Here is a 72089-nt window from a genome sequence, read left to right on the forward strand (position 1 = left end):
TATCCATCACTATTCATGCTCATCTTCTTGATTTTTGTTCACCATCAAAGAGAGCTTTGTTTGATATGAAACTTTTAGCATACCTTATTTATGATATGAAGAAGCTATGGAATTTATTTGAGGATTTATGGATGTGTTTAAGGGGGTGAAAAATTTTCTAAGCCCTTGGCTTAAATGGTAAGGACGAATGGAGAAGAAAAGGGGGAAGGGAGAGCTTTTGGCTTTTGGTTTTTGATCTTGGATATTATTTTGGTAAAGTGTGATTTGGTTTTCCAAAAATGATGCATCTTATTCTAGACCACATCCTTGTTGTACTTGAAGCATGGTTTGAATAGTAACAAGGTACTATACACTATTCCACTTTAGTTAGTAAGTTAAGGTTTTGGTTTGATTTCAACTAGTTAGTTGCATGGTTACTTGCATGGCTAGCTTTGCATGATTTATTGTTTATGTATAAAAAGGGTGCAATTGTTTTAGTTATCACTTAACGGTTCCCGAATTATGTTCTTTCCGTTAATTCGACGATTCCTCGAAACGTTACGCGACGAAACTCTCGTACCGGAAATCCTTCTTAATTCCCATACTTATGTTTATTTTTCCCCATAATTCTTTTATTCCATATCTTTTTATTTAAAAGTTCGTCTCGTATTACTCGTTAACCCGTTAAAATGGTCGTTTTAAATAATGGTCGTTTGTGAAAACTATCGTCATTTACATACACTTATTTTCCTTAACAAGAAGCACCGTGAACTCGGAATTGCAAAATTCTTATTCGTATATAGCGGCGTCGCAAAAGTTATGCTAATCAGCAAAAGTACTATTCACTGTCAGGTTCTACAATTGTCAGAAATTGGGATTATTACAGTCTTCCCTCCTTAAAAGGATTCCGTCCCGGAATCATAGTGAAAACAGTTGCGGGTGCTTTTCCATTATTGCGCTTTCCAGTTCCCAAGTTGATTCCTCCAGATTTTGATTTCTCTATAAAACTCTAACTAGCTTGACTGCCTTATTTCTTAGCACTTGTTCCTTACGATCCATGATCTTGACTGGTTGTTCAATGTAGGTTAGGTCTGGTTGAAGATCCACGTGTTCGTACTCAATCACATGGCGTGCATCCGGGTTGTACTTCCGTAACATTGAGACATGAAAAACATTGTGTACTTGTTGCAGGTTGGGAGGTAGCGGCAACTCGTATGCCAGTGGTCCAATCCTTTTCAAAATTTCAAACAGTCCAATGAATCTGGGACTTAGTTTCCCTTTCTTGCCGAATCTCATGACTCCCTTCCGTGGGGACACTTTCAGTAACACTGCCTCTCCTACACAGAATTCCTGGTCTTTCCTTGTTTGGTCTGTGTACTTTTTCTGTTGCTCTTGCGCTGCCACGAGTCTCTTACGGATGAGCTCTATCGTCTCGCGTGTCTGTTGAACCAGTTCAGGACCTAGTATCTTTGTTTCGCCGACCTCATCCCAGCACAGGGGTGAGCGGCACCTTCTTCCATAAAGGGCTTCGTATTGGGGCATCCCTATGCTCGCGTGATAGCTGTTGTTGTAGGAAAATTCAATCAGTGGCAAATGATCATTCCAATTTCCTTTAAAATCTATGGTACACACTCATAGCATGTCTTCAATGGTTTGGATGGTTCTTTCATTTTGTCCGTCCGTCTGAGGGTGATATGCTGTGCTCATGTTTAGCTTAGTTCCCACACATTCCTGGAAGCTTCTCCAAAATCTAGAATTGAATCTTGGGTCTCTATCTGAAACTATGGCTACCGGAAATCCATGTCGGACCACTATTTCCTTTAAGTAGATATCAACTAACTTGTCCACAGTGTATCTCTCATTGATCGGAAGAAAATGCGCGGACTTGGTCAATCTATCTATGATAACCCATATTGCGTCGTGGTTCAATCGAGTCTTAGGTAAACCAATTACAAAATCCATTGCTATATGTTCCCATTTTCATTCAGGGATTTCTAAGGGTTTCAGAAGTCCACTCGATCGTTGATGTTCGGCCTTTACTCGCTGGCAGGTCAAGCACTTACTGACCCATTCCGCCACATTCCTCTTCATGTTAGGCCACCAATAATATTCCTTTAGGTCTCGATACATTTTGGTACTACCAGGGTGGATTGAGTATCTAGAGTTATGTCCCTCGTGTAAGAGTTCGTCCTTTAGCTCACGTACATCTAGAATCCATATCCTTGATGCATACCTTATCACGCCTTTCTCGTCCTTTTCACACTTGACTTCTTCTCCAGTTAGCGTCTCGCATTCTTCGCTTAGCTTTTTCTCCTAACACGGTTTTATCCTTTCCAACAAGTCTGGTACTAAACTGATCTCAAACAATTTATCTTTCCTTCCATCGGTGAACTTAACTTCTATCGCCAGTTTCTCCATTTCTTTCACTAACTCTTCGGATGTTGTCAACATTTGAGTTTCTCTTTCCTACTGAGGGCATCAGCCACCACATTATCCTTACCCGGGTGATATAAAATCTCGCAGTCATAATCCTTGATCAACTGTAACCATCTCCTTTGTCTCATATTAAGTTCCTTCTGAGAGAAAATATATTTAAGGCTCTTATGGTCGGTATAGATCTCACACTTTTCTCCGTAGAGATAATGTCTCCTTATCTTTAAGGCAAAAATTATTGCTGCTAACTCCAAGTCATGGGTGGGGTATCGAATTTCGTACTCCTTCAGTTGTCGAGATGCATAAGCAATTACTCTTCCATGTTGCATAAGTACACATCCTAATCCCTTAGGAGAAGCATCACTATAAATTACAAAATCACCCTTTCCATCGGGCAATGCCAGCACAGGGGCTGTGACCAATCTCCTTTTGAGTTCTTGAAAGCTTTCCTCACATTTCTCTGTCCAAACAAATTTCTCCGTCTTACGGGTAAGCCTAGTTAAAGGTCCTAATATCTTGGCGAAATCCTTAACAAATCTGCGATAATAACCAGCTAATCCCAAGAAACTTCTAATCTCGGTTGGTGTGGTTGGTCTTTCCCAATTGGTTACTGCCTCTATCTTGGCGGGATCGACTAACACTCCTTCGCTACTTACTACATGTCCCAGAAACTGCACTTCTCTCAGCCAGAATTCACACTTTGAGAATTTAGCGTACAACCTTTCCTTCCTGAGTATCCCTAGAACTATCCTCAAATGTTCTGCGTGTTCTACCTCTGTCCTTGAGTAGATTAAAATATCATCAATAAAAACTATGACGCATATGTCTAGGTATTCTTTGAACACTCTGTTCATTAAGTCCATGAAGGCTGCAGGTGCATTGGTCAGTCCAAACGACATTACTAAAAACTCATAGTGTCCATATCTAGTATGAAAAGCGGTCTTGGTTATGTCTTTCGCCTTAATCTTCAGCTGATGGTAGCATGTCCTTAAATCTATCTTTGAAAAGTGTACTGAGCCCTTAAGTTGGTCAAAAAGATCATCAATCCTTGGAAGTGGATACCTGTTATTAATGGTCAGTTTGTTCAACTCTCGGTAGTCTATGCACAGTCTCATGCTGCCATCTTTCTTCTTCACAAACAACACTGGTGCACCCCATGGCGACACACTTAGTCTTATCATTCCTTTGTTCAACAATTCCTGTAACTGAGAAGCCAACTCTTTCATCTCGACTGGGGCTAATCAATATGGTGCCTTGGAAACAGGCGCTGTTCCGGGTGCTAACTCTATGGCAAATTCTATGGCCCTATCTGGTGGAAATCCTGGAAGGTCTTCTGGAAAAACATCCTCGAATTCGTTAACCATGGGTATGTCATGAAGGTTGGGAACTTGTTTCTTGGTATCCATTACATAAGCTAGGTAGGCTTCATTTCCCTTTTTAAGTAGACGTTTGGTCTGGGCAATATTTAAGAATTTTTGGGTTTGGCGTTGACCTTTAAACACAATGTCTTTACCTTTTGGTATTTTGATTTTGATTTTCTTTTTCTCACAATCTATCTGAGCACCATTGCTCGACAACCAATCCATTCCCAATATCACATCAAACTCGCCTAACGAAAAAGGAATTAAATCCACCTTAAAAAAAATTCCCTCCCAGTTCTAAGTTACAATTTGGGTATACTTGATTAATAGGAATGACTTCACGATTTGCTATTTCTACTCGAAGCGTCTCACTCATAAGTACTGCCCTAAGGTTTAGTTTATCAGCAAAATCTCGCGATATAAATGACTTTGTCGCTCCAAAATCAAATAAAACTTTTGCATTTACTGAATTGAGTGGAAGGTTACCTACTATCACATCTGAGTTACGAACGGCATCCTGAACAGTCATGTTGAAGGTCCTAGCAGTGGGTGGCTTGTTTGAGGCAGCTTGGCTCACTCCGGAGGCAGTTGGTTTGCTCAAGTAGTAATCTTTCTTCAGGTGTCCAGGCTTTCCGCATCCGAAACATACTCTGGCGGTCATGGGGCAGTTGGGTGATAAGTGCCCTACCTTGTCACACTTAAAGCTTCTAAGGGGCTCTCTTACTAGGTTGCATAACCCTAGGTGTCTCTTGCCACAAGTCTTGCATGCTGCTATGGTACCGCGGGGTTGGCTATAGAACGTGCCCTTGGATGAAGCACCTCCCTGGGTAATACTCTCGCTTGTCGCCCTCTTAAACTCTGGGTTCCTGGCAGGTTGGGACACCACTCCCCTGTTGAACCTACTAGGAAAGCTCTTGCTCGCAGTCCCTCCTCCTTGGCTCCCAAATTTCCTTTTCTTACCCTCCTTCTCCTTCTGGCTCAACTCACTACCAGCTTCAACAATTGTAGCTTTATGCACCAAGGTGGCATAGTCAGTCAGCTCTAGTACCGCTACCCTATTCTGAATCCACGAATTCAATCCTTGCTGAAACCTCCTAGCCCTCTTGGCCTCAGTATTAACAAACTCAGGTACGAACCTTGAAAGCTCCGTGAACTTGGCTTCATACTCCACCACAGTCATCTTATCCTGCTTTAGTTCCAGAAACTTAATCTCCATCTGCGTCTCCATGAACCTAGGGAAATATTTGTCTAAGAACAACTTGGTGAACCTTTCCCAAGTAATGATAGCATCAGTCTCCAAATTTCGCTTAGATTCCCACCAGTAGTTAGCCTCGCCCTTTAGCATGTAGGCTGCAAACACAGTCTTCTGCACCTCGTTGACGTTCAGTATCTCAAAGGTCTTTTCCATCTCCTTTAGCCAGGCCCTGACCTCCACAGGGTCGGCCGATCTATGAAACTTCGGGGTTTTTAGGGACTCGAACGCCTTGATGGCACTAGCTGCTGGGGCATGGGCATTCCGGGGATCGGGGTGACGGTTTAGGTTTGCTCGAAGGAGATCCATAAACTGATCCATGGGGTTTCCAGCTGGGTCTCCCCCTGATTGGGTATCCTGAGCTTCTTCCTCCTCATAGTTCTCATTATCCATCTCATTCGTCTCAGTCGGCTCAACCTTTGGATTTTTGTCCGCTTGATTGACGGATTCAGCTTGAACTACTCTTCCTCTGTGTGGCGGCATCTTTCTGATAATGTTACAACTTGTTAACAATCGATATATAGTTATGACTGGTTATTGAAATATATCGGTACTTGCTGAAAGGAATATGTCCTAAGTCCAATCATGTATTAGGATTTAGGAATAACTCTTTATGTAATCTATTTTGATTTCATTGATATTAATAAAAGACTTGTTTTGTTTTTATTACGGGCTCTATCTATTTAAGTGTTTAAATAAGATATACCATAGTTTAGAGTAAAGCTTTTTATGGATTATGATGAGATCATAATAGTGAGACCTAAAAGATGATAACTCTAAACTTAAATAGTTCCTGATCATAGGATTACTAACTGGTAGTTAATAATCCACAAAGATCGGTACATACTATGCTTGCTTCATTATGAAGGATGTCTGTTCTCATAGACATTTGTGTGGTGACACTATAGCTAGTATGTAGGTGCTTATTATAGAATAAGTTCACTGAACATGACTCGCACAGCTGAACAACTGATGGAGTTCACTCACGTGTCAGCAGTTGTTCACATAGTGATAGTTGTACAAGTATCCTTAGATTTGAGGTCATCATAGTCATCTTGTGTACACTGAACTATGCTTTGGTTTAGTTCTTAGTCTCCAGGGACAATTATTACGGCTCTACTGGGTATAGGAATTTGTACACGAAAATAGTGTATGATCAATAAAGGATCTACCCCTTCCAGTGAAGGAAGCGAATGTTCAAGGCTGATCCACTTATGCTGGTTCAGGAATCTCTGGCCAGAGTGAATGAAATTAGAAAGGAGTTTCTAATTTGCATAGAACTAAGCATAGCAAATGGTAAGCAAGTGATTGAATTAGATAGGCTTGACACGAGATCCATGCCTTGTATTTAATCAGGACATTTTAGGGTAGAAGGAGTTTATTGTACGGTAACTATTCACTGAATAGGTTCTTGGTATTCTAAGCAGTGAATTCATATTATCCGGATAGTCGCGATATGTTGAGAAGTATCCCTCACGATGTAGAATAAATGTGATTAATTAATTAATCATATTTAATAAATTAGAGAATTTGTATAAATAATGATAAAATAGTTTTATTATTATTTATTTCTACTACCGGCTTAATATTGAACCTACAGGGTCACACCATAAAAAGAGAATGATTTAATGGTGGAGGAATTAATTAATAATGGCTAATAATTATTTATTTATGAAATAAATAATTAATTGGAAAATTTAATAATTAATTAAATGAGATTTAATTGATTATAAATTAATTAAGAAAAGTTCTTAATATTATTAATTAAAGGATTTAATTTTTGGAAATCAAATCAAAAGAGAGAATTATTTCTAAAGTGTTTAGAAAAAGGATTAATAATTAAAAGGTGTTTTAATTAATAATGAGAATAATAAATGGGATAATAATAATAATATTTATGGGAAAATTTCAGCTGAAAATTTTGCCTATAAATATACTATTATAAACCCACTACTAGAAATAGTAGATACGACATCGGTCCTTAGACATCGGCATGTAATGCACCTGATGTTAAAATGCAGTTTAACATCGGTTTTGTAAAAAGCGATGTTGAATACGCATATTGACATCGGTTTCACTTAGTAGCCGTTGTCTATCTTCAGAAATTAAAAAGGCCACAAATTTGTTTTTAACTTTGACATCGGTTCATTTTGTTAACCGTTGTCTATGGCCTTTTAAAGAAAATAAAAATTACTTAACTCCCCCCCCCCCGCTTTTCAGTACACTTTCCCCTCTTTAATTTTAACAAAAAATTCACTTTAACATATTTTCCCCCCTTTCCAAAAAACCTCCCGCGAGCCTCTCATCTCTCCCCGACCCTCGCCTCTCTCGTCTCTCTCATCTCTCCCCTTCTTCTCTCTTAGTCTTCTTACCTTTCTTCTCTCTTCTTACCTTAGTCTCTGTTAACCGTCTCTTCTCTCTTTTCTCTGAAACCCTAATTTTAGCCCCAATTCTAATTCAAGATTTGGAGCTTCAAATTAGAGCAAATTAAACTTGAAATTGAGCTAGTATCTGGAGGTTGGAGCTAGTATCTGGAGGTAGACAGCATTTGGAGGTTGGAGAACTGAGGGTTTAGAACATTGGGGTTTCGGAACATTGAAAGCATCCGGAGGTATATTCTTCTTTATTTCTTTACTGTTTATCTCCCTCATTTTTATGTTTAATATCTTCTTTGTGCATGTAAATGTTTTATGTTTATCTTCTTTTCTTCTTTACTGTTTTTCTTCTTTGTGCATGTAAATGTTTTATGTTTTTGGGGGTTTTATGTTTGTTTCTTTTTGGGGGTTTTATGTCCTGTTTTTGGGAATTTTATGTCATGTTAAATATTTTAGGTACACTGATGTAAATCAATGTTTTAGGTACATTGATGTAAATGTAAATGTTTCTATTCTGTTTTTAATTATGTGTTTTCTGGGGGTTGTTCATACATATTAGTGTGTTTTGGGGGGGGGGGTTGGGGCTGCATTTGAACAGGTCTCAGATATGAACAAGTCTCTGCATTTCTTGTTTTGTATGATAGTCATTTCTCTGATATGAACAAGTCTCTGCATTCCTGATATGAACTATCTGTTACTTGTGTTGTATTATAGTAATTGTTTTGTATAATTATCCTTCTCACAGATACAAGTAACAGATAATTTTAATTTATTTATTTATGGGCTGAATTTGTTTCAATACTCAAGTTCTCACTGAGTTTTATTTATGTGAAGGAAATTTAACAATTGTCTGGGCTGTGAATGTTGGAATTATTGGTTTTTAATTATGTGATATTTTCAAATATCTTGGTTTAATTTGTTTTAATTATCTTGGTTTAATTTAGTCTAGTTTATAAATTTAGTCTAGTTTTGTAATTAATTGGGTATATGTATAGGATCTTAGAGTAATGAATTAGTACTATAAATTATTAGGATATCAAGGTATTTACTCCTTTCTAAGTTTATATAATTAATCCCTACAGTAACCAACACAAATTTGATATGCCTTTTATTAAATAATTATAAATAGGTATGTGTTGGATTTTTAATATTTATAGTGGCTATCAGGTAGGGAAATTTGATGGATAAGACATGGATTTTGCAAGATAGGGATTCTTTAGCATTTGAAATGGGGGTGGAAAACTTCTTGATATATGCTGAAGAAAATTCTGAAGATCGTAACAAAATTCCTTGCCCTTGTGGACGATGCGCCAATTTTAAAAAATTCTCTATAAAAACAATCAGGGGCCATATCTATGACAATGGCTTTTGTCTAGGTTATGTGCATTGGGTTTGGCACGGGGAGACTGCTTCTACGGGTCCTAAATCTTCAAGTGCTAGTTGTCCACCTGAAGAGCAAGCTCCAGACCCACCTCCTGAGCAAGCCTCTGATGAAGCGTCAGAGCAAGATCAGGAGCATGTCGCTGCTTCGAAAACTGTTGATGTTTGTGAAGCGGCATATAACTCGAGTCAATATGATAATGATTCATATCAGTTTAGGAGGTTCGTAGCCGATGCTGAGCAACCTCTATATGAGGGTAGTGACTGTACTAAGTTAGAGTCGATGTTGAAGTTGCATAACTGGAAATCTAGGTTTGGTATTACCGATAGTGCCTTCACTGACCTCCTTTCTTCTGTTGGGTCTCTACTTCCCAAAGATAATGTGTTACCTAGTAATGCATATGAAGCAAAAAAAACCCTCTCCAATTTAGGTCTAGAGTATATAAAATTCCATTCATGTCCGAATGACTGTGTACTGTACAGGGGTGTACATGCTGATGCAACCAAGTGTCCTAAGTGTCGACTTTCTCGGTGGAAGTTGACAAAGAAAGGTGAAGAGAGGATTAATCTTCCAGCCAAAGTCATGTGGTATTTTCCAATAATTCCTAGATTTAAACATATGTTTAAATCTCCTTCCACCGCTAAACTAATGTGTTGGCATGCGCAACAGCGGACACAAGATGGTAAAATGCGACATCCAGCCGACTCTCCATCTTGGAAAAATATAGATTATAGGTGGCCATCCTTTGGTAGTGAACCGAGAAACCTTCGCTTGGCTTTATCGGCGGATGGTGTAAACCCGCACAATAATGGCCTATCTAATAGATATAGTTGCTGGCCAGTCATATTGGTGACTTACAATCTTCCTCCCTGGTTATGTATGAAAAGAAAATTTATGATGTTGTCGATATTGGTCCCTGGCCCGCATGAGCCTGGTAATAACATCGACATCTACTTACAACCGATGATTGATGATTTAAAAAAGCTTTGGAAGGAAGGGGAACCAAATATGTATGACGCGTATAACAAATCATTTTTCACTTTAAAAGCAGTTTTAATGTGGACGATAAATGACTTCCCTGCTTACGGAAATTTATCTGGCTGCGTTAATAAGGGTTATAAGTGTTGTCCAGTTTGTAGAGATGACACCGTAGCTAAATTTTTGACTCATAGTAGGAAAATGTGCTACCAAGGGCATCGTCGATATTTGCCTCTACATCATCCTTATAGAAGGCAGAAGGCTGCTTTTAATGGACAACAAGAGTTTGGGCAGCCGCGTCGAACCCTATCCGGAGAAGAAGTGTTAGCAGAGCAAGAACAAATCAAATTTGAATTTGGGAAGAAAATGAAGAAGGCAAAGAAGGTTGAAAGTCTATGGAAGAAAAAGTCAGTATTTTTCGAGTTAAAATACTGGAAATTTCACCATGTTAGGCACTGTATTGATGTCATGCATGTCGAGAAGAATGTATGTGATAGTCTGATTGGCACATTACTAAATATGCGCCATAAGACAAAGGATAGTGCGGCAGCCCGTCGTGATATGATGGAAATGGGCATTAGATTTGATTTGGCTCCCCAAGTAGGAGTAAAGAAAACCTATTTGCCTCCTTCTCCCTTTACTTTGTCAAAGGCAGAAAAAAGGACTTTCTTGTCATCATTAATGTCGATGAAACTTCCATACGGACATGCATCGAACATAAAAAATTGTGTTTCCATGCCTGATTTGAATATTTACGGGCTGAAATCACATGATTGCCACATTCTTCTCCAACAATTACTCCCGGTTGCAATACACTCCGTTCTTCCGAAGCATGTTGGGGTCACAATTATTAGATTGTGTTTCTTTTTTAATGCTTTGTGCAACAAAGTAGTAGACGTGTCAAAACTGGATAAGCTGCAGTCAGATGTTATACTAACCTTGTGCGATCTAGAAAAGGTTTTCCATGCGTCATTTTTTGATGTAATGGTACATATAGTAGTCCACTTGGTCCAGGAACTACGCTTATGTGGACCAGTATTTTATAGGTGGATGTATGCGTTTGAACGGTTTAATAAAGTACTAAAGAGTTATGTTCGAAACCGTTATTATCCTGAAGGTTGTATGGCAGAGAGTTACCTTGGAGAAGAGTCCGTAGAATTCTGCACCAAGTTTCTTAGTCAGAATTACTCAATATTCATCGTTACATATTATATGGCGTAAATTTTTTATCGTTACATATTCAATATTCATGTTTTATACGGATATTATAAGTAATGTAATTCACTCCCTGGTAGGCTATTGCAAAGACTGATTAAGATTGAGAGGAAGAATGATGATGTGGTCTTATATGGATTTTTCGATCCAGGAGCTACATTTACGTTGAACAAATCTTTTCATTCTTATTTTGTTAATCGGTTGAAAGAGAGTAGTCCATATCGCATGTACTTCATGCCACATAATCATAAGTAAGTATTTTTAATTTAGACATGCTTTTACAAATTAATATATTTAGGTAGTTTTTTTAAAATTTCTGACTTGTGTTTTTCTTTTTTCTTTTTTATAAACATAGTTGCCACTGGATTTTGGTTGTAATTTGGGATGACGACTTTTATATTTTGAACCCTCTGCCACATCCAACACATTTTGATGAGTTGGAAAAATCATTAACAGAGTAATATATTTCTGTTAATTACTATATATAAATATATATATATATATATAGTAAATATTCTCCCTTTTGAAAAATAATCATGTATATTATTGTTGTTCTGTAATGTAGAGCGATGAAATCCTACAATGCTCAAACTGGAAGGGGAAATAAAGCTCCTCAGATAAAGAATCTTCTTGTAAGTTTTTTGTATTTTTTTATCACTTTGTAATTTTAATTAATTTCTGGTGCTAATTCAGATTTTATATTGTAACAGGGATCTCCCAAACAACCAGGAGGGGTTGAATGTGGCTATGTTATAATGCGATACATGAAAGATATCATTGCTGATAAGGAGCTATCTTTTACTACCAAGGTATATATGCAAATCATTTCCGATAGATGGCATGTAGAATTTTTTTGTGTAGTTTTTCAGGACAGATAAATATGAGTGCCATTTTTATTATCAGTTTTTATTATTAGTGATTTCCAGATGGATCTTGTTTTTATTAGTGATAAGGAACTATCTGGTATAGTTTTGGATTAACGAAGAAAATTACGGTTAAATATAGAAAAGGTCCTCTTCTGGTTAAATTATAAATAGTTGGTTCTGTTTATTTTTAATTATACATATGGCAATTCTGGTTAATAATATTCTGGTTGCTAATTTTTACGTGTGTTTTATAGTGGGCAATCAAAACTCGAAAGTCCTACACAAGGCAGGAGCTGGATGAGGTGCGGATGGAGGTGCTTGAATTTATCCAAGACAAGATGTAAAAATGATAAGTATCTATATATATAGCTTTCCTCTGAACTATGTGAATTGATATTGTGTTTGCTGGTGGTTGGTGGTTAATTAAGGGATGTTTGGTGACAATTACATCCATCATTCTGATTTATGTTTGGAATTGTCGAAATTTGACAAGTGGTACATATTAACTAGTCAAACATGTTTAGAATGTTGGATGTAATAACTAGAGAATTTGGGTTTTATTGTTTTTAGTTGGGATGTTTATTTTAGACTTGGAATGTAATGTCCGAATTGAGCTCTTGTTGGATTGAATGTTAGTAAATTTGGTATCAATGTATACCTCTATATTTTTACAAATTTGGTTGGATGTATTGCATATTGTTGGTATTTTTCTGGATGAAAATGCAATTGGTTCCCTGGGCTATTAATAGTACCAGGATGGCATATGCAATTTACAGTACATTAACATCATAATGGTAATTTAAAACCGATGTAAAAATGAACAAAAGACATCAGGTGAAACAATATTAAAAGAAAAAGAACTACAAAAACCAATGTCAAATAGTCATTTGACATCGGTTCTGTAAAAAAATCAATGTATTTTAAGCCAAATAACATCGAATTTTCAATAGCTGATGTCTTAAATTTTACAATATTAAAGATTAAACATCGGTTAGAAAAAAACACTGATGTTAAACAAAAGGATTTAACATCACCAAATGAACGAAACCGATGTCTAACCCATTATTTTACATCGGTTGATAAAAGTACCCGATGTCTGATGGACCATTTCACATCGGTCAGACAACATAACCGATGTCTGATCTAGATTTTCACATCGGTTTCTTTGAAAGATTTTTAAAAAAATATCTTTTAGAGCTTGTAGGTTTCATGTTTTAATGGATAATTACCCCATAATATACTCATATTCACCTAGAAATACTGTAATATAAGCTGAAATTTGTTGCAAAGACATCAGAATTATTCTTAAAACCGATGTATAGCACTGTAATAGACATCGGCTGTGAACCGATGTCAAAGCCTGATGACATTTAACATCACACGCGAAGACAGCGGTTCAGTTTTTTTTTAACATCGGTTCAGAACCGATGTCTGATCCCATATTTTTAGTAGTGACCCTATTTTTATTCTAATCCCAAAAATTTTATAAAACCTTATTCTCTCCACCTCCTCCTCCTTAACGTCGTTTTCTTGGTGGATACCGGTGGAGTGCTTCACGTTTGAGGAGCAGCTGCTAAGGATCTCCGATCGTTGCTTTTGGATCGCTACTAAAGGTTAGTAATCGATCCATATGTTTTTACCACGATTTATATGCTTTTATTTGGATTTTGTATGTGTAAAAGTGTTTTTACACGCCTCCGCTGCGATTAAAATCCAACAATGGTATCAGAGCTTAGGTTGTATGCATATAGATCTGTGGTAAAAATTTCAGAATTTTATGTGCTTGTATGAATTAATTATGATTTTTACAAGTTATATCATGGATTAATTTTGTCTGATGAGAAATCGTTTCTCAGAATAATTTTGAATGTTGATCTGGGTTCTACAAGTGTTGTAGATCGTCTGGGTATTTTTTTCATAATTTTATGATGTATAGATTATTTATTATGAATTTTTGAAGTTGTTGCAATTAAAATTCGTAATTAAATAAGTAAATATATGTATATATATGTTTGTTTTGTTGGCTGCTAAAGAGAGCAGTCTTGTGATGTTACTGCTGTGGTTTCTGTACGGTGGCACGGGAAGCAAAGCAAGGAACAGACAGAGAAAGTCAGGCAGCACGCTGATCGAGAAGATCTGTCAGGCGGCGGAAGAAAAAAAAAAGGGTGCAACCGTATTCACCTTTTAATTGGTTAAAAGGATTGTAACGCATCACCGGAATGCGTTACAGGGCTTGTAACGCGTTCATGTAATGCGTTACAGCCCGACTGTCCACATTAAATTTGATTTTCTGGGAGTTTCGTAACTCCGTTTTAGGCGTGCAATATATCGTTGGATTCGTTTTTCCGAGACGGATCTAATGGTGTGATCAAATTTTAGTTTATATAAAAGTTTTGAACTGTTTATATTTCCGGAAGTGTTTTAAAGCTATGTTTGACTGTTTTTAATTGCTTTTAAATGCTTCATGTGATACATAGAGATGTATAATGCTTAGACCTATATGCTAGATGATGTAACATGCCTACCTTGATGTTTATTCATGTTTATATATGTGATATATGCTTAGTTTATCATGCGATGATAGATTTAGGTGAACTTAAATGAACATAAGGCGTTTGTTAGACAACCTAGTATAGTGAAATTATTTCATAACCTTAATAATAATATTATGAATACAATCATGAGATTCTTGTGTTTATGAAACACGTAATTGAATATGAATTTTTGATATGAGAGAAAGGATGATTCTGTCAACAACATATTTCTATCTGTAAGAAAGGGTTATTAAGTGACGCCTCTTGACAATGCTCCACCCGATCTGGGAATCATCTGATTATTGATTATTGATTTGAAATATTTAATTTAAAAGGAAGAATCTCTTTATAATATGATTATGATTGTAACGTAATATAATCCCTCTAAAATTAAATAATATCAAGTAGTAATTGGCCAATGATACAACGGGCTTGTGTCGGTCATAGCCTTCCAACATGATAGAAAAGTAGTTCTTATTTTTGAATCATTGTCGGTTCGTGCTACAGCCGAGGACTTTGATTTCGAAATAAGAAATACTTGTCTATTACATAGAGATGTGTACATTGAATAAGAATCTAAAGGTCGTTACGTGCCACAGCCGTGGGCCTTTAGGGACTGATTCAATTGTACGGAATGTTGGGTTAGACTTGACTTAGAATATTGAGTTTGTCGTGCCACAGCCGTGACTCAATTATTCAAGAGGCTAAAGTTTGATTAGGGAATAACATAAGATGTAATTGACAAGAGTTGTCTGCCTATTGAACATTACATGGCGGTTCGTGCTACAGCCGGGGTTGTATAATGGAATGTAGGATCCCTATTCCCACTAGCATTATGAAAGCTTAATTTTTCACGTAGGGGGTTGAATAAATTAGATAAACTAGTGGGAGCCACTTATGAATAAAGACCCGATTCATATAGTATTTTGAAATGAAATCGAATATTTGCTATGTGTTGTTATGTGTTTATCATTTACACATTTACTTTGTACGTTATATCTTCTGCACTATCACTCAGGAGCATACTAGATGCTCACAGGTTGACTGGTCCTAATTATGCTGACTGGCTTCAAAACTTGAGAATTGTTCTCAGGATTGAGAAGCTGGAATACGTGATTGACTCACCTAAGCCTACTGAACCTGCTATTGATGCACATAATGATGAACATGTTGTGTATCGTAAATGGGTAGATAATGCAAATATTGCTCAATGCATTATGCTAGCTTCCATGAACATTGAGCTACAGAAGCAACATGAGCATATGGATGCTCACACTATCCTCATGCATCTACAAGAGTTGTATGATGTGGCGGGGAGGACAGCTCGATATGAGATATCGAAGGAGTTGTTCGGTTGTAGGATGTCTGAGGGATCATCTGTGGATGACCATGTACTTAAGATGATCAATTTGATTGAACGTCTTGGACAACTTGGTTTTGCCATGGATGGGGAGCTGAGCCAAGACTTGGTCTTGCAATCGCTTCTGAATTCGTTCTCGCAGTTTGTTGTGAACTTTCACATGAATAAGTTGGATGTCAGCCTGCCTGAACTCCACAACATGTTGAAGACTGCGGAATCGAATTTTCCCCCTAAGAAGAGTTATGTTCTTCTAATTGGTGAAGGTTCCAATCCTAAGAAAAGGAAGAGGAACTCTTCCAAGAAGAAGAAAGTAGGTGAAGAAAAGCCGGTTCCACCAAAAGCTGAAGACCCCAAGAGCAAAGTTGTTTGCTTTCACTGTAATAAGGTGGGGCACTGGAAGAGGAACTACAAGGTTTACCTTGCAGAATTGAAGAAGAAGAAGGGTAGTGAGACTACCGCTTCTGATTCAGGTATGTTCATGATAGAAGTGAATATGTCATTAAATCAAATTTCTACTTGGGTATTAGATACCGCCTGTGGTTCTCATATCTGCAATTTGTTGCAGGGACTAAGGAGAAGTAGGACTCTTGAGGAAGAGGAGGTGATTCTACTGATGGGAAATGGAGCAAGAGTTGTTGCTAAAGATGTAGAATCATTTCATTTACATATGCCTACGGGCAAGACTATTGTTTTTAAATAATTGTTATATTGTTCCCTCGATTGTGAGGAATATTATTGCCATGTTAGACTTGGCTGGATTTTCATTTATTATTGAGAATAATGAATGTTCTATTCTTAGAGATAATATTCTTTATGGACGTGGTACTTTAAATAATGGTCTGTATAAATGTGACATAATTTACTTCAGATTGAACAAACTAATAAAAGAATAGGGATGATGAAAATCTCACTTCATTGTGGCACTACAGTCTCCATTTAGTAGACATGGAGAGAGGGTTGCAAATTTGCTAGAAATGGTACACACAGATGTATGTGGACCAATGTCTACGCAAGCCATGGGTGGATTTTCATACTTCATTACTTACATGGATAATAGATCTAAATTCGGATATGTGTTTGATGAAACACAAGTCTGAAGCCTTTGAAAAGTTCAAAGAGTATAAGTATGAAGTGGAGAAACAAACCAAACATAGTATTATAATTCTTCGATTAGATCGAGGTGGTGAATACTTGAATGGAGAGTTTCTGGATTATCTCAAAGTAAATGGTATAGTCTCCCAGTGGACGCCTCCAGATTGGTATCTAAAAGGAGAAATCGAACTTTGTTAGACATAGTTCGGTCCATGATGAGCTATGCGAATCTTCCAGTATTCCTATGGGGTTATGCATTAGAAACCTCAACATATTAACTGAATAAGGTACCTTCCAAATCTGTTCCTCAAACTCCGTATGAGATATGGAAAGAAAGGAAACCGAGTCTTAAACACGTTAAGATTGGGGATGTCCAGCTTATGTCAAGAAAGTTGACCCAGATAAGCTGGAATATCAATCCGTAAAATGTAGTTTTGTGGGATATCCTAAAGAGACTTTAGGGTATTACTTTTACACCGATCATCGGGTGTTTGTCTCCAGACATGCTACCTTCTTGGAAAAGGAGTTTATCCTTGAAGGAAACAGTGGGAGCAAAATTGAACTTGGTGAAGTTCAATAAGCACAAACTACTACGGATCAAGTGGAAACACCTGTTCTGACTGAACAACCTTTTATGGAACAGCCCATTCATAGGTCAGGGAGAGTGTCTCGCCAACCTGAGAGGTAATATGGCCTTATCATTGAGAATGACAATGAGTTGTCGATCATTGATGATGACGACCCTGTGACCTATAATGAGGCTATGAGTAGTGTTGACTCAGAGAAATGGCATAGTGCCATGAAATCCGGAATGGAATCTATGTATACGGTATACGAAAGAATGATTAGAGCAGATGGCCAGGTGGAGACCTTTAAGGCCAGGCTTTTGGGAAAAGGATTCAAACAAAGGCAATGGATCAACTTTGAAGAAACCTTTTACCTGTAGCCCTGTTAAAATCAGTTCGGATTTTACTTGTGAATGCTGCTTACTGCGACTATGAGATCTGGCAAATGGCCATATGGTTTTCTTTCCAAGGGAAATGAAAACCTAGTGTGTAAGCTGCTGCGAACCATATGTGGTTTAAAGCAAGCTTCTCGAAAGATGGAACATTCATTTTGATGAGACAATCAAAGAGTTTGATTTTATCAAAAACGTAGATGAACCATGCATCTACAAAAGGGTTAGTGGGAGCGCGGTAACATTTCTTGTATTGTATTGAAATAGAGTTGACACACATAACAACATAGCAAACCCACTAACAAAGCTACTTTATGAAAGTCACTTTGATCGTCATAAAGACAAGATGGGTATTAGATACCAGAGTGATTGGCTTTAGTACAAGTGGGAGATTGAAAGGAATATGTCCTAAGTCCAATCATGTATTAGGATTTAGGAATAACTCTTTATGTAATATGTTTTGATTTCATTGATATTAATAAAAGACTTGTTTTGTTTTTATTACGGGCTCTATCTATTTAAGTGTTTAAATAAGATATACCATAGTTTAGAGTAAAGCTTTTTATGGATTATGATGAGATCATAATAGTGAGACCTAAAAGATGATAACTCTAAACCTAAATAGTTTCTGATCATAGGATTACTAACTGGTAATTAATAATCCGCAAAGATCGGTACATACTATGCTTGCTTCATTATGAAGGATGTCTGTTCTCATAGACATTTATGTGGTGACACTATAGCTAGTATGTAGGTGCTTATTATAGAATAAGTTCACTGAACATGACTCGCACAGCTGAACAACTGATGAAGTTCACTCACGTGTCAGCAGTTGTTCACATAGTGATAGTTGTACAAGTATCCTTAGACTTGAGGTCATCATAGTCATCTTGTGTACACTGAACTATGCTTTGGTTTAGTTCTAAGTCTCCAGGGATAATTATTAGGGCTCTACTGGGTATAGGAATTTGTACACGAAGATAGTGTATGATCAATAAAGGATCTACCCCTTCCAGTGAAGGAAGCGAATGTTCAAGGCTGATCCACTTATGCTAGTTCAGGAATCTCTGGCCAGAGTGAATGAAATTAGAAAGGAGTTTCTAATTTGCATAGAACTAAGCATAGTAAATGGTAAGCAAGTGATTGAATTAGATAGGCTTGACACGAGATCCATGCCTTGTATTTAATCGGGACATTGTAGGGTAGAAGGAGTTTATTCTACGGTAACTATTCACTGAATAGGTTCTTGGTATTCTAAGCAGTGAATTCATATTATCCGGATAGTCGCGATATGTTGAGAAGTATCCCTCACGATGTAGAATAAATGTGATTAATTAATTAATCATATTTAAATAATTAGAGAATTTGTATAAATAATGATAAAATAGTTTTATTTTTATTTATTTCTACTACCGGCTTAATATTGAACCTACAGGGTCACACCATAAAAAAAGAATGATTTAATGGTGGAGGAATGAATTAATAATGGCTAATAATTATTTATTTATGAAATAAATAATTAATTGGCAAATTTAATAATTGATTAAATGAAATTTAATTGATTATAGATTAATTAAGAAAAGTTCTTAATATTATTAATTAAAGGATTTAATTTTTGGAAATTAAATCAAGAGAGAGAATTATTTCTAAAGTGTTTAGAAAAAGGATTAATAATTAAAAGGTGTTTTAATTATTAATGAGAATAATAAATGGGATAATAATAATAATATTTATGGGAAAATTTCAGCTGAAAATTTTGCCTATAAATATACTATTATAAACCCTATTTTTATCCTAATCCCAAAAATTTTATAAAACCTTATTCTCTCCACCTCCTCCTCCTCCTTAACGTCGTTTTCTTGGTGGATACCGGTGAAGTGCTTCACGTTTGAGGAGCAGCTGCTAAGGATCTCCGATCGTTGCTTTTGGATCGCTATTAAAGGTTAGTAATCGATCCATATGTTTTTACCACGATTTATATGCTTTTATTTGGATTTTGTATGTGTAAAAGTGTTTTTACACGCCTCCGCTGCAATTAAAATCCAACACTTGCAACAGTTTATATAATTATGAATTTATAAGATATGAAGATGTGAATAATTTAAAGCAAAATACGACTTAGATTATATTACATGCTTGCGAGGGTAAACTCTTCACTGTCTTAGGTACAGTACAATACATTATATGTGAATCCAACTGAATACAAGTCTAGTCAACCATAATATACATACACCTATCACATTAGGGGGTCATGACTCGCTAACTACTACTAGTTGTCCTACCAAAATGATGAAGTACATCTGACCGTCACTAGGTATAGGTCGCCAGCTATCGAAGGTCGTGACTCAGCCACGTGTAAGGTCTCTCACCCTCATCATCGCATCGGTCAGTATCGTCTCGCCCTCTGATAGGGACATATATCCCCCATCTGCGGTGGTCCTCATACAAACTCGAGCCCTCAACTCAATGCCAACTATCTCCCTCTGTGCCTGAACGGGGGTGTCAGCTAGAAATCCTCCCTGGAACATGGGTCGCGCAGACCTCTCTAGGGCTAAAACCTCCTCAAGCTCGGTGACTCTGGTCTGGGCGGCTACCAGCTGCTACATCAACCATCCAACTATACGCAGGTGCATATCAACTCTCACAGTAGGGGAGGCGGGTGGAGTGTCAGGGTCGCTAGAGGGTATCTCCTTAGTCTCCATCTCAGCATGGTCACGGTCCGCATCGTCCTCACCCTCATCTGAATCAAGTGGGCTCAGTGATGGCATCGGTGGAGTGGGTGAACGGACAACAGGCAGGGGGTACATCTCAATATCCCTCCATACTGGCTCATCATCACGAGGCTCAGGGGATCCAACAGCAATCGGGACAGGGCGGTCAGTCTCTGGCTCTATTGGGTCCTCAGTGGGGTCCTCCTCCTGGTCCTCCTCCGGATCCTCCTCCGGAATATCCTCTGGCTCCGGAATAGGGTCAATAACAGGGTCTGCTCCTAGTGCGGCCTCCTCTAGTATCTGTTAATATTTAAATAAAGTTTTATCAGTCTTTAAGGCTAAGGTTCCCTTGAGGGTACTACTGTCGTGACTACTCCATAGTAATCCGACCAAGAACTCGATGAGAGTTCTAACCATTTTATTATTACTCCTATATTTATCCAAGTTTTATTCCTATCGTTTCCAAGATTTATAACCTAAAGCTCTGATACCATTTTTGTGACGCCCCCAGACCCGGGGTCGGAGATCTGAGTCGCCACGATCACTTGATCCAATCAAACCATTATATATAAACTAAGTAACCACAATTATCTTGCACAATCCTTAACCCCTCACAAATACACTCACACACACACAGGTTATAGTTCTTGGAAACGAAACATTAAATAACTAAAGTCATTACATCCACAGAGTTACAATATTACAATCCCAAAATATTAAACAGTTGAAATATGCCGTGGTGTAGACTCTACATGAGCCTAGACCGACGACCGAATAAACCCTTGTTCATTACAAACTTACATAAGTCATATTTATAAATAAGTCTGACCATAAACAACTGGAAGCTAAACCAACTGATTCGGTCTACCTGAGGCATGGCTCGGAACATCCTACGGAAACGCTGCGCGTTTCCCACACGCTTCCTGGCGGTTAGCTTCATGATCGGCATCTTAGTTAACTGTTGTGTTGTATCATTTTAAAGAAACATGTGTGAGCTACAATGCCCAGCTATAACTTTAAAAAGAGTAAATATAACTGTATATGCTTGTACGTATTTTAATTGATAACAACTTATTATAATGGCGATAAATATTTTATACCGACATTATTCCCTTTTTAATCTTTTATCCTTTCACAATATATTTTCATATTTTGAATCAAAATTTATCTTGCCAATATCTTCAGAAATCAAGCTCCTGGGCATTGACTTCGATACGGCATAACAACTTCAAGTGGAAGAAAGTGGACACGCTGGAGCCATAGCTTTACGATGATCAGTCGTATCACTATCAGCCTTTTTGTTTTCTACTAGTAGATGGACAACACCCTAACAGCTCGGGGTCATCCAAGCCAACTATGGGCTTAATTCGAATTCTCTCATAGACTGAGAATTCTCATCACCTAGGAAAGAATTCCCTAATAGCCTGGGAATCTCAATCCTGAGGCGGTATTAATTTTGATAGCCCACTCGGAGTCGAAACCCCAAGGTCTACCCCTCCAGGCCCACGAGAATTTTTATAAACATTTCTGTAATTTAATTCTCCCAAGTCACATAGCTTGGTAATAAAACCATAGAAGTACTCCTGGAGAGCTTTAAAAAGGAAGTACTCAAGTATATACGTTGACCGTTGTCAACTATTATTTGTACAGGGGATCGCATTACAATTATCCGATACTTTATAAGTCAATTTCAAAATAACTTTGAATACTATTTATAACATAATATTTTCTTAAAAATTAGGAAGGGTTATATATTCATCCTCCGGATAATTCTCTTTTATTTTAAAATAGGTTTTGGAGCTTGAAGCTCCAATTAAGCCTTTAAATAATCTTAATTAAATAATTAAAGGATTATTGAGAAATATTTCCTTATTAATAATTATTTATAATTTAATAAAAATATTACTTATAATATCTTTTATTCAAAATAGTCCACTAACTATAGATATGCGGAGTTTATAATTGTTAACGATTCGATGTCGAGTCGTTTCAGTGTTTAAATATTTTACGCGATCAGAATCGGTCTAATCGAAATCACATTTCTACATTTATCATAAAAGACTTGAAAAGGAAATAATCTTTATATCACAATGTAACATAGCAATCATGCTTTGTAAATCATGGTAATCGTACTTGTAAATCATGGCATGCATGTTATTTGAAATCCCGTACGATTTAATACAAAACAGCTTTTGATAGTTTATTCATGCAGAAATATCTACAACACAACAGTACTTCAAGGGTAGGGTTTTTAAACTTTCCTGGAAGTCTCGAAGTGGTCGGGGTGCGGGGAGTGCTCCGGTAATCTACAATATAAGTACAAACTCGTTGTTAGTTCTAAACTCGATTTTAATGCGCGTCGCGACTACGGTTTACATTTGCTTCATTAATGGCTATCTTGGCTCAATTTTAACCCTTGGACTAACTTACGGATTCATGACATCTAATAATTATTAATATATTTTGATAACCACTTTTGATCTCATTTTTACTTAGTCAAAACCAAATTCAGATTCGAAGGCGATTTCTATGGCGTTTCACTTGCGCGTCTTCGACTTGTGAATTTTTATAAAATTGAAAAATTATCCATTAAATATAAAATTTTGCAGAGGCCTTTATTATATCAATATATAGCTCCTGAAAAATTTTCATAATTTTTATAAAATGTTTAAGTGAGATTTTCATTAAAACCAACTCGGCGAATGAGCAAGCGTGCGCCACGAAAACCGATTTCACTAAAATGACCATAACTCCTAAACCGTAAATTGTAATTGAGCGATTCAAGCGCCCACGTGAAGCTTGTGACATGCTATATCTAATTACAGTGGTTTAGTTTTTAAAACAGGGAGAATCTCCCGGATATTTCTGTCTTACCAGTTTGTAGAAAAACGGGCATTACGACGACATAGATTTTAACGTTTTCCAAATTTCAAACACAATCAAACCACCCCAAATCAACCAATACACAAACTCTCCTACTTAAACAATCATATACATCAAGAACATCAAGAACAACCCACCAAAATCATATCTCACCATTTCACCACCAAAATCAAACCATCTTTTAAACTAGTGCTTAAATCACTAACTACAACATATATACATCATTTTCTTGATCAAAACTCCATGAAAACTTAAGGGTTAAAAAGTTTTATACCTCCTAGAGATCTTGTGGGTGCTTGGGTAGAAGAATAAAGCCTTGATCTAACCTTTCCTAAGCTTGAATTACCTAGATCAAACAAGAAAACAAGGTTTTAAAAACTTGAACACTATTCATCACTATTCATGCTCATCTTCTTATTTTTGTTCACCATCAAAGAGAGCTTTGTTTGCTATGAAACTTTTAGCATACCTTAGTTATGATATGAAGAAGCTATGGAATTTATTTGAGGATTTATGGATGTGTTTAAGGGGGTGAAAAATTTTCTAAGCCCTTGGCTTAAATGGTGAGGCCGAATGGAGAAGAAAAGGGGGGGAGAGCTTTTGGCTTTTGGTTTTTGATCTTGGATATTATTTTGGTAAAGTGTGATTTGGTTTTCCAAAAATGATGCATCTTATTCTAGACCACATCCTTTTTGTACTTGAAGCATGGTTTGAATAGTAACAAGGTACTATACACTATTCCACTTTAGTTCGTAAGTTAAGGTTTTGGTTTGATTTCAACTAGTTGGCTGTATGGTTACTTGCATGGCTAGCTTTGCATGATTTATTGTTTATGTATAAAAAGGGTGCAATTGTTTTAGTTATCACTTAACGGTTCCCGAATTATGTTCTTTCCGTTAATTCGACGATTCCTCAAAACGTTACGCGACGAAACTCTCGTACCGTAAATCCTTCTTAATTCCCATACTTATGTTTGTTTTTCCCCATAATTATTTTATTCCATATCTTTTTATTTAAAAGTTCATCTCGTATTACTCGTTAACCCGTAAAAGTGGTCATTTTAAATAATGGTCGTTTGCGTAAACTATTGTCGTTTACATACACTTATTTTCCTTAACAAGAAGCACCGTGAACTCGGAATTGTAAAATTCATATCCGTATATAGCGGCGTCACAAAAGTTATGCTAATCAGCAAAAGTACTATTCACTGTCAGGTTCTACAATTGTCCGAAATTGGGATTATTACACTGACCCCTTAAACCCATGCCTTCTTCTAAATCTGATGTTGCTATACATCCCTGCAAGATTGGCCATAGTAGGTTCCTTAAACTGAAGCAGCTCCTCCATTGTATAGTAATCACTAGGATCACCTGACAGATTGCCATTGTCCATCTCAGCTTCAAATGGTATACTTGCCTGAGACATTGGTTTCTCAGCAGTAATATCCAAATCATTAAACTTGCTAGCCACAAGAGCAGGTGTCTTCAATAGTTCAGCATTCTTACTGTCCACTGCACCACTACCATAGATAATTTCTCTTTGTTTCTGCTCTATTTCATGAGTCTTCATTTTACCATATAAATCATCCAGTTTCAAAGTATTGAAGTCTAGACGCTCACGAACAGATGAAGCTTTATTGTCTAAGTGGTGAGGTAAGGTCAACATAAACTTCCTGTTGACTTCTCGTTGAGGGTAAGCCTTTCCAAGTATACTCAGTTCATTCAGTAATTTGTTCAGCCTTTCGAAAACCTGAGTTACACTTCACCGGGAAGAGATTTAAACGCCTCATATTGAGAAGTCAAGATATCGAGTCGATTTTCTCTAACATCCTCAGTCCCTTCCATAAGAACTTCTATGGTGTCCCACATATGTTTAGTACTTTCACACACCATGATTTGGTGACTCATGTCATCGTCCATCGAGTCTACCAAAATCAGCTGTAGGCCTTGATCCAATCCGACCAATTCCTTGTCCTTGGCAGTCCATTCTTCCTCGGGATATAGAACTTGTTTCGCAGAGTCAGCTGGATCTTCCTTCATCGGTATATGTGGTCCATTTTTAAGAATCTTCATATATTCTGGATTTAACGCCTGAATATACGACAACATCTTCTTTTTACATAGATTATACCGAGATTTGTCAAACTGAGGAACCTTAATGCTGCTAACCTTTTGAGTACTCATTTTCAGATCACGAAAAAATTCTGCAATATACCGTCCTAAAAATTCACTACCCAAACAGTCAACACAAGTCAAATCAACTCAATCAACAACACAACCAAAATCAGATCTCCACCAATAGAAGCAATCCCAGTCTCTATACAGCCAAAATCAAACACAAAACTTGCTAACCTAAAGGATCTGATCAGTATATCGATCAACAAGCTCGGATACCAATTGTTAGGTCTGTATGTTAAATACAGAGGGGGTGAATGTATTTTAGTTCATTTTACTTAATCAATTCGCAGCGGATAATATGTAATGAAATTATAAACACAAACACAAAGGAATTTCGGGGTTAATCTTATTATATTAAGAAATAACCTCGAAGGGTGGTGCTTATAAACTTTGATACAACAAGTAATCAAAGCAACGATAATCACATATACATACACAAGATAAGCTATTCCTTGTATACGTGATAATCACTCGAAAAAATGTTACAATCTTTATCAGATAGGCTATCAAATACAAAGATGTAAAGTAGCTGAGTGTGACACTGTAAGACTTTAATTTCTGTATAAAATTCAGCAGAGTTTCGCCTTAGGAATTGAATGATTTAGCTGAAGAATCTCCTGAGAACGAAAGCTCGACTGTTGCTGATGTGAAAGATCATGAAACATCTATTCACAAACCAATATATATAGGCAGGTAGACGGAGAGACGTGGCTTATCATGAACCAAGTCTTTAGATCTTAAAAGGCTGCACTAGTCGATTGTAGAAGTCGAATGAAATAACCAGCAGTCGAATAATCTTTCTCCTGTATGCTTTTCTGTGACTTAGAACATTAAAACTAATCAACACAAGGAGCTACAATCGACTAGTGAGAAGAAATAATCAACTAGTTGATTATACTAGTCGACTAGGCAAAGTTCTGGGACTTAGAAAAATTCAACCATTTATTAACTAACAAAGTCGACTACTAGCATCATAAAATCGACTTCTGGAATGATATAGTCGATTATCAACTTTTCTGAGCTCAAGTTGAATTCTCACTAGTCGACCATATAAGTGTAGAAGTTGACTAGTGTGTTTATACTTAGAAAATTTCAAGATCATGGCACACTTGTACTTAGTCGACTAGCATGCCTTTCCATTCGACTAGTAGAATCCTATAATCGACTAGTAGCATTCAAAATTGAGTTAGGATTAGCTACTAGTCGATTTCTTCCTTCCTAGAAGTCGACTGGCTTGCTTTTTGCCTTAGAGAAATTTCTGCTCACTGGAACTTTCATCACTTAGATGAATCTTGATTGCCTTCTACCATTTGACACTCACTTGACCCACAAAGACCTTTACCACTTAGTACAAGTGAATTTGATCCTTCCAATAGAGTAAGGCTTAGCAAGGTTACATCCCTCTATCTTGATTCTTGCAATCCCTGAGCTGTTCCACTTTCTGTCTTCCCGTCTCTTGATCTTCGTATCTAATCCTTGAACGTTCTTCTTGAATACAAATCTCACTCGACAGTTCTTCGAATGATAGTACTTAAGTTTCCCTTCACGGATCACTGATGCCTCATGCAATGGTGTGGTTCACAGACGACTAGTTCCGCTCTCAGGCCTTCGTACAATAACCTATACAATCCACTGTCAAGTCTTCTACCATATAATATCAGCTTCATTGAAACCCTAATGACCTTCACACCAGTCCAGATTACCACTCGAATGTCTTCAACCTTATTTCTTCGATGCACGAACATATTAATGAACTACCTCAAACTTCTGTTGACGACTTCTTCACTGTAGCTTTCCAGATCATTGTGTATACGTCAAGTCTTCTATCTTGTACTGGTTCCAGTGGATATAGGATTATTTGCAAGTCATCTCTATGTTGAGTTATCATCCTCTGCATTGTTGTCATAGGTGAATATACCCTTAAATCTTCAACTCCTTCTATATCCAACATTTTCCCTCCTTCTAGCGCCAATTTATTAACGGAGAAATTTGGTTAACAAATATTCGAGGTTCGTCAATAGAATCGAGATCGTCAATGGTGGCCGGTGATCGGAAGAGTCGCCAGAGAGTGGTGATTTTTGTTAAAGGGTGGATCAGATCGTTGAGGTCGGTGTGTGTGCCTCTTACAGCCTGTTCACCACTTGCCCAGCAATATGCCTACGTACCTCCTTTTATAGGGGTGGATCAAGCCGAACATAGTTCTTTGAGGAGTAGAAGACTATCTTAGAGTTGAATTCTAACTCCTAAGTGTGATAGAAGTCGTCAAGCATACTTCTATCTTCTAATAGCTTTAAAAGTTCCTATCGATGTGGCCTAGTCACAAAGGAACACGGCTCGATTATGACATTCGGAACTTCACGAAGGAAGCAAGTCCCTGACCGGTGGATAACTTCTCCACTACCGCTATCTTCCTAGTTCGTAATCGCAGGTATTGTCATGACATACCACAAATGCTAAGGCGCATCCTCGCCCCCCGATTAGGCTAACCCACCAGACTCCAGGACGAGTCATCCCAAGCATGGAGCGCAAAGTGCATGACACCCCAAAATCTTCACAACGAGGAAAACCCGTTGAATGCAGAAGCGAGGCTCCCAAAAGCACACGCTAGATTTCAAGTAACCATTCCCATACGAGGACAAATTTTAGGACTACAAAATGGCACGTTCTGTATCGTGTTTCACAGTTTCAGGTCCCCAGAGGACTTCCTAGAACACTCAGGGCATGCCCTAATGGGTGGAGACCTCCCGGAGGTTTCTCCTCCTTGCATCTTTGTTCATTTTTTTGTCAAAATGGTTTGGTTTTGAGTTGTTCGCCATTTGGATCAACCGATGTTCATTCTACATCGCAAGCGGCCGCCCCCAAGGGGTCAGGAACCCTTGGGGCACGCCCTAGATGCCCTCGAGGTCCGGAGGCTTGCCCTCCGGAGCCCGAGTCACTTCTTCCTCTTTCCTGATTGTGAAACGTCTTATTTGATTAATCCTTGCACTTGAGGTGCACTGTCTTCACTTTACGCTCATCAACAACTCCTTGTTTGCGGCCATCGCAAACACTCCACCGGCGTCGGTTGTCGTATACACTTTCATGTTTGTGCCCATTGTGAACTCCCCTTTGGAAGTACTTTATTGCTATTGGTTGTTTGCATATATCCTTCCTTAGGCATTCATCTCACTACACCATCATAGACGTCTTTACACTTACATCCGTCGTAGACTCTGTCCTCCGCAACTTGAAGCTCGCACTGCCTGAGGCCACCCCCAGAACTCTCGGAGCCTCGTCAATTTGGCCCATCTTTTACGAAAGGCCAATAAAATATCCATGACGATTTTATCCCGTAATAGTTCGATATGCCTATAATATAGGCAGAAACTAATCCACACAGGTAGATCCAGAGCATTCAGCTCTTTTCTTCAACCCATCCAAGATTATTCAGTTCGCAAACCTGGCCATTGGCCTGAGATTTTGCGACAGAAGTAAACCTCAGATCAGTCTTATTCTTATCATAATACATTCTGAAGTCTTCATCGTCGAACTGCTTTCCATTATCTGTCACAAGGATACGAGGGATCCCGTATCGATATATGATGTTCTCCCACCAGAATTGGGTATCTTGAGCGGTCTTTATCTTGGTCAAGGGTTTGGCTTCAATGCGCTTAGTGAAGTAGTCAACGACTACAATAAGAACTTCCTTTGCACCGAGGCCACTAGAAATGGACCTTCAATATTCATTCACCACATAGAAAATAGAATTAAATAATTTATTAAAGTCAGCATCTTAGGTGGTTGCCTGACCACTGGGGCATGCTTCTGATAGATCACATCTCTTCACATAATCTTTGGCGTCTACCAACATTTCAGGCCAGTAAAAGCCTAGACAGGTTATCTTATGGGAAAGGGCCCTGCCCCTCAAGTGCAGCCTACAAATACCCTCATGAACTTTTTAGAGTGCTTCTTTAGCCTCTTGGGGCCTCAAGCACTTTAGATACTGGATTACAAACGATCTCTTGTCCAACTAGCCATCAATTAATGCATATCTCAAAGCTCTCACTAACAACTTTCTCGCTTCTAGAGCGTTATTAGGGAGCCATCCGGTCTCAAGATGCCCCTTTATTAGATCAATCCAACAACTTCCTATAACAATAGGTACCACAAGCTTGCAGTTAACAGTAGGAGCCTTTAACACTTGGAAGTAAACACTTCCAGCGTAGTTCTCGATCTCAGAGGATGCAAACTTGGATAGGGCGTCGACCTTAACATTTTCCTCTCTGGGAATGTGTTCAATGTAGTACTCCTCAAACTAACTCATGGCATCTTTCACAACCCTTAAGTATTTGGCCATGGTCTCATCCATTGCCTCAAACTCTCCATTGACTTGTGAGATTACCATCCCTGAATCTTCACACACTTTCAGGTGCCTGACCCTCAGTGTCTCGGCCAGACCTAATTTGGCAATTAGAGGTTTATACTCCGCTTCATTGTTGGTTGTTGGGAAGTCTAGCTTCAAAGCATATTCGACAATAAACCTATCAGGGCTTTGCAAGAGAATGCCTGCACCACTTGAATCGATTTAGCCTCACAAAACCAGCAATATGTAGCTAAGTTATCCATGAAAACTGATTTCATTAAAGCGGCCATAACTTTTGAACTGTAACTCCTAATTGAGTGATTTAAGAGCCTACGCGGACCTTACAACATGCTTTTTCCATTACAAGAGGATTATTTCCTGGGTTCATGAATCTTAGTCCTCGGTTTTTTGTTAAACTAAGCTGCCAAAATTTGGGCATTACGACGGCTTAATTTTAAATGTTTTACAAATTTCAAACATAACTAATCCAACACCAATACATCAACAATCAAACATCTACCATCTCATAATCTAATAATTTCTAGAATAACATGGTTTTTTCAAGATACACTACACCCTAGATTGCTTATAGCAACACTGAGAAAACATTGGCTTAAGTGCTATATTTGTTGCTATAGAGTTTATGACAACAAATGTGCAAAATTTGGGCGTTGCACGTGAGTGCGTTGCAATTGGTCGATTTAGCAACGAATATAGCACCATATAGAAACATACTTAATTCATTACAATAAATTGATATAGCAACATATGAATGTTTCCAGCAACGCCTAAATAGTATTGCATTAACTTAAACTCGTATCTTTTTAATGACTTCAAGGCAACAATATTAGACCAATTGCAATGATTTTAATTAAGATATTACAATAATTTCGACCCTAATGAAGTACTTTGTAACTTTTAGCAACATAATTCGATAAAATAGAAACATTTTAGAAAAAATGAAAAGATTCTTCATATAAAAACAATTTTCCATGCATTTAAGCAACAAATCTCAATTATCAATTCACAATCCAAACATCAAGCATCCATCAATCCAATATAGGTACCAGACTATTACAATATGGTTTACAAAGTATTCTAAATCTAAGTCGGATGCATAAATTATCCATTAAAGTTAAGGCATAATTTAAACAAAAGACTTAGTCTAAACAAAGATAATTAAAATTACTAATTTAAGAAAAGACATAATGGAGGATCAACTAGGCACATTCGTCTCCATCTGAATCGACCTCATCATCATCTGTATCGTCCTCGTCTACATCATCATTATCATCATCTTTGTCTTCCTTTTCTCCATCGTCCTCATCTAATCCATCAACCTCAATATCATCCTCACCTCGATCGCCTCATCTTCATCAACATGAGAGTACCACCTAACGTATAAACATAGAAAACATAGAAAAAGCATAAAGAACAGCAACAGCTTAAGATATTTATATTATCAATCCAAGCATATTCTACCAGAGGCAGTAGTACATTAAAAGAGAGGATATCAATTAATTCCACGACCATACAACAAAAAGTTAAAAAACAGTGAGACCTTTAACGTAAAAATTAGACTAAATTTATTCTAATTTGTTAGAAAACCAGACTGTAACACTAATGGATGGAAAAATAAATGTACTGTGAAAGGAGACTATTGAGCAAGAAAAATAAGGGCAATATCATCATAAAACAGCTGAAAAACATAAACTGCACAACACAGAAAAATTCAACTCTGTAAGGACGGGTTCTGATCAATACCTTATCATTCTTCTTGGTATGCCTGACAACTTCTTAACCTTTCCACCAAATGCAGAACTGTTGACATCCTGGAGCCGAAAGTCTTCAATATCCTTCAAACCTTGTACGAAAAGTAATACATTGAATCTCTTAATATCAAAATGATAATACACTCAACGACTTCTTTCATCATCCAATCTTTACTTACACCATCCTTTCTATTTTAGTTAACCTTTATCTTGTATGAGTGATATAAACGAATAAGGGTTTGCGTCTGGTCTTTTGGGCATGCTCAACTAATACTCAATACTATCTGAAAATATCTCAAAGTACTACATTGCCATCAAACCAAATTAAAACTATATAAATTTGTGTTTATCATGCTATATATAATAGAAATTGTATGCTAGTTAATTATATTTAGATTGCAAGATGAGATGAGAACTATCTAGTTTTGATCATCATCTTGCAATATTAAGCAAAAGAAGAACCTTGATAGATGGTACATCTGAAGAAGGGAGTAAGCCCTTGGTCTTTTTAGTAAGTTTGAGTTGTTCCTGCACCTGAAGAGTTAAAAGTTACTTCAATTGTTTATTCTATATACAAATGAAATCAACTACTTAAAAGAAGTTGTATGCAAATTCCTTATCATAGGCACAAAGTGTATCAAAATTGCACGACTTATGAAATTCTTTATCAACTTGACTAGCAAGCTCTCAAGTTGGAGTCAAACATAACTCCTGAGGACCTTCCTTTTCTATAACTGAAAAGGAAGGACAAAGATAAAACATCGGTTTACATAGCTAAATTTAAATCATTTGCTTGCAAAAAAGAGTCCTGATAATAGGAAAAAGCACATGCATCCAATAACCCATATCGCATCGTGATTCGATCTAGTCCTAGGCAGGCCAGTTACAAAATCCATCGCTATATGCTCCCACATCCACTCGAGAATTTCCAAAGATTGCAAAATTCCGCTCGGTCATCGGTGTTCAGCTTTTACTCTTTGAAAGGTCAAGCACTTACTGACCTATTCGACCATGTCTCTTTTCATATTGGGCCACCAGTAATATTCCTTTGAGTCGCGATAAATTTTGGTGCCTCCTGGGTGGATTGAATACCTAGAGTTATGTCTTTTATGTAAAAGTTCATCTTTCAGCTCACGCGCATTTGGGATCCAAACCCTGGACGCATATCTCATAATGCCTTGATCATCTTTTTCGCACTTGACTTCCTCTCCTGTTAGCGACACGCGCTCTCCAGTTAGCTTCTTTTCCTGACACAACTTTATCTTTTCCAGTAATTCTGGTACAACTTGATCTCTAATAATTTTTTCGTTCCTTTACCAGTGAGTTTGACCTCTATTTCCAGCTTTTCAAGTTCCTTTACTAACTCTTTTGATGTGTTAACACCTTGAGTCTCTCTTTCCTACTAAGGACATTGACCACCATATTTGCATTCCCTAGTTGATATAGAATCTCACAGTCATAATCCTTGATCAACTTTAACCATCTCCTCTATCTCATATTTAGTTCCTTTTGCGAGAAAATGTACTTGAGGCTCTTATGGTCGGTGTAAATCTTGAACTTTTCTCTGTAGAGATATTTTCTCCAAAATTTAAAGGCAAAGACTATTGCTTCTAGTTCTAAATCATGGGTAGGGTATCTAATCTCATATTCTTTTAGCTTCTGAGAGGCATAAGCAATCACTTTTTAATGCTGCATGAGCACACATCCTAATCCTTTAAGAGAGGTATCACAATAGATTACAAAATCACCCTTTCCATCGGGCAATGCCAGCACAGGGGCTGTGACTAATCTTCTTTTTAATTCTTGAAAACTTTTCTCACATTTCTCTGTCCACACAAAGTTTGCTGTCTTACGGGTAATCCTAGTCGAGGGTCCTGATATCTTAGCAAAATCCTTAACAAATCTTCGATAATATCCAACTAATCCCAAGAAACATCTAACCTCAGTTGGTGTGGCTGGTCTCTCCTTACCTAACACTCCTTAGCTACTCACCACGTGTCCTAAAAAGCGAACTTCATTTAGCCAGAAGAATTCACACTTTGAAAATTTGGCGTACAACTTTTCTTTCTAGAGTATATCTAGAACTATCCTCAGAATTCACACTTTGAAATAAATTTTGCTAGTAAATGACTTGAAGATCTCAAAATTTAATGCTCTTTCCCTGCTTCTTTAATGGCTGATTGGTGAGTGAATTAAATGAGTAGTTGAAGCCCCTTGTGTGTATTTGTATGTATATATATATCACTCCTACGGTGCTACTTCATCACACAAACATTCTGCTGAACACAACACTTTAAATCTGTTGAAACCCTGATTATTTAAGCTTGTCATACTATCTTTAAGCTATTAATACTATCGGTAGTACTATAATTGTACTGGTAATACTATCGGTAATACTATTGACTGTATTACTAATACAATCACTAGTACTATCCAAAAGATAGTATTATTGATTTATTTTTCAGCAGAAAATCTGATTGTATTGTTAATACAATTGGCAATACTATCTCTGAATAGTATTGCCAATTCAAAATTCAAAAGAAAACATATAATTCATTAATATTTTCGGTAATACTATCCTTGTGATAGTATTACCAGTTCTGTTTCTTCTAAATTTAGAATTGTTTTAACTTTAATTTGGATCTTCTTTTCTCAATTAATTTTAATAACTTTAAAATTAATTCTCCAATTAATAAACTTACTAAATAAATTAATTCTAACTGAATTAATTTATTTTCACAAATTTAAACAACTGATAAAATTAATTCCAAGCATCAAAATTAAATCCTTTAAATTCTTTTATCCAAATTAAGCCATCCAACATGTATTACTTGACCACTTAACAATCTTCCAAATAACAATACTCCATTTCCCTTCACGGATTACGGACGCCTAGTGCAATGATCTGGTTCACAGATGACTAGTTCCGCTCTCAGGTCATCGTATTATGGAATCTACAAACCATTGTTAAGCTGAGCTCTTTATTGGAAAAACCACCAAAATATCCCGGACATCACTTGTATCAACACAAGCTTCTTCGAATACCCTTAACCACTTATTTCACTGATAGCTTGAACATATTAATGAACTTCAAACAGTGTTTTGTCAAGAACTTCTTCATTGTAATCTACATTGATCCATGTATACACCAAATCTTCAACTTGAATAATTCCAGTGATCATAGTATTATTTGCAAGTCTTGTTCTATGTTGAGTTATCATTCCAGGCATTTTTGAGATAATAAATTTTACTTCACTCTTGCTCAACAATCACGTAAGGATTTAGAAAGGCATGACTAAAGTTAGAGCTCGTAAAGTAGGTTTCCCTTGAGATTTTTCATAAAGCGTATTCAAGGCAAGTGAGTTTCCAAAACCTCGAATACCATAATAGTGTTTTGAATGCCTACTGTCATCCTTTACACTATTTTATGTACTACTTATATCCTGTTTTCCATTCCAAATGTTCAGTCATATTTTACTATGAAATGCAATTGCTTTTAAGTTGATAATACCTATGTTTTTCTCAAATGGTGTTTTCTTTTCGTATACTTTACCCCACATGAACTTTATTACTTGAAATTAGAAAATAAACTTTAAGATGATTTTAGTCTTGAAAAAGTTTTATTTATTTAAATGGATGTTAATTTTAAAATGAAAAGTATTTTGAATATGATATAAGATTTTCTTCTTAAAGGTTTATATGGATTCCTACAGATTGGATGCGTAAGTGGCCGAAGTAACGTCGGTTCAGCAAATTTGAAAATGTGAGTATGTGAATTGAGTAAGTGGCTAGTGAAGGCCAGTCCGGCATTAATACGCCAATGTGTTATCTTTGGGTACCCTTATTAATGTCCAAATTGACTTTATGTCGCATACCCTCAGGTTGTCCCTCATGGCCTTGCCCTTGTGCACAAGAACCTGGAATTGGGCGTTGGCCTGGTTGAAACATGTGAAGTTAGTATGGGAAGAGATATCGAAAGGTTAAGTAAAAGAAAGTGTTAAGTAAATAAAAGTAATTATCGGAATTCAAACATGGTACATGACTAGAGCGCCAAGCTACTCAGACTCTTTGATAGAGGACTTAGCCATCAACCTCACTATGTCAAGGGCAGTAATGGAGCATTGAGGCCAATCAATGGCCAATAAAGAGCTCCCAGCAACAGAGTCTTGTTTAGCAATGCCTCATGCTGGCACGAAGGGGGTCTTGATGTCGTTGTTCCCGTCACGAGACCTTTTCCCCCTTAAGTAGGGGACCTCTCAGAAAGCCAAGAACTTTAGGGGATGAAAGAGGGTTGGCCAACTTCTCCTCCTTCTAAGTCATTCTCCTTGTTAGGTTCTCCCTCATATTGGGTTGAGCATCAATGACCTCGGCAGATGAAAAATCGCAAGGCAAAAGGTTAGAATAAGAACAACCATGAGAAAGAAAAATACAATAAAATTACCCTCCATCGTTAGGTAGCTAAGCCTCGCCTTAACCAGATTCTATTCATTAAGGAATTGGCGATAGTGAATGTCCTGACACCTAGTAGTCAGGGTATCCAAGTGAGCGTGATTCTCATATTTGAGGTCCATGAAAAAAAGTCAGGGGCCAATGACCCACTTGAAGCTGTGAGGCTCAGGCCGACCAGGTTCGACCGAGCAGGGGGCCCTGGCGACCACCGAACACTAAAAATCTTTCCCTTGCCGAAAAATCGGGCGATTCGCGGGCATGTTGGGAAAAATATGGAAAATTAGTTAGCATTTTCTTGAGGCATATCTTGAGAGTTAGCCTTGCTAAATATGATTAAGAATAGTTGCTAATAATTAGCCCCGTTTACGGCCGTTTAGCGACATTAACCGTATAATTATCCCTGTTAAGGGCCATTTAGCGACGTTCGACGCATGATTAGCCTAGTTTATGGATAAAAGGTGGGAAACGCTTATTAATTAGCCTTGACTAAGGCAAATTAGCACCATTCTCCTGTTAATTAGTTCTTGTTAAAGTTAATACCCCATGGTCGCTCAAGATTAGCCTCATTTAGGAACGTTTAGGGACATTTGCTGCATGGCAGGCCTATTTTAAGACTGAAAGTGTAACACCCCCAAATCCAAGGTCGGAAATTCGGGTCGTTACGATCACTTGTTAATTACCAATATTAGAATTATCCACTTTTATTAATATTACTCGACCTTTTAACCAAAATCACACACACACACACAGGTTATATACTCAAAAACATTACTAACTTAAATGTCAGAGTAATTAAAGTTATTGACAAAATGTAATTATCCCAAAAGAGTGAACACTGAGCACAGCTCTACATGAGACTGGCTCGGGTCACAATGTCTTAGTTCAAAAGTACTAATAAAGAAACCATCTTTATTCATCTACCTGACGTGGCTGACGGATAAATAGCCTACGGAACTCACAGGCGTCCCCTACCCGCTTGCAGGCAGTCCTCCTGGTGCGGGCCATGCTGATAGTCTGTTATGATATGATATATATAAAAGCAAGAGTGAGCATTATAGCTTAGCAAGATCTAGATATCCATAAATAAGTATGATCAAATAGGGAAACCAATAATTGAACTTTGTATATTCAAGGTTTCTGAAAATTTATATACTTGTCAATTTACAAAAATTCCAAATTTAATTATGTCATTATAGTCATTTTAAACTTGTACTCATCTCATTTCTAAACTTCAAGAAGTTACTTGAACCAAAAATTCACAAATAGATTTGACATATATTCATCAACATCCTTATTTAAAACTCGGCCTTATCGGCCTTCAGTTGTAGATTGCGCAACAATTTTTTCAAAGTGGAAGATAGGGACTATACTGGAATAGAACACGTATGCGCTGATCGGCCGTATACGAAATTTTCTCTACTAGTAGAAGGAATACAAACCTAGCCGTATTTGGGCTTATCAAGACACTAAACGGTGTTTTTCATATTACCGTGTAAGTCTGAGGGTTAGTGGTCGCAAGCTTTCCACATAAACGTGCAATGCGCCACTTCGCGCCGGTACAATGCGCCACTTCGCGCCGGTACAATGCGCCACTCCGTGCCTGGTCACTGCCCGGTACCTTTCGTGCCCGGACAGGCCACATTCCAGTCCCAAAACAATTCTATCTTTTGTTTCAAAATTCTTTTTCGAAGGAATAGGTCATCTAGGGTTGACCTTTAAATCAGATGATTTGTTCATCAACTTTTAATTCAATTTATCCATGGGAGTTATCGGAGTTTTGAATTTGAAATCATTTTCAAACCCCTAACTATAGTAGGGTGATACGTATATTTATTTCTTGTTTTTAACTAAGCGAAGAAGCAAAACTGTTAAGCTTCTAGACTAAGTTCCTTAAGGTTTTGATAAGTTTCAGATGATTGATCTCTTCAGAGAGGTTTGAATAATTTAGAAAGTACCTTCAGGAACTACGTCAATTTTTAAATAATTTTTAGATGTCTGAAAAAATATTTTTATTAAATATTTAGTGTCTCGGAATATTTTTAAATAAGGTTTGATTAATTAATAAACCTTAAATAAATAATTAAGACATGATTTGATATCCTATAAATATCTTTTAAGAGTTAAATGCTTTTTAGATAAGGTGAAATGATTTATAAACTATTCGGTATATTTTTAAATAGTTTTCTGATATTTAATAATCCTTTAAGTACAAATTATAAAATAAATAATCAATTAAGGATATCTCTTAAATGAATATTCAAATATTTCTTAAAGTGTCAGAAGTTGATGTTATCAGGGTTTATTCATATCAGAATCTACATTCAGAATTTAATAAGGCAGACGGCTATCAAAGATTTTGTAAAACGCTGTCAGAATTTACTTGACAGAGTTTATCATCAGAGTTTGTCTATTAAAGTCTGATGCGCAGAAGATAAGGATACGATTGAATTTGTTAGAATGGATAAGAAGGCACATAAGATCACTTCCGAAAAGTCAGTGATTTGAAGCAATCAATTAACAGGATAGACTTTAATGTATTTATTTTGTTCAATAGAACATATCTTGTAATTGATTGTGTAACTGTGTGATATATAAACACAGGTTTGGTTTACACTCTAAGTGTTATTTATTGTTGTTATCTTTCATATAACCTTGAAGCTCTCAAGAATAAGTTTACATTCTCTGAGAGAGTACTTTATTTTTCTGTAACAGTTTTATCTTAATAAAAGAACTGTTCTACAGCGATTGTTTTCAATATAGTCGATTTGATTGTAATATTGCATTCACCCCCCTCTGCAATATAGTTCGAGGACCTAACAATTGGTATCAGAGCAAACTGTTAATAAAATTACAATAAAGATCCAATCACTTTGACAATCATGATTGATAAAGCAACACAGAATCAACCTGGTAACTCTAACACCAGCAGATATGAATTAATTCGAGTTCCAATACTGAGGGTAAATGAATACCCTACATGGAAGGTGAAGATGACTATGTTCCTGGAGGCTACTGATCCTGAATATCTTGACAGAATATATGATGGTCCAGACAAACCAACAAAGTTATATGTTGTTGTTGGTGATGAACCACAAAGGATCGTTCCCAAAGAGAGAAAGGATTACTCTGCTGAAGATTTAGCCTCTCTGCAAAATGATGCAAAAGTAAGGCATCTTCTTCATAGTGCAATGGATAATGTTATGTCCAATAGGGTTATTGAATATAAAACTGCTAAGGAAATATGGGATGCACTTGAGACTAAATGTCAAGGAACGAAAGCTATCAAAAAAAATAGGAGGACAATACTCACTCAGGAGTATGAACATTTTGATTCAAAACCTGGTGAGACACTTACTGAGCTATATGATAGATTTTTGAAATTGTTGCATGATCTATTACTAGTAGATAAGGAGTATGACCCTGAAGACTCCAATCTAAAATTCCTTCTAGCACTTTCTGAAAAATGGGACTTGAAGTCAACTACTATAAGAGACAATTATGATTTGGAAGATATGTCTCTTGATGAAATTTATGGAATGCTCAAGACTCATAAACTTGAGATGGAGCAAAGAAGCAAGCGAAAGTCTGGAAGCTCCAGGACTGTTTCCTTGAATGTAGAAGTAATAAAAGAGAAGGTTGCAAGGAAAAGCAATTCTAAAGGAAAAGCTATGGTTGTGTTGTCTGATGATGAAGAGTCATTAAACTCTGATAGTGACTCAAATACTGATAGCTCCATGGATTCTGATGAAGACTGTGATAATGAACAGGTAATACAACTGGCAACATTAATGGTTAAAGGCTTTAAGAAGATAGGATACAAGGGTTTCAGAAAGAGCAAGAACTTTTTAAAAAGGGGTTCAAGCTCTGATAAGAAAGACTACAGAAAGAAGGAGACCAAGAAGGACAAATATACCAAGCTGGACAAGTCAAAGATAAAGTTCTATAATTGTGATGGGATTGGACATTTTGTAACAGAATGCAAAAAGTCAAAATCTGAAAAGAGCAAGGTCTTGATCACAAAGAACTCCAGCTGGGCTGATTCCTCAGATTCTGATGAGGAAGTTAACTATGCTTTGATGGAAAACTCTGAGGATCCTTCTTCTACTGAAATAAAGGTACCCCAATCTACTCTTGCTTATAACACTGATGACATATCTGAGTTAAGAATATTTCTCAAACAATTGCATGTTTGCTTTAGAGATCAGACTTTAGAGAATGAGAGAATAAATGCTGAAAATGAAAATCTCAAACTAAGAAATGATCATCTAGAAGTAGAACTAATCTTTATGCTAGAGGTTCAAAAGGAAAGAGATGATGCTATATATGTTAAACATGAACTATTGAAAAAGCATGCTTATCTAGAACAGGAACTAGCTAAAGAGAGAGAAATTATCAGAATTTGGACAAAATCAGGTTAGCAAACTCAGAAGGTGTTAGAAACTGGTTGTTGGAAAACTGGATTATGATATAAAGATAATTCCAGTAATGAGAACATGAAAAAAGCTGAGAGTATTAATCCAATAACTCCTCCTGGAGTTTTTAGAAAGGACAAGTCAAAGCTTATACCTGTGAAGTTTGAATTGGGATCTGAAACAAAAACAATTTTTGAAAAAGGATCAACTTCAGAGTCCAAGTCAAACTTAAACACTGAAAATATTAAACAGGTAAAAGCAAAGACTATAAATGTTGGATTAATGTCTCAGAAGCAACTTAAGCAGAGACTTAAGGAGCTTAAAGTGAAAAACAAGGAACAAGAGTCTAGGAAAAACAGAAACGGTAAGGTAGGCATAAATAAGGATAATCTTTATAAGCCTATTCCTAATGCTCCTAGAAAAACATGTTATAAATGTGGAAGTACTAATCATCTCTCTGTGAAATGCAGGAAAAATAAAGGTATCATAACTGTCAAACCTAAATCAGACATTAGGAACAGTATAATTAGATATAAACCACAACAACCTTATTTTCATTGTGGCAGTATTTGGCATTCAATATATACATGCAAAGAGTATCATAGTTTTTATTATGATTATTATGAACTAAAACCCTCTTTGAATAAAAAGAAAGTTGTTCCTGCATATATATCACCCAAGAAAGTTGATACTAGTATAAACTCTGATAATAAGACTTCTGCAGCAAATACTAGTATACTTAACAAGGCCAAAGGATCCAAGCATGTATGGGTCCTTAAAAATTCTAATTAGTGGTTTTACTGATTGCAAGGTAATAGGAAAAACATCCTAGTCTTGGACAGTGGATGCTTAGGACACATGACAGGAAATAATACCCTGCTGTCAGAGTTTAAGGAAAAGGCTGGCCTAAGTGTTTCATATGGAGATGGCAATGTTGAAAAGACACTGGGATATGGCAAAATAAATCTTGGGAATGTTACTATTGAGAATGTAGCTCTGGTTGCAAGACTCAAACATAATCTACTAAGTGTGAGTAAAATCTGTGACAGAGGTTATCGTGTTGATTTTTATGAAGAACATTGTGAAGTTGTCAGCAAATCTTCTGGCAAGACAGCTCTAATTGGTTACAGACATGGTAACATATATGAAGCCAAGCTTTCTACAAATTCTGATAATTCAGAAATCTGTCTATTCAGCAAAGCTACAATTGAAGAAAGCTGGAACTGGCATACAATACTTTCTCACTTAAACTTTAATAATATAAATGAATTGGTGAAGAAAGATCTAGTAAGAGGATTGCCCAAAGTTCAGTTTACTCCAGATGGTCTATGTGACTCCTGTCAAAAGGCCAAACAAAGAAAATCTTCATTTAAGAGTAAGACTGAATCCTCTATTCTTGAACCATTTCACTTACTACATATTGATCTTTTTGGTCCAGTAAACATCATGTCAATAGCAAAGAAGAGATATGCTCTTGTAATAGTTGATGAATTTACAAGATATACATGGGTATACTTTCTGCATAAGAAGGATGAAACTCCTTCAGTTCTTCTTGATCATATAAGGCTACTGGAAAAGGATCGAAGTATTCTGTGAAAATTTTAAGGAGTGGCAATGGTACTGAGTTCAAGAATTTAATCATGGAAGAGTTTTGTAAATCAAAAGGCATCAAACAGGAATTTACTGCACCTGGAACTCCACAACAAAATGGAGTTGTTGAAAGGAAAAATAGAACTCTGATTGAAGCTGCAAGAACCCTGCTTGAAGAAGCAAAGCTCCCAACTTACTTCTGGGCAGAAGCTGTGCAAACTGCTTGCTTCACTCAAAATTCAACTATAATCAACAAGCATAGAAAAACACCATTTGATATGGTGAAAGGAAAGAAACCAAATTTGAAATACTCTCATATATTTGGTTGCAAATGTTTTGTTCTCAAAACTCATCCTGAGAAGCTTACCAAATTTGATCTAAAAGCTGATGAAGGAATTTTTGTTCGTTATCCACTGTCACCAAAAGCATTTAGAGTCTACAACTTGAGAACAAAGAAAGTAATGGAATCAATTCATGTTTCATTTGATGACAAGAAGATTACTGGTATTGAAGACGAGAATGAATATGAATTGCTGAGATTTGAAAATGAAGTACCATATGCTGATCTACTAAATCCCGATACAGCAAATCCTGACAGTGAAGATACTGACAATCTGTCAGACATTGATGATCTCATAATATCTGGTGAACAACTATCTTCAAATCCAGAGACACATGTTGAGGGGGAGCAACATAGTCAATCTCATGATGATGGACTTGAAGAAATAGAAGAAGAATCAGAGAATACTCATTCAGAAGAAAATTCCTCATATACTGATGAGTCGATCTTTGATAAAACTCAAAGCACAGATTTAGGTGGAGAGTCAACAAATGCTGATGGTACAACCTTCAATGACCATAGAGACATCATGGAACAAGGAGAAGCATCTAGTTCGAGAAGCCAACTTCCTTCTGCAAGGAAATGGACAAAATTCCGTACACCTGATTTAATCATTGGAAATCCTGATAGCGGTGTAAAGACAAGAGCTGCTTCTCAAAATGAATGTCTCTATCATTCTTTTCTATCTCAGACAGAACCCAAGAAAACGGATGAAGCTCTTCAAGATGCTAATTAGGTCACAACAATACAAGAAGAGTTAAATGAATTTGAAAAGAATAAAGTCTGGACACTAGTACCAAGACCAAAGGACAGATCAATTGTTGGAACTAAATGGGTTTTCAGAAATAAAACTGACGGTGAAGGCATAATCACAAGGAATAAAGCAAGGCTAGTTGTAAAGGGGTATTCTCAACAAGAAGGTATTGACTATGATGAAACCTTCGCTCTTGTTGCAAGACTGAAAGCAATCAGAATCTTCTTAGCCTATGCCTCTCACATGAAGTTTAAAGTATTCCAGATGGACGTAAAGAGTGCTTTTCTGAATGGTGAACTTGAAGAGGAAGTTTATGTTGAACAGCCTCCAGGGTTCATTGATCCTAAATATCCAAATCATGTCTACAAGTTGGATAAGGCACTATATGGACTTAAGCAAGCTCCAAGAGCATGGTATGAAACACTGGCTCGGTTTTTGCTGGAAAGTGGTTTCAACAGAGGTACAATTGATAAAACATTATTTTACCTAAACCATGGTAAGGACTTGTTGTAAGTTCAGATCTATATTGATGATATCATATTTGGTTCTACTAATGACAAACTCTGTCAGAAATTTGCTAAGCTTATGTATTCTATATATCAAATGAGTATGATGGGAGAAATGAGTTATTTTGTGGGATTACAAGTAAAGTAGACTGATGAAGGAATCTTCATTAGTCAAGCAAAGTATACCAAAAATCTTTTAAAGAGATTTGGAATGATGGATAGCTCATTTGCTACATCTCCTATGGCCACTGTTATCAAACTTGATTTAAATACCGGTGCATTTGTTGATGTTACTAGTTACAGAGGTATGATAGGGTCACTCCTATATCTAACTGCTAGTAGACCTGATATCACGTATGCAACATGTCTGTGTGCAAGGTTCCAAGATGATCCAAGGGAACCACATCTAGTAGCTGTGAAGAGAATTTTTAGATATCTCAGAGGAACCATGAATCTAGGATTATGGTATCCCTGAAGAATCAGATTTCAAGCAAATAGGTTATTCAGATGCAAATTTTGCAGGATGCAAAATAGACAGGAAAAGTACAAGTGGGAGCTATCAATTTCTTGGATGCAGATTAGTTTATTGGTTTAGCAAGAAACAAAAGTCAATTTCTACATCAACTGCAGAAGCAGAGTATATTGTTGCAGGGAGCTGTTGTGCACAAATTCTTTGGATGAAGAATCAACTGCTGGATTATGGTTTGAAATATTCTAAAATTCCTATATATTGTGATAATCAGAGTGCTATTGCAATGACAAGAAATCCAGTACAACACTCAATGACAAAGCATATCAGTATAAGGTACCACTTTATTAGAGAACATGTAATGGAAGGTACGGTAAAATTGCACTTTATCCCTACTGATCAACAGTTAGCCAATATTTTCACAAAACCTCTCTGTGAATCAACATTTATAAGGTTACTAAGTGAATTGGGAATGATCACGGGAGAGTTTACAAATATTGTTGACTAGTCGAAAGGATATCTGTATGTTACTCAGAGTTTATTATCCTCCTAATAGTAAATACTGATTTATGTGTACTATCATTCATGCACACAAACTCTGACTGACATATACTGATGACACGTGGCACTTAATCTGATCTTATCAGATTATTATTACTAACACGTGATTTGCAGGTACTTTATTAGTGGCGTGTCTTTTGGACAAACAGTTTATCTTTAACAGATACGTATCTGTGTTTACATTATACACAACTGTGCACATTTAATATTACCTATTTTTATGATCCACTAATAAGCAGTTACCAAGTTAAACTCTGCCATCTGGCAGACATGCCAAACATTTTGTGGGTAAAAGAGAGAGTGGTAAAATAAATCTTTATATCTAATTTCAATTCTTATTTACAGTTTTTATCTTTACCAATTCTAAACTCTTTCACTAAACTCTCTCTTTTTCATACACACAAACACTTTTCGAGCTTTTCAAACAATACTTCTATGGTATCGAAATCTTATATCTATGATGGAGCAGACTTTGTAAGCAACAACTATGCCGCAATACTAGCCCATGAGGGTGTAGAAGCATCATTTCATATGATACAGGACTTGCTGTCTACCAGCGAAGTTGGGTATGCGCTTACTCAACCCTTGGTTCTTTCTGGAAAGAACATCCTTGAGTTCTAGAGAACAGCTGCATATGATGATGGCGCTGAAAACGGAACTCCATCCATAATCTTCTCTCATGTAGATGATGAATTTGTGGTACCACAACAAACAGTACGAGACGCTTTACAAATCCATGCTCATGAGAGTTATACCATATTCACTAGGGATGCTGAAATGAAGCGATTCATGACACTGATTGGCTACAGTGAGTCAATGGACAAGATGGGTAGTTTGAAAAGACCTGCTCTAAGGAAAGAATGGAACTTCTTCTTTGACTGTATCACAAGGGCATTCTCCAACAAATGCACAAACTTCGATGCCCTTCCTGTAATGACTCAACAAATTGGGTATTCTCTTATCTATGATACTCACTATAATTTTGGAAGTACAATTTTAAGATTCATAGGTGATAAATTGACTGCTCATAGAGGTGTAGTTTACTATGCTAGATTTTGTCAGTTAATCTTTAATTATTGTTGCCCAAATGTTAAAATAACTGATGCAGAGAAGGTTCTTTCTTTCCAACCAAATAAGAGGGCATTTAAAGATTTGATTTCCAGGGATGGAAAGAAAGTTAACATCCCTGAACTAAGGCTACCTACACAGGTCAGGCAAAAGCTGATTCAAGGAGAACCCCCTGCAACTAACCCAAGCTCCACACCACTAACAGAACCTCAAACAGTAGCCCCCTCAGATGTCTCTCAACAGGCATCTGTTGTAAAATCTAAGAAATCAGCAAAGTCTGATGCTCCTGCATCAGGACTTAGGATTTCTTCACCCAAGTCCCCAAATACTGGAACGAAGGGACAATGAGGGAGACAAGCACATACTTCTACTACAACTAAGAAACCCACACTGAATTTCAAACGAAAGTATGTTGCTAAGGACACAGACTCTGATGATGAGGATAATGTTCCCTTGTCATCAAAATTCAAACATCTAAAGTCTGATGTTCCTTTGACCAATGAAGCTGGAAGTGGTGCTCAACAAGTTTCAATACACTCACCACCAAGACACGGGAGAAATAAGGAACCTGTTGTTATTACAGATACACCTTTGAAGCAAACAGGGAAGGTGAGAGAATTGGAGGTTCCTCGTACTGTTGTACAGTCTATAGTTGAGGAGATTCAGAAAAAAGGACCTCATACTGTTGAAGCTGAGCTTGATGCTCGGAGATCTGCTACCAAAAGCAGAAAGAGGCTCAGGAAGAAATCCAAGCAAGCATTTTCTGAAGCAGGACTAGGCACACAAGAACCTGTATCTCAAAGGGATGCAGTAGTCTCTGATAGTCCAATCACACAAGAAACTTCATCTCAAAGGGTTGAAGAAGACTTATTTGTTGATGCTGTACTTGGAGGAGAAGCTGTTATGGCTGCAGCTATATTGACTGATTCTAAACAGGCTCTGATTCTCTATCAAGCACCTCACGACAAGCCTGTTAGAACATTACTTCTTGAGGTAGAAGCCTCTTGTTTATTTGTTAAATCTGATGGGGTTGTCATCACTGACTTGGCAATGGAGGTACAAGAGTCTGGAAGCATTGAAAAGACTCAAAAGGCCAAGACTACCCCACAAAAGAAGACAACGGCTGGAATTATTCTTTCAGATGTTACAGATGCTTCTTCAGAGAATGAGTATATGGAGACGAATGATAATTCTACTCATCCTGAAGAACCAATATTAATTCAGCCGGTTACAGTACAACCAATGGAAGTTGAGGAGGCTCCACAAGAACCTGACTCTCAAAGTCAGCCAGCAAGTAAAGCACCTCTTGCTCCACAAGAACCACCAGCTCAAAGTGTTGGTGCAGGCCTTTCATTGGAAACATGAAATGATGCTACATCTCCTACAGGTATAACTTCTAATTCAACTTTATCAGTTTCTCCAAATCCTGATCTTGTTTCATCAGAATTTACTTTATGTCTAAATTCTAATAGTATGACCATACCTAGCCCTTTATAAATGGGATCCCCTAGCTATGTGACTATCACTAACCTTTCTCAGCCACCTCTTATTTCTGTAGGACAACAAATTCTGAACCTTTCTTGTGAGGGTGGGACAAAAGATTTAGAGAAAAACAGAAATTTAGAGAGGCAGGCTCCTGACCTGGCAAAAGGAGAAGTAGTTATGAGACATGGTTTAGTTAGCCCTAGTGAGGAAACTCTGACTATTGAAAGTCATGAGATGAGAGGAGTGAGGAATGATGAGATCATTCTAAAAGAAAAGTGAGATCTAAGTTTTTCTTCTACATCTCCTACAGGTGATCAGAGTTTACCTGATAAAGCTTTTATTACTGATATTGCTCAACATCAAAGTTTGATCTCTGATACACCTATTTCACTTTCTACTTCTGTAATGTCTGTTGCTGCTGAAGAAGGAGAGGCAGGACAGGAAACACTTCAGCTCGTCACAAAGGCTACAGTTGATGAAGATGAAAATGCACTGTTAGCAGGGAGTACAGTATCTGCTGATGCTCGAATTTCACTATTACCAATAGCTGAAGGTGTTAATATGGAGGTTACTGATGCACTGGCTGATTCTTCTAAGGACACTTCTGAAGAGGAAGTTGATGTGTCCAAGATAAATGTGCAGTTACTTCCTAAAGAAGACTTGACTGAGCTTCTATTTCCTGAAAATATGTCTAAGGCAGATAGAGAGGCAATCATGAAGAAAAATGCAGAAGACTTTTTGAATGAACAAATGTCTACTAAATGGGAATCTCGATGGAAAGAGTCAGATTCTTCTATTTCTTATAAATCTGCAAATGATCATCTAAACTATGTTGCGTCTCAAATCAAGTCTCCTGCTTTATTAGCTCATCTAAAGGCATCTACTCTTACGCTTAAGGCTCTGCATTCTTCTTAAGATAAATCAACTGAGGCTATTTCATCCATTAAAAATACTAATGCTGAATACAAAGCCAATACTAATCGGGAGTTGAAAAAGCTGTTGCCACCAATCATGGAGAAGCAAACTAAGTTGGAGAAAAATCAAGAGCAAATGCTTGACCAACTAACGAAACTAAGCACTGCTGTGGAGTTGATAACTGGAGTTCTTCTACCTGATGATTCTGCTCCTGATGTCAAAAAGGGGGAGAAAGTACTGGCATCTAAATGCACTCCACAAGCAATTTTGGTTACGAAAGATGATGCTCCTGATGGAGGTAACAAGGATGGTAAATCTCTGGGGAGTAATAAGGGTGGATTAAAGGAAGAAAGTGGAAGTGGTATCGACACCAAAACACAAAAATCTACTATAAGTAGGGGTGCAGTACAAGGAAGAAAACGAATGATGCATACAACTGAGATGACTTCAACACAGACTCTGGTCAAGCAAATCCGATTCAATCTGAGTCAATTACTAATGAAGCTCATGTTGAAAGGGAAATAACAAATAGTGTTGAAGCTGAACAGTTTATGCAGACCTTGACATGTAAAGGAAAGAAGACAACTCTTTATTACAAAGATCCTTAAATTCATAAATTTAATGATGAAGTGATGAAGAGGATGTATGAAAAATCATTTCCTGGAATGAACTTGGAGCAGATTAAGCAGATGGAGATGGAATATATGCAAAGTCAAAAATCAAATATGGATGCTGCTCAAGTTTCAAGGAAAAAGATGACTCTTAGACCTAAGGAGAAGAGTCTAGTGATAAAAGAAGTCAGCACTTTAAATTCTGAACGACCGATTACAAGGTCACAAGCAAATGCAGATTCTAAAGAAAAAGGAAAGAAGCTTATCTCTGAAACTACTGTTCTGAAGATCGATCTTGATTATAAAGCATCTGATGTAAAGTGGATTGATACTGAAGAAACGGTTGAATAAGTTGAAGAACAACTTCAGAGAAAGAAGAGGAAGTTTATTGTTTCAACCACTGACAATGCTCAAGTTGAAATGAATACAAATTCTGATTTGCTCGATTCTAATGTTGGAAGATCAACCTCTGATACTACTCAAGTTGATAGAACAAATATTAAGAAACTGATGAACTCTGATTCAAATTCTGAAAAGAAAGACAAGTCATTTGATGTTCCTAAGGCAGTTGATAAGTCTAATTTATTTTTTGAAGAGAAAAGGAAGCTGCTAAGTAAAGGGAGAGTCGATGTTCCTAGAAGAAGCACAGAAGTCTTGAAGCATATTTATTCTGACAGATCTCTTGCTAGACATGGAAATGTTAAAGATGGACTTGGTTATGAAAAGCAGCGGGTACATCAAGGAGTAGCCTTTAAACCTCAGGATCCAGCAGCTTTATTTGAAATTGGAGAGCTTATACATCAGAAACATCTGGACAAGCTTCTTACTGTTCATATTGTTTTAGACCTATGGGATGCCAGAACTCCAACTGAAAAGCTGGTTTATCATCTAGAATCTGGAAAGAGACTGAAGATTTCTAAAAAGGACGTTGTTGAATATAAAACTTGGGAGGAATTGGAATATGTGCTCTATTTACTGAAAGTCACTAATCCAACTACTGCTAAATGGGCTGAGTTTCTCAAGAAGCAGATCAAAGTGAAACCAAAGTATCTAAGTACCAGAAAACCTACTGTTCCGTATATACCTCAGTATATTCTGACAGATGGATCTGTTGTTGATATGCCTAAAGGAGGAGCAAAGATTGAAAAATCTATTGGTACAGATGTTCTTACTTTCAATCCAAATGGTATGAAAATAGGACTGATTCAACTAGATGATGGTGGAATGTGCAGAAGTAAAGTTTCAGACTTAAGAGTTGTTATCTATCAGACATATGATTCTACTCAAAGGCTCAAGGATATCAAACAGAGAATGGAGATGTATTTGAACATTGCTGAAGAAAATCTTTTGAAAACATTCTTAGCTGAAAGTCTCCATTACAGAAGAGTTGGTACGTAAACACTGATTGAAAGGAACTTTTGTAAAGATAATATGTATTTGATACTTATGCATTTAGATTGTTAGTTTTGACATCATCAAACTTAGAACTTGTATTTAGTTGCACGAATTACAAGTTGGGGCAGATTGTTAAAAGTTGATGTTGTCAGGGTTTATTCATATCAGAATCTACATTCAGAATTTAATAAGGCAGACGTTTATCAAAGATTCTGTAAACGCTGTCAGAGTTTACATGATAGAGTTTATCATCACAGTTTGTCTATTAAAGTCTGATGCGCTGCAGATAAGGATACGATTGATTCTGTTAGAATGGATAAGAAGGCACATAAGATCACTTCCGAGAAGTCAGTAATTCGAAGCAATCAATTAACATGATAGACTTTAATGTATTTATTCTGTTCAATAGAACATATCTTGTAATTGATTGTGTAACTGTGTGATATATAAACATAGGTTAGGTTTACACTATTAGTGTTACTTATTGTTGTTATCTTTCATATTTCCTAGCAGCTCTCGAGAATAAGTTTACATTCTCTGAGAGAGTACTTCATTTTTCTGTAACAGTTTTATCTTAATAAAAGAACCGTTCTACAACGATTGTGTTCAATATAGTCGATTTGATTGTAATATTGCATTCACCCCCCTCTGCAATATAGTTCGAGGGCCTAACATAAAGTTAAAACCCTCGTTCACTTGATATTTATTTTACAAGAACATACTTTGCTTAGAAGAATAAAAGTCTTTCACATCCAGATAATCCGGAATTAAATTATTACTAAAATATCTCCGACTCCCACTATAACATATTATGTCGAAAATATATTCCAACTCCTCGAACTTGTATGGACTGAAATTATATTTCACAATGAACGCATAATATGAGCGTACTGAAATCGTAGACAAGCATATATATTTCGTATATATTTAAAACTGTAAAGCATGACATCATAATCACAACAGTGTTTAAAGCATGGGTAATACAAGATAGGAGTTAGAAGACTTGCCTCGAGTGTTTAGGGGAGTATGGTCTCGGGGCGTCGGATAACGATCTAAAATCAATAATCAACAATCTAAGGTAGTACGCGATTATCGATTCGGTTTTAACAACTATCAATCGTAACAACGCAACTGAAACCAATTTTCGTTTATCACATTCTTAACACTTAAATATCCACTTTATGATGTTGTCAAGTTTTTAAAATCGATCACTCATTTTATAAAGACTATTTCAAGTTTTAAGTTCGAAGGAGAGGAAACGCGCGTCGAAATCTTCTTTTTACGCGTTTCTCTCTTGCGCGCTTTTTACTCAAACATTTTTATAAAATTTAAAATTAATGTTTTTACAAAATTATTTTTGGGTTGTCTTTTCTACTGTAATTTCCAGATACCATGATTTTTCCAAAGTCAGATTGTAATTTTTAGGCTTTCAAAATCATCCCAAAAGTGCACTTATATGCAGCTGTCTTTTCGTAAAAACTGTTTTCACTAAAACGACCATAACTCGTAAACTGTAAATTGTCTCGGGATGATCCTTATATGTCAATAAACTAAAAAACAAGATCTAGCTTTTCATGGCCACTTATTCATAATGTAAAAATGTTTTCATGGCCGAACCTACTGCAGAAGACAGAACAAGTGCAACATGTTTCAAACTCAACATCTACTACTTGATCTTGACATGTTCACTACTTATAACCATCATAAACACATATAATCCTCAAGATCCACCCATATACTCCTTATATGCACTATCTAGTATAACATACATGAACCACAACTAATCATCTCAAGTACTTAGTAAGATTTAAGCATGACAACCTTAACCATGCACAAACTCTTGAATCTTAATACTATAAAACATATAACATTCTCATCCATCCATAAAACCTTAAAGAGTTGAGATTTATACCTTCTTGAACACAAGGAGTGCTAGTACTAAGATTTTTAGGGCTTGGTTTGCTTGGAAAATACCTAGAAGGGTTAGATCTTTAAGAAATACAACCAAGAAAACATGTTAGTGAAAACAGTCCCTGAAGTTCTTGAGCTTCAAGAATTTATAACTCATAAACTACAAAGGAATGGACTGTTAAATCTTGTATATACCTTTTATAATGTTATGAAGCTAGGATATTTTTTCTTGGATTTAAAATGGAGTGAAGGTTGAAGAAAAGAAATGAAACTTGGTTGCTCCTTCTTGTTCTGCTGCTGGGCCGAGAGGAAAGAGAGGGGTGGGGGGTTTGGCTTGATTTTTTTTTATTAAAGTGTGGTAGTGTATAAGATGTATATGATGGTATGTATATATTTGTACAATAATTTAGCACAATTCCTACTTGGTTGACAAATATGGATGAGTAGAAAAGCAAGGTATGGCTTGGTGGATTCTTGTCCCCCTTACACTATTCAAACACTATTCTACTTACTATTCTAGTTAGTTTCTAATCTTTATAGTTACATCCCCTAACTACTAGTTAGTGCTTGATGGTCAACTTGCATGGGTTTTAATTCCTTACTCATTTAATTATCGCTTACGCACTTGTCGTTTTATTCCGATAACTTTCCCATAGAATGTTTCGCTTCGTAGGGATTTCTTTTATCACTTATATTCCTTTAATCACTTTCATTCCTTTCTCTTGATCATAATATTACCTTGGTATATTATTTATTTCACGTAGTATTCTCGGTTCTACGTCATCCTTTATGGATACCAAAATACGTAGTATAATTGTGAATCTCCGAATTCCGATGACTTTTACATTCACTTATTTACCTCGTTAAACAAGAATATGAACTCGGATTCTCAAAATTCCACTATTCATTTTATGGTGAACTCCAAATGTTTTACATAATCAGCTCCAGTTACTATTCACTGAAGTTTTAAAATATTACAAAATTTAGGATTCTTGCAGAAAGGTGGCGAAAGCACATTGATTAACCTCAATTAATGCAAATTACCACCGTTCACCTGTTAATTAGTCCTTATTGGGATTGATGGCTCATAGTCGCTCAAGATTAGCCCCGTTTAGGATCGTTTAGCGATATTTGCTCAAGATTACCCCCGTTTATGGCCGTTTAGCGACATTCGCTCAAGATTTACCCCGTTTAGGGCCATTAGCGATATTCGATGCATGGTTAGCCTAGTTTAAGGCTAAAAGATGGCGAACGCTCATTAATTAGCCTCGATTAAGGAAAATTAGCACTGTTCGCCTGTTAGTCTTTATTAGGATTAATGGCTCACGGTCGCTCAAGATTAGCCCCGTTTAGGGCTGTTTAACGATATTCGCTCAAGAATAGCCCCGTTTAGGGCCATTTAGCAACATTCGCCGCATGATTAGCCTATTTTAAGGCTAACGGGCGGCGAAAGCTCGTTAAATATCCTCAATTTAGGGTCTCCCAAGCAACAGTCGCTTGCCTTAGCATGTTCTAGAGTTAAGACGTGACGATTGTTCGAGAAAATTATTAACGCTACTGCATAAGTGTAGATCGCTCCATACTTAACTGTAAAAGATCGTATCTTAAAGTTATAGCCATGACTCAACTTAACTTCTAGAAAACCTGATTAGTTTTACTCAAAATTAGGGGGCAAATAATATGGGTTAAAATTAAGCTCTAAAGACATAATAATGAGTCCAATAAATGATGCCCAAAATCCTATTGGACTGTTAAACACACAACAGGTCCTCGTTCCAGGACTTCGTTTCAATACTGAGGTCTCGCCCTCGAGGCCTAAAGACAAAGCCCAAGAAGAGTCCAGGTAATGAAGGCCACTACCTCGACATAGATATCGAGATTGGTACGGAAATCGATACCAATATGAAAACTAACTCTGAAGACATATCCAAATTGGATGCTTATCCACCAAGTCACCTAACCCTAATACAATTCTAGGGGCCTCGAGCCCTATATAAAGACTTGCAATCTCACTTCTGAACTACGTTTTGGCTTGATTCTCAACAAGCTTGAGATACGTAGGTATCTTTTGAGGATATTGATAGTCCCGAATGCGAGTGTAGTCATGTCGACATAATTGTCGCCAACCCTAGCATTAATTATCGTCGCAATCTCGTAACCTAGTTTTTGTTCCACAACATAATGTCTGTATTTATATAAATATTTAAGCCTGTGTGTCGACTTAAGCTTTCCTTGTAAATGAGTGTCGACTAGAATGGCTTTGACTACTTCTATGCCGACTTTGTGTGTCAACATACATGACTTAAAATTTTAAGTGACCATTTCCTTTGTGTTGACATGGGGACCTTGTATGTAAACACTCATTTTACTTAGTTGAATTTTATATCAATTTGAGTGTTGACATGGGGACCACCTATTTATTTCTCTTTGCCAAGATAGAACTCATGACTTCGTTAGTTTCCTCACTAATTTGAGTGTTGATGCGGGGACCACAGAATTATAAGCTTATTTCTCTCTCTTCTCCATTTTGTGTTGACATATTAAATGTCTACATGGTGTCAACACTCATTTACCTAGCCAAATTTCTCTCAATTATGAGTGTTGACATGCTCTATGTCTACCAAATGTCAACACTCCTTACTTAGCCATTTTCCTTCTATTATGAGTGTTGACATGTTCTATATCTACCAAGTGTCAACACTCCTTACTTAGCCATTTTTTCTGTCCACTTGAGTTGTACCACTTCGCGTATTCAAATCCTTGAGTCTTCGTATGAACCGTAAAACATTCTGCTTAGATACGAATCCTCACTTAATAATTATTCGAAAGATAATACTTAGCTTCCCTTCACGGATCACTGACGCTTAGTGCAATGCTCTGATCCACAGACAAGTAGTTTCACTCTCAGGCCTTCGTATAATAAATCTTTTAATCCACTATTAAGTCTTCTACCGTAGAAAACCATCTTCACTAAAATCCTTGAGGTCTTTACACTAACCTTAACAGTTGCTTCGAATGTCTTCAACCATATTTCGTAGATGCCTGAACATATTAATGAACTTCATACTGTTTTCTGTTGACGATACCAAGATCATTATGTATATACCAAATCTTCAAATTGTACTGATTCTAGTGGAACATAGTATTATTTTCAAGTCCTATTTTAAGTTGAGTAATCAGACGGGGCATTGTTGAGATAATGTATACATCTTCAAACTTCCTCAACAGTCCCACTGATTTTCATATCAACTAGGACCTTCTCACCCAAAGCAACATAGGCTATACTTTGGGTAATCATACATCTATATCGTGTAAGGCTATGATGCAGGTATGGAACTCAAAAGTTGTGAACAGAGATTCAAACTCTTTTATATTTGAGTTTAAAGTAAAGCATTTTGAAATAACTCATGATGTGGTGAAAAAGGCACTGCACCTGCCTGGACTAGATGGTGAAAGTGCTGAGTTAATAACAAATGAGGCCCTCTTCTCATTTTTTAGAAAATTTGGGTACAATGAAGAAACGACAAAAATATAATGGTTGTTTGGAACCAAACTAAAGAAAGAATGGAATTTCTTCTTTCACTGCATTAGCAGGTGTTCACTGAACAAAATCACAAATTTTGATGTTTTACCTTCTATTTCTCTAAAAATTGGTTATTATCTTATTTATGATCATTTATTTAGATTATGGCAATACCATACTGCAATTCCTAATTTCTAGGAGATTTGATGATTTAAAAGTTATAGGATACACTAGAATTTTTTAGTAAATCTTTAACTATTTGTGTCCTAATCGTAGTTTTGAGGACGATGAGATGCTGCCTATCTTTATGATTATTGGTAAGGCTTTGAGACCATATAAACATGGAATCTAAGAACAAGTTTTATGGAAATCCCTTTGTACCTGGTGAGATCAGACATTTTTGGTCTCAGAAATTGCCTACTCAATCAGCAGAGCAAGTCTTGATGTTGTTCCTAGGACTGCTCCAAGTGATATACGACAGGACACTGCTAATCATGTTATTGACCCAGCACTACCACCAAACACTCTATCAAACAAAAAATAACCTCTAATGTCTCTCAAAAGACATTAGTTAAAAGACAAACCTCTGCAAAGGAGTCACAAGGTTGAGCTAGAGAAGTTGGTAGTAGTCAGGAGATACAAGGTGGGACTGGTAATGATGTTAATCAGAAACTCCTGTGAAGAAAGTCAGAATCAAGAATAGAGCACATGAGGGTGTTGGTTCCTATTAGAAGGTGCACCTGTTAGCTCTCAACAAGGAGCTGAAAAGAAAAAGGAAGATGATCCTAAGATATGAACCAAGTTCTAATAAAGATGACACAGCTACCATTGCCTCAAAATTCAATATCAGAAAGAAATCTGAGAAGGTAGCTGTTAAGAAGGAGGCTGAGGCTATAGTTGTTGTTCAACCAAAAAAGAGAAGATTGCTTAAAATTTTTGAACTGGAAGCACAGACTCTCGGTCAGGAATCAGGAGATGCAGTTAAGAAGTCAATTTTTAACACAGAAGCAAATCATGATGTTGTTCTTGATGATCAATCAAATCCTGATTCTACAATTCCTGATCCATCATCAATTCCTGATGCAGCAAATACTGATGACCAGACAAATACTGACAGATCCCCAGTAAAGATGGTTATATTGGATAATAAACATGTTCCTACCATTTTTATTTCTCAATATAAGAAGGTACCTTGGACTAAGGTAGTTAAAATTGTAAAAGAATTAGGATTTGGTCCTGTTAAGAGAAAACCTAAGGAGACTGAAGCTGCATCTACAAGAAGGTTAAGGTCACTTCTCTATAGAAGGGTCAAGATCCAAAAAAACATGTATCATAGAGTGATACGATAATCAGAAAAAAGATCCAGTCATATAAGAACCACCTTCTCAAAGTGAAGGTGTAGACACTAGAATTTTAATGACTATTTATGACACTGCTCTAGGGAGTCAACCATTATGGAGAGTGATATCTTGAAGATCCAGGAAGAATGAAGAGCTCATAAGGAACATATTGCCAGGGATGGATGCAACATAATGATCCTATCTTTGAGAGAATCCCACAAGAACCTTCAGTTCAAAGGGTTGAAGAAACTTCAAAATCTTAGGCTCCTGAAGAATCTTTAGTTCAAAGTATAAAAAATGGCCAAGTTGCTGAGAAAGTTGTTTCTGATGCAATCTTGGTGCAGCCTCTTACTTCTTTGCCATTGGCTACTTCTACATCAGATCATCAGGATGAACTATCTTCTAAATCATAGGCTGGTCTCAATATGAAAGAATTAGTTCAAAATCCAAATCTCGATGATGGAGATACTGAGTGATGATAATTATGAAAATCGTGATATAATCCCCAAGTCCGTTATTGCTTATTCTTTGAAGACTAGATGTGGGGGTTCTTCATCTCAATATATGTCTATCGAGCTCTGTAGAGTGGATTTTATTAGGAAATCTCAACGGGACAATCATTGGCATCATTCTGTAAAAAAAATTCATAACATGGCTCATCTCCATGCTTTCATGCATAACATCATGGCATTGTCAATCCTGAACTTCAAGCTGTACTGAAAGATCAATAATCTTGTTTAAAGGCATTCACTTTATGGTCCATGAGTAAATGAAGGCACCTAAACTAATCAAAAACTTTATTGATACTTTAATTGCTGAAGCTCCTAAAAAGATGACTGTCACTCACATTGAAAATCAAGTTGATGAGCTGGTTAAAAAGCAAAAGGATATGGAAGACAAGTTTTCCAAGCTTGAAACAAAGATAGATGGCACGGATACCAAGTTGGATTTTATCATTTCTCTTCTTGAACCTAAAGATGATACCAAAAAGGGAGAGAAGGTATATACAATAACAAAATACACACCTGAATCAATATTAAGGAAGGATGAGGATATTGGTAATGATGGTGATAAAGCAATGGAAACCTGTGATGCTATTGTGGTGACTACTCAAGCTCAAACATAGATTAATCAAACCAAACAGTGAACTCATCTTTCTTTTGAAAGAACCAAGGCTGTTATATCTCAAACTATGGAACAATCTAAAATCTTGATGGAAAAGAAAAGTCTATCAGCAATTTATGAGGGATATGAGATCGCTAGTAATAATCCAGATGCTGCATAGGAGTTCTATCACACTATAAAGACCAGGTCCGGAAAGTTGTTATCCTTATTTCACAAGGATAAAAGCAATGAGAAGCTAAATGACAGGAAAGCTCTCAAGCATCTCTATGAAGAATTTCTTTATCTTACTCAAGAGGAGATGTTGAAGTAATAAGAAGAACTTATGAAGAAATTGCAGTCTCAATCTAAAACTCTTGCTAGAGGTAGAGGAAGAGTTAGAGGAGGTAGAAAAGGTAGAGCTCCTGAAAGAATTTTTATTCCTGATCAACCAGATATTCCTACCAAGAGAAAAACATGGTCCAGTGGATAAGGATTGAGGAAGTTACAGAATAGCCTCAACCACAGGCACCTGTGTTTTGATTGTTCTTGAGCATTTGAATGTACAAACTACTATTGATCTGCCTATTTTTAGAAACAACCATAAGCATGAAGAAGAGGATTAGGAATTCTGCACAAGAGAACTGGTAGAATTGCAAATCCTAGCAGCAGTCAAAATCCTGATGCAAATCTTGATCTTGATACTCAAGTAATAAATATTGATCCTGATGTTCCATTAGCAATTCGTGATGATATTTCTTATGAAGATGTGAAATGATGTTTTGACATTTTAATGGTGATAGTGTTGTCTACTATAATGAATTCTCACAATGCACAGGTTGATGAAGAAGAAAGTATCTTAGCTAATTGGGAGAGAAGAAGACAGGCACTACTAGAGAAATAGCTTTAGACATCGCACATTAGACATCAATTAGAAAAGCAACTGATATTAAAAGCCTTTTTTATATCACCGAATTAAAAAGTGATGTATGTTAAATATCGGTACATCAATCGAGTGGTAAAGCGATGTGTAAACCCCTTTTTAAGAAACTCTAACCCGCTACTCTTCTCTTTTCTCCCCGCCCTTAATCAAAAATTTCTATCTTAGTTCTCTCTTAACAAACCCCTCCCACTTTTAAGAAACCCTTTCCCCTGATTTCAAAATAAAAAGAAACAGAAAACAAAAACAAATAAGAGAGAATATAAAAACAAAAATAGACCCCATAGCTACTATTCACACAAAAAATAAAAGTTCTATAGACCCCATAGCTACTATTCACACAAAAAATAAAAGTTCTTCCCCTTTGTCAACTGCTACTCAAACCTAACCCTAGAAATTCCCTTTATACAATTACACCTTCAATCTCCAATTATACCTTTCAATTTCTTCATCTTACACTTATCTTTCTTTGTTTGTTTGTTTTGATTGTTCGATTTACTCATTCGTTTTATTTTCTTCAACAATTTCTGTTTGAGCTTAAAGTGTGGAATTTGCTCGAATTTCGAACTTAAAGATTTGGAGCTTGGAGCATGGATATTGAGCTTAATTGGATATTTGTTTTTAGATTCAGTTGTTGAATTTTGGGGTTCAATCTTGGGTTTGATTTTAGGGTTCATTTACGGGGATCCATTTTTGGGTTTGTTTGGTTACGGATTTTCTTGATTTACATATCCATCTATGTTTCTTTGGTTACATGTATATCTGTGTGTAATTGTATTTATGCTTCTTATTTGAGTCATGTTTTGTATATAGTCCTCTTAAAAATCTAAATAAAGTTCCTTGTAAACATGAATTTAGTTTCTATATTTATGAAACTGTTTGTATAAAGTATGTGCTTGTAAAACTAATTGTATGTTTGTGTATAATATACTTATGATTGCAGATGAGATACAAAGTGGTATAGCACGGTCAGGAAGAAAGTTGGCTTGTGACTGGGAAGATGTTCGGCCTGATATTGTAGTAAGACCATTCGTCTCTTCTTACATGCATCTTAATTTCTACCAATTTTTGCTCACGGCTGCCACACTAATCCACACCAGCTCTAATTTGTTGTATTTTAAATTTACAAACACACACACTCATATAGGCAGAGACAGACAAACTACGCTCATAGACTTACCAGTACATACGCAGGTCAACTTAGAGCATAACTTATGTACGTGTCTACGTGTTTGTGTTTGACATAACGTTTTTGGTTCCGATACTTGGAACAACATTAGGTGGAGGAGTGATACCCGTAATTGATATTCTAGCAGTAAAAAATGTTATGCTCTGCATACAACCAGGAGAGCCTGGAAGGTTTGCCATCGCCCAACCTCAGATTTGTTAATTTTTTCTTCAATTATCTTATATTTTACAGATTTTGAAATAGCTCTAGATTAATATCATTTAATGTGTGATTTTCAAGACTTTTAAAGTGTAGTAAAACCTTAAAAAGTGGTGCAATATAGTTTTTGAAATGAGTTCGAGATAACTGTATTCTTTCCTTAAGATTTAGGATTTGCTTCTTTTATTTGTCCACGATTTCCTACAAGTTCTATTAACAATTTATAGTGAGAACTGAGAGGAATATTAAATATAAGTATTGGGTTAACTATCAAATTGGCCACCGAATAAAATAGCATATCAGCACAAATCGTACTTTCCCACCTCAACAACCAGTTGGGTCCAAGTCAAGTATAAGAGATATATTTACCATATATATATATATATATTTATATATATATCTGTGTGTGTGTGTGTGTGTTTCTATTCTAGGGTTCATATCATCTCTTTAATAGTTATAGTCTCAAATCAATTCAGATTTTCAATTCTTTAGAGTTATTGTTGTTTCACCCAGTTGGCAATTAAAGCCCTTTGTCAAACATATCAACCAGTTCTTCCATGGATTCATTTCAACAATGGGACCATAAGGTGTGTTGGTGTAGGAAACGGGTTAGGAAAAGGATGTCTTGGACTGTGAGGAATCCTGGTAGAAGATTTGTTGTTTGTTCCGAAATGAAGGTAATTGTAGAAATCGTTTGTTTATATTTTTTGTAATTTGTACCTATGCATTGTTATTGATTTATTTTTTCTTATAGGATATTGATGGGTGTGACTACTTTGATTAGATTGATCCTGAAATTAGTGGGAGAGCTAAGGATGTTATTGGCGAATTATCGCGAAAGAAATCTCTTGTAGAGGAAAGACTGCAGATTGTGGAGGGCAAGTTGTCAAGGAAAGTAAAGAAAAAGGCTAAGCTTGAAAAAGAAAAGAAGCAGAAGTTGTTGATCTTCTCTGTGATTGTTGTAATCTTAGTTAGTATGATTTTCATGAACAAGACATTTTATTAGTTTCAGGAGTACTATTAAGATGGAAGTTGTAATGCTATTCTTTGTTTATTTCAATTGATGATCAATATTCTGAAATGAAAAGAAAGCAAAAGCATATAAGTTCAAAACCAAGCATAGCACAAATATTAAACATACATGTCCAAGCAAAAGGGTGACTTTCAATTGTCCAAAAGCATTGCATACATGAATTCATTTTCATAATTACATAACAGTCGTAACAGATATCTGATTGGATGTTAGTCCTTATCAAGTCTGACAACAGTATCTTTGGTGTTCTTGAATTTGAACTTGCCTACCATGGCAAGTCTTCCACTCCTTCTTGGCTGGACAACATCAGAATTTGCTTGTCTCCTTGGTTCCACTATATCATACTTTGGCCTCCTTCTGCACACCATCAGACCTAACTTGCATAACATTGGATGTATTATGTATGCTCTTGACGATCTCACATTTCTGCATAATTTTATCTCTATTTATTGCTTGCTCTCGCATTTAATAAATTAATTTATTGTATTTTTTCAGGATTTTTGTAAATAAAGAAGAAATAAAGAAAAAGAAGCAAAAAGGAAGCAAGGAAGGGTAGAAAGGGAAAAAAGATAAGAAAAAGAAAAAAAAAGAAAAGAAAAGAAAAGGAAATAGGAAGCTTCATGGAAAAGATAAGGATGGGTTGGTGGAATTAGATGGCTAGGATTTAAACAACAGATTACATAAGTGTATGGCTAGGTGTTAGGTCACACACACTGTAGAAGGGGATTGAATACAGTGTAATCACAATCAAATCTATTTCTAAGACACAAGTATGTAACAATAAGTATTGTATTGAATAAACTGTGTTACAATAGAAACTGTGTACTCTCTCAGTGATGAACAATTATCACTAAGAGCTGCTAGGTTACTTCTTAAGAATATACTCGATTGCTTAACTCTTATAAAGTAAACCCTAATCTGTATTTATAAATCATACAGTTACAAGATATATACTAATTGATATGGAATTAATTCTGACTCCTAAAAGTATCAATTAGATATCTTCTTTTAGTCTTCCAATTCTATCAATCTCTTGATGCATATCTCCTTCTTGATTTAGTCCAGATCCTCTCCTGTTAATCAGCCGCATTTTCCTTATCTGAAAGTCTTCCCGCACTTAAGTTCTGACACGAAGTCCTGATAACTTAAGTTCTGACTTCAACTAAGTTCAGAATTCCCAGTGAGTTCTGATGATTTATCCTGTTTATTAAGATCTGAAATCTAAACACAAATCATATTAGACATGACATCACAAATATATCTAACAATCTCCCCCAACTTATAAATTATGCAGAATATACAGGTTAATAGATTTGATGATGTCAAAAACATTTAAGTACAAATGCAATAAGAGATTTTAATTGGATAACTAACTACAACTTACAATCATTTGTAGCTTTTACTAATCTCTTTTAATTAGCTTATATCCATAGGAGTTCTTGATAAATTCTGACAAAAGCTTTTTCTCTTTCTTCTTCAGGACTTGTGAAAGTGTAGACTTGACTTGTATCAACTCTTCATTCTGACTTCCAATTTGATAAATGGCATCCCTCAGAGAAGATATATGAACTATTTCCATGTCTTCATTCAGTCCAATGAACCAAGAAAGTGAAGAATTTGTATTGTAGCATAAACATCTTTCATCAGAGATTTCTTCAATCCTGGCAGAATCCTTCTTCATGGGTATTTTAATTCCATATGCTTTAGTAACACAAGGAATGGATTATGTGATCATTGTTCTAAAGATACCCTTGGATTTGTCAGTTATGGTCTTCAGGATAAAATTTGACCATCTCTTAGTTACATCAGACTTTACCTCTAAAAGGTAATGAAAGTACTGGAGTTTTTTCATAGTCTTTTTAAGAATATCTGATTCTGTCAAAAGATAGGTTTGATCATTCTCAAGAAACAAAATCAAAATTTCCTTCTTTTCTTTATCATCCCAGACTACCTGAGCAGATATCACCCTGTCGAGATGCTTTTGTTTAATTTCTTCAAAGGGATCATCTGTCAGTAGAAATGGGTCTCTTGTAGCAACATTTCTTCAGTCAAGATTCTTGCATCCTCAGAACCTAGTCCTGCCCTGTCACCAGGTTCTCTTGCCTGTAACCCAATATTCATGAAATTTGATAAGGCTTGACTTTTTCTTGGTCCTGTAGGCTTCTCTTGATCAGTTGCTTTCTTCTTTTCAGTATCAACTTGAGTAGTATCAGAGGTTGACTTCTTGTTTTCTGATTCAACTTAAGCTTTGTCAGAGGTTGACTTCATGTTCTCATCAGAACTTTTTGATTCAGAACTTTTAACAACTTGAGCCCTGTCAGAGGTTGTTCTTCTTCTCAAAGGCATATCATCTTCAACTTCTACTTCAGCTCCATCATCATGAAGTGTGGGTTGAACTGGAGTAGAAATGATTTTCTTTGTTATCACAGGTTCATCAACCTTTTTCTTGCCTTTGCCTTTTGGATCAGCTAAGGCTTGTGATCTTGTCCTTGGCCTTGATGCCTCAGTAACAAATGGTTCTTTGATCACAATACCTTTAACCTTAGGCCTTGGAGGTTTCTTTGCTTCAGGAGCTTTAGACTTAAGATTTGATCTATCAGCTTTTATTATTTCCTCCTCCTCCTTGAGACTTTCCAAATCCATTCCAGGATTGTCTTTCAAGAATAGTCTTCTTGCTATTTCCTCATCAAGTGACTGGATTTTAGGATCTTTGTAGAACATTGTAGTCTGCTTCCCTTTTATCTTCAGAGTTTGCATAAACCTCTGAGATTCTAAACTCTCACCTTCAATCAGAACATCAGGTGTAGTTATCAGACTTTGATCTCCAGAACTTGATATCAGACATTGAGTTTTAGCATCAGAACTTCCTCTGTTCTGTGTAGAAGATCTGTTTCCTTCAGTTATCATCTTAGCCTTGCTAATTTGACCTAGGCTTTGCACTTGACCTCTACCCTTACTAGAGTTTCCCTGGTCATCACCTTTATCATCCTTTTTTTTCAGGACTTGAGCAGGTGTGCATTTGGACTTAGATACCTTCTCCCCCTTTTTTGCATCATCAGGAAGTACAAAGGAGAGAAGAAGTTCCAAAGATGACTGAATTTCTGTCAGTTGTACTTGTTGAGCTGCTTGATTAGCCAGGACCTCAGCAATTTGGGCATGTTGCTTTTCGTGCATCTTCTCAATAGCATCAACTTTGTCCTTTATAGGTATCACATACCTTTTCTTATCAGTTTACAGCTCAGTCTCAATTTTGTTTGCAGCTTCTTTCAAGGAATCAACCTTATCATGAGTTTGAGAATGCAACCCATGAAGGATTCTTGTGCTCATTGCTGTAATTTTGAGTTGTGCCTTGAGATCAGAGCTTTGAATCAACTCATCAGCTTTTGTGATATGCTCAGACAATAATTTTGCTTTTGGAGTAAAGTCTGAGTCATTCCACTGTCTGGTCCACTCAATACCTCTATGAGTTTCCTCCCAGGGAACATGTTCATCTTCAGTTTGAAACCTTTTGACCAACTCTTCTTTTCCAAGTACTGGAGCTAATCTATGTCCTGAAACACTTCCTTTAGAACTTGAGGAAGATGCTTCATTATCTGACAACACAAGAGTGTGTGAAGCCAGTGGAGAATCTGGTTCAGTAACATCCAAATGCTGAACTTCAAAATCTTCAAGTACATGATCCATCAGTGGTGTAGATGGAATATCAGCATTTATGAGTGGAGTGGATGACAACTCAGCATCAAAGTTTGGTGAGTGAATTGGTGAATGAATAGGTGAATGCTAATGTGAAGGCTGAAAGTTTGATGGAGCTCCCAAATAAAGTACAGTTGGAGTTTTCAGATTGTGAATATCAATTTCTGGACTTAAGCCTGAGTTTTCAACTGGAACTTGTTCTTGAACTGGTGAGACTGGAGGTGTGATCACTATGTCAGGAACAGTGTCTTCAACAGCAGGTGGAGGAAGGGATTCAACAACTTCAGGTTCCTTATTGATCAGAGATTCCTGATCCCCTTCCTGAACAGCCTGTGTATCATCTGATGAAGCATCAGGCAAAAATCTGTCTGTTCTCTCTTTCTTTGATCTCTTCTGTGGTGGAGAGATCTTTGCAACATCAGAACTTGAAGGCCTTTGCCTTTTCTTGGGTGTAGAACCCTTAGTTTCAGCATCTCTCTGAGGTATTGCCTCCTCAGCTTCTATTATCACAGGTCCTGATGAGGGAACCTGGACTTGCTCTTCTTCTACATCAGGTTCATCCCTGAGAATCATTCTTCTTCTCCTTGGTGGAGTTTTTGCAACTGTCCTCTGTCTCTTGGGCTTGGAAGTAGTAGGTTTATAGGTAGGAACTGATATTTGTGGTTCTGAGCTAGGTGCTGATGGTTGAGGTTCTGAAGGTTGAGTTTATTGTTGTGGTTGATTTTGTGGTTGTTGTTGTGGTTGATTTTGTGGTTGTTGTTGTGGCTGTTGTGGCTGAAAGCAAGGATATAGTGGATAGTAGGTGTCAGGATTAGAGTTTACCAAAATTTGCTTGACAGAATTTGGTATCCTAATAGGTCTAAAAACAGCTTTCTTATTGTTAATAGACAACAAGTCAGTGAATGCTCTCTTTGCTAGTTGAAAAGGTTCTAGCAACTCACTGGCTAATTGAGCTTCATCTGGACAATAAAGACTATAGATGAGCTGACAAAATCTAGGAAAATACACAGTATTCCTATCTTCTTTCATCCTTTCCCCAATTGAATGTAAAACTACTCTAGCATAATCAAAATGAGTTTGGTGAATCAGAGCATACCCAATTTGTTGACTGAGTAGAGGAATTGCATCAAAGTTTGAGCATTTGTTTGTAAAAGCTCTTATAATGCAGTCAAAGAAGAAGCTCCACTCCCTTCGAATCTTAGGCCTCTTCAGTTGACCAAGTTTAGCCAGAGAATCTTCATACCCCAAGTTAGCCATAAACTGCTTAAGTTCTGGCTCCTCCACTGTAGAAAACTCACAATTAGTAGGAAGATGAAGAGCCTGACGAAGAGTAGCAACAGTAACAACATAAACTTTCTCCCCTTTAGTGAATCTGATACTGGGAGACCCATTCGAACCACCACTGGTGTAAGTACCAGTCCTCCGAAATTCTAAAACCTGAGTTCTTGAGAACTTTTCAGGTTGTGTCAGTGAATAACCTATTTCACTATGTGCGAGTAGGTCCTGAACAAAATGAAAGTTTGAAGGAGCTTCATCCTTAGCAAGAATGGTAGCATAGTTGTTTGGAACAAACTTAGCTCCATTAAAAATGATGTCCTTCGGTTCCATTTCTGTAAAGTCTGAGTAAAAATGATTTTGCTTGAAAGATGTTTGTGAAAATGTCTGTAAGAGAATAGAACTTCAAAGAATATTAGGAGATTAGAGAAAATAAGAGAATGAGAAAATATTTTGCGTGTGTAGAAGATTAAAAATCTTTGGGCTCTCTTATTTATACAGATGTATGTATAACAGCTTTATTTCTGAAGTGTGGCAGACAAATCCACCTGTCAAGCAGTAAACAGTTAAGACAGTGTTTAATGGGCACGCGTTTTAAGCCATGATTACTGTGCACATGATTACATGAAGTTTTCAAAATAGTGCACTTCCCACTAACACTTGATTACAACTGTTGGTATTTCACTCTTTCTATTTTCTGATTTAAAATAACATTACAGTTTTAATACTTATAAATCAAGTAAACAAATAATGCCACGTAAGCATCAGGATTTATATCAAAACTTGATTTTATCAGAACTTAACAGTTATTAGAAAATGGCTTTTTAACTCTAAAGTGAATATTTGTTTCTATAATTCGTCACACAAATACTGACTTGTTTCTTCAGAATTTAATCGTCAGAACTTTCATCAGAACTTTGTCCTCAGAATTTATGCAATTAATACTTTACTATTTGTCTAAAACAACTTGATCACCACTGTAATTTTCATTATTCATATGGAGTGTAAGTGTGTAATTTTAGCATAATATCATATAAAGATTAAAGTTTGATTCACTTCAGTGCATCTTAGAAATAAGGCATAACTAAGAACAATGCTTAAAATCTGTCATAAATTTTGAAGTCTACTATAGAATAAATTTGTGCATGAATCAACCTCAACTGTTTGTGCTCATTTTATGCATCTTTTGAATTATTTTCCACAGTTACTTCTCAGTGTAAGTGAGTCACAACTGTTTATTAGAATTTATGCTGTAATCAGTGTATTTCTCCAGTAATCAGAGAATGTGAAAAGTCACCAAGAAAAAAAATATTTGCTTTTGTAATGCATATTACTTAATACCAGCAATGCACTTGGATCTTCCTTTCCACATTTTTACTCTAGATCTCAAAGGAGTACCCGACCTTTTGAATTTATTTTACTGTTTGATTTCTTTTGATAAGTGAGGCTTATCAGCACTTGGTTCATCCTTAAGATTTACTGACATCAGAATTTAACAGATAAGAAGCAAAAGTCTAGTTTTTGACTTAGTAATAAGATATACAAAGTAAATTTTTCTTAGCTCAAAATCAGAATTTGCTTGTGTAAAATATTTTCCACATAAACAACTAATGCAAAGATGGGATTCTAGTATATTAGAGACTACTAAGTTTAGCATCTAGCATAGTTATCCTCATTGGATTGAATAGTTACAAAAATATTCAAAACACTATCAGAATTTAAAATCACATCAGATAACAATTAACATTTAATTATTATTACAAATGAAGCACAGATCACATAGTAGCACAGATCACATAGTGATAATACAATCTGTAAACACTGATCATAAAGTCTGATGCATGTGAATCAAAAACTTAACAGATTTTGAGAAAGAACCTGAAACCATTCCAAGTTCATTTACCAATCTTGTAAAAGTAGCTTCACATAATGATTTTGTAAAGATACCTGCTAGCTGTTGATCAGTTGGAACAAAATGCAATTCCACTGTACCTTCCATCACATGTTCCCTTATGAAATGGTACCTTATGCTGATGTGCTTTGTCATTGAGTGTTGAACTGGATTACCTGTCATAGCAATTGCACTTTAATTATCACAGTAAATAGGGATTTTAGAAAATTCCAACCCATAATCCAGTAATTGATTCTTCATCCATAGAATCTGAGCACAGCAGCTTCCTGCAGTAATATATTCTGCCTCTGCAGTTGATGTGGAAATTGATTTCTATTTCTTGCAAAACCAAGAAACTAGTCTGCCTCCAAGAAATTGGCAGCTTCCACTTGTGCTTTTCCTGTCTATTTTGCATCCTGCAAAATCTGTATCTGAGTAACCAATTAAATTAAAGTCTGATTCTCTAGGATACCATAATCCTAGATCAGCTGTACCCTTGAGGTACTTGAAAATTCTTTTTACAGCTGTTAAGTGTGGTTCTCGTGGATCATCCTGAAATTTTGCACAAAGACAGGTAGCATACATGATATTAGGTCTAATTGCAGTTAAATAAAGTAATGATCCAATCATACCTCTGTAGTTAGTAATATCTACTGATGAACCAGTATCTTTATCTAACTTGGTTGCAGTGGCCATAGGAGTGGATGCACTTGTACAATCTTGCATTCCAAATTTCTTGAGAAAATTTCTGTTATATTTAAATTGACAGATAAAAGTACCTTCATCATTTTGCTTTACTTGAAGTCCCAGAAAATAACTCAATTCTCCCATCATACTCATTTGATATCTGGACTGCATCAATTTTATAAACTTCTGACAGAGTTTAGCATTAGTAGACCCAAAAATGATATCATCAACATATATTTGTACCAAAAGTAAGTCCTTTCCATGATGGAGATAGAATAGTGTCTTGTCAATTGTGCCTCTGTGAAATCCAGTTTCCAGAAGAAATTGAGCTAAAGTCTCATACCATGCCCTTGGAGCTTGCTTAAGGCCATAAAGTGCTTTATCAAGCCTATAGACATGATTGGGAAATTTTGAATCTACAAAGCCTGGAGGTTGTTCAACATATACTTCTTCTTCTAATTCTCCATTAAGAAAAGCACTTTTCACATCCATTTGAAAGACTTTAAACTTCTTGTGGGCAGCATAAGCCAAAAATATCCTTATGGCTTCCAATCTAGCAACTGGTGCAAATGTTTCATCATAATCAATTTCCTCATGTTGAGAATATCCTTTTGCAACCAATCTTGCTTTATTCCTTGTAATTATGCCATCACTAACAATTTTATTTCTGAACACCCATTTTGTACCAACAATAGATCTGTTCTTTGGCCTTGACACTAGGGTCCAGACTTTATTTCTTTCAAATTCATTTAACTTTTCCTGCATTGCTTGCACCCAATCAGCATCTTGAAGAGCTTCTTCCACTTTCTTTGGTTCAGCCTGAGATAGAAATAAATGATAGAGACATTCATTTGACGTTGTTGTTCTAGTTCTGACACCTGCTTCAGGATCTCCAATTATTAAGTCAGTTGTATATGCTTTAGTCCACTTCCTTGTAGATGGAAGTTGATCTCTAGAACTGAATCCTCCCCCATGATCCATGCTGTCTCCATCAGCATTTTCTGATGCTCCCCCTAAAGGTATGCTCTCTGAGACTTCAGGATTTAAATTATTTCCATCAGGAATTGAAAAATCAGAGTTTCCAGAATTATCAGAATTTGGCTCATCAGAACTTGATGAATCAGAACTTGAAGAGCCAGTTGCAGGTTCTGATGTTTCTTGAGAACTTTGAGTTTTGGTAGTATCTTGAGTTTGCTCCCCCTGTTAGGAATTGTACATTAGGTTGATGATAACACCAAAACACTTTAAGTAGAAATCATGGGTTTGTAACCTTCAACGGATAAGACCTCCTGGGCTATCCATTGATGGAGTAGCTTTACTTATTTATAAGTTTAGTTTGTAGCACATTCCAGTTCTTACAGTTGTAAATAAATCTTAGAAGTTGAAGTTAGGATATAAGTCATGTTTGAAGGGTTTTTAGCACATAAACGCAGCAAAAACGTAAATTTAAATCTTAAAAAACCGAAACCCTCCGCAGGATCCATGCGAAAAATAATATTTAATTCGTAATTCAGTATATTTACCTTAAGAAGCTTTACGTTAATGGAGGTCTTTAATGGTGATCCAAACACGATGAACGGAGATCCTTAGCAGCTGCTCCTCAAGTGTGAAGCACTCCACCGGTATCCACCAAGAAAACGATGTAATGAAGGAGGGGGAGATGGAGAGAATTAGGGTTTTGTAAATCTTTTTGGTTGAGGTAAAAATAGGGTCTATAATAGTATATTTATAGGCAAAATTTTCAGCTGAAAATTTTCCCATAAAATATTATTATTATTAACCCTTTATTATTCTCATTAATAATTAAAACACCTTTTAATTATTAATCCTTTTTCTAAACTCTTTAGAAATAATTCTCTCACCTGATTTAATTTCCAAAAATTAAATTCTTAATTAATAATATTAAGAACCTTTTCTTAATTAATTTATAATCAATTAAATCTCATTTAATCAATTATTAAATTTGCCAATTAATTATTTATTTCATAAATAAATAATTATCAGCCATTATTAATTAATTCCTCCACCATTAAATCATTCTCTTTTATGGTGTGACCCTGTAGGTTCAATACTAAGCCTGTAGTAGAAATAAATAATAATAAAACTATTTTATCATTATTTATATAAATTCTCTAATTCATTAAATATGATTAATTAATTAATCATATTTATTCTACATCGTGAGGGATACTTCTCAGCATATCGCTACTATCCGGATAATACGAATTCACTGCTTAGAATACCAAGAACCTATTCAGTGAGTAGTTACCGTACAATTGATTTCTTCTACCCTGCAATGTCACGATTAAATACAAGGCATGGAACTTGTGTCAAGCCTATCTTATTTAATCACTTGCTTTCCCATTCACTATGCTTAGTTCTATTTAATGTAAATTAGAAACTCCTTTCTAATTTCATTCACTCTGGCCAGAGATTCCTGAACTAACATAAGTGGATCAGCATTGAACATTTTCTTCCTACACTGGAAGGGGTAGATCCTTTATTGATCATACACTATCTTCGTGTACAAATTCCTATACCCAGTAGAGCCCTTATAATTGTCCCTTGAGACTAAGAACTAAACCAAAGCATAGTTCAGTGTACACAAGATGACTATGATGACCTCAAGTCTAAGGATACTTGTACAACTATCACTATGTGAACAACTGCTGACACGTGAGTGAACTCCATCAGTTGTTCAGCTGTGTGAGTTATGTTCAGTGAACTTATTCTATAATAAGCACCTACATACTAGCTATAGTGTCACCACAGAAATGTCTATGAGAACAGACATCCTTCATAATAAAGCAAGCATAGTATGTACCGATCTTTGCGGATTATTAATTACCAGTTAGTAATCCTACGACCAAGAACTATTTAAGTTTACAGTTATCATCTTTTAGGTCTCATTATTATGATCTCATCACAATCCATAAAAAGCTTTACTGTAAACTGTGGTATATCTTATTTTTTTCGGAAAGGGACACTCCATGGCTCATCGGTATGAGACCTCTTTTGGAGTTTTCCATGCTAAACCTTTTAAGTACTTTCTGGATGTATGTACCCTGGGTAAGACCTATCATT

The 72089-nt window shown here is 36.4% G+C and overlaps 3 protein-coding genes and 3 long non-coding RNA genes across 7 annotated transcripts; 2 read left to right on the forward strand and 4 right to left on the reverse strand.

Moving 5' to 3' along the window:
- Positions 1-978: 978 nt before the first annotated feature.
- LOC141660677 (uncharacterized) lies at positions 979-3818 on the reverse strand. Its single transcript, XM_074467662.1, has 4 exons — positions 3666-3818; positions 2787-3083; positions 2213-2292; positions 979-1540 (listed from the first exon to the last, which is right to left on the reverse strand). The coding sequence occupies exons 1-4, from the start codon at positions 3816-3818 to the stop codon at positions 979-981; spliced, it is 1092 nt and encodes a 363-aa protein (XP_074323763.1).
- Positions 3819-8580: 4762 nt separating this feature from the next.
- LOC141660678 (uncharacterized) lies at positions 8581-10980 on the forward strand. The gene has a single exon (XM_074467664.1). The coding sequence runs from the start codon at positions 8581-8583 to the stop codon at positions 10978-10980; it is 2400 nt and encodes a 799-aa protein (XP_074323765.1).
- Positions 10981-19932: 8952 nt separating this feature from the next.
- On the reverse strand, positions 19933-21545 carry LOC141724151 (uncharacterized). The gene is made up of 2 exons (XM_074526157.1): positions 21364-21545; positions 19933-20795 (listed from the first exon to the last, which is right to left on the reverse strand). The coding sequence occupies exons 1-2, from the start codon at positions 21442-21444 to the stop codon at positions 20385-20387; spliced, it is 492 nt and encodes a 163-aa protein (XP_074382258.1). The 5' UTR covers positions 21445-21545; the 3' UTR covers positions 19933-20384.
- A 1100-nt stretch (positions 21546-22645) lies between these two features.
- LOC141723820 (uncharacterized) lies at positions 22646-24019 on the reverse strand. The gene is made up of 3 exons (XR_012576373.1): positions 23848-24019; positions 23653-23724; positions 22646-22801 (listed from the first exon to the last, which is right to left on the reverse strand). It is a non-coding gene; the product is annotated as an uncharacterized LOC141723820 (long non-coding RNA).
- A 6950-nt stretch (positions 24020-30969) lies between these two features.
- On the reverse strand, positions 30970-32218 carry LOC141724285 (uncharacterized). The gene is made up of 3 exons (XR_012576577.1): positions 32132-32218; positions 31662-31761; positions 30970-31291 (listed from the first exon to the last, which is right to left on the reverse strand). It is a non-coding gene; the product is annotated as an uncharacterized LOC141724285 (long non-coding RNA).
- Positions 32219-59330: 27112 nt separating this feature from the next.
- LOC141661590 (uncharacterized) lies at positions 59331-61469 on the forward strand. Of its 2 annotated transcripts, none has more exons than XR_012550040.1 (3): positions 59331-60398; positions 60940-61103; positions 61181-61469. It is a non-coding gene; the product is annotated as an uncharacterized LOC141661590 (long non-coding RNA). The 2 variants fall into 2 exon arrangements; XR_012550041.1 differs by having other exon boundaries at positions 59332-60398; positions 60977-61103.
- The last annotated feature ends 10620 nt before the right edge of the window (positions 61470-72089 follow it).

Source organism: Apium graveolens, chromosome 5, assembly GCF_009905375.1.
Source record: "Apium graveolens cultivar Ventura chromosome 5, ASM990537v1, whole genome shotgun sequence".
In the NCBI taxonomy this organism is placed as follows: domain Eukaryota; kingdom Viridiplantae; phylum Streptophyta; class Magnoliopsida; order Apiales; family Apiaceae; genus Apium; species Apium graveolens.

Excerpts from the sequence above, each read along its gene's own strand:
- LOC141724151 (XM_074526157.1), bottom strand. The coding sequence starts at position 21,444 with ATGCCGATCATGAAGCTAACCGCCAGGAAGCGTGTGGGAAACGCGCAG. Across the intron at positions 20,796-21,363 it reads TGTTCCGAGCCATGCCTCAG|ATACTAGAGGAGGCCGCACT; the intron begins GTAGACCGAATC and ends AAATATTAACAG.
- LOC141660677 (XM_074467662.1), bottom strand. The coding sequence starts at position 3,818 with ATGGATACCAAGAAACAAGTTCCCAACCTTCATGACATACCCATGGTT. Across the intron at positions 3,084-3,665 it reads GAACAGCGCCTGTTTCCAAG|TTTCTGGGACATGTAGTAAG; the intron begins GCACCATATTGA and ends AGAGAAGTGCAG. Across the intron at positions 1,541-2,212 it reads GACGAGAAAGGCGTGATAAG|CTATCACGCGAGCATAGGGA; the intron begins GTATGCATCAAG and ends CTACAACAACAG.
- LOC141660678 (XM_074467664.1), top strand. The coding sequence starts at position 8,581 with ATGGATAAGACATGGATTTTGCAAGATAGGGATTCTTTAGCATTTGAA.